General features: G+C 50.3%; 1 protein-coding gene across 1 annotated transcript; it reads right to left on the reverse strand.

Annotated features, from left to right (window-relative positions):
• Positions 1-16,547: 16,547 nt before the first annotated feature.
• Positions 16,548-45,816, reverse strand: LOC149342892 (growth arrest-specific protein 1-like). The gene is made up of 2 exons (XM_089545400.1): positions 44,880-45,816; positions 16,548-18,120 (listed from the first exon to the last, which is right to left on the reverse strand). Exons 1-2 carry the CDS (start codon positions 45,617-45,619, stop codon positions 18,087-18,089), a joined length of 774 nt encoding a protein of 257 aa, XP_089401526.1. The 5' UTR covers positions 45,620-45,816; the 3' UTR covers positions 16,548-18,086.
• Positions 45,817-60,948: the final 15,132 nt, after the last annotated feature.

Consider the following 60,948-nt stretch of genomic DNA (forward strand, 5'->3'; position numbering starts at 1 on the left):
GGCTTCATGTTCGCTTTTTCTTTTTTCGGCTGCGACTTTTAGCGGGAAGCAAAACATGCACTCAAGCGTGACTGCGTGCATCGGATGCGGTGATTATTATTATTTTACTTAACTTTGAGTGCGATTTAAAGCAGCGATCACTTTCCCACTAGACAGCTGCGGTATGAGGCGAAGAATGAAGACGCGCGCATAAGTAATGACATGTCACTCGACGCCTGACCTTTCGATATACCTTTCAATCGGGCGAAGGCGATGTCGAAATGACTCTATCTGGACTCTTCCAAACCGGTTCCGTGGTCGCTTCCATCGTGCTAGCGCCAGGTGCACGCGACAGTCCAGCGAGAGATATGGCAGTGTCTTGGGAGCCCTTTTAGGAAAAGTATATATGCAGGCAGGTGCTGATACCTACAGTCCTCTACCCGCACTTCAGATTTTCAGTTCGCACAGGAGTCGGCCCATAACGCCACCTCTTTTTGGCTTCTGCCGATGATGCATGCGAGCGGCCACTAGGCGCAATCGACTGCTGACTAAACATGCCCCGAGCCACCGGCGCTGAGAAAAAAAAAAAAAAAAAACGTATTCTCGGCTTGATTGGCACTTAAGAGGTACTAGTGAGTAATGTGTTCAGGAGAAACGTTGGGTTTTGCAATTGGACTATAACGCCGTATGCCCACTTCCAGTTGTTGATCCTTTCTACCCTATAGGACTTACAGGGTCTGTTCTGAAAGTAGTAGGACTGGTTTTTTCCTGGGTGAACGAGAGGACGAGAGGCGGTCTGCGCGTGCAGGATCGTTGAAGGGGGATATTGGGAATGCTGGGAAAAATCGGCAGTCGGCTCTCGGCCGTTGAAGAGAGGAGGTCGCTTGTACTGTGAACCCCTGTCGAAACGTTTCGTCACGCAGAATCATAGAGCGTTTACTGGACGAGTAATACGCGATCAAATTTTGTGTAAATCTTGGTAAAACGGGCAAAGAGACTCACAAAATTATTAAGGAGGCCTACGGTGACGCTGCCATAGGTAGATCAGGTGTTTTTTGAGTGCCACAAGCTGTTCCGAGAAGGTCAGGAAAGAGTGGAAGACGACGACCGCTCCGGACGCCCATCGACCAGTAAGACCAACTAAAATGTGTAGCGAGAGAAACATTTACTGAAGAGTGATTGTAGGATGAGTATTAGAATGACTGCTGATGTCTTGAGCATTCCTAAAACCGAAGTTTTTGAGATCGTGACAGAAAACTTAGCCATGAGGAAAGTGTGCGCGAAGTTGGCGCCGGGAGTGTTGTCAGAGGAGCAAAAGGCCAACCGGAAAGTGATCTGCCAGGATCTTCATCATGTGAATGAGGACCCTGATTTTTTGCACAGCACAAGGCGGCAACGCTGCCTCAGGCCCCCTACAGCCCCGACTTGGCCCCGGCAGACTTTTTCTATTCTCGAGAATAAAATCTACGCGCAGGGGGAAACATCACGGATCGGTAGAGGCGGTTCAACAGGCCGTGACGAGGGAGCTAAAGACCATTCTGGTCCAGCCGTTCCTGGAGGCGTACGAAAACTGGAAAACTCATTGGCAGCAGCGTGTAGGTGCGGAAAGGTGATACTTTGAAAAATTCTAATCGTTTGTACTATTCTCTTGAATAAATTTTATTAAAAAAAAATGAGTCCTACTACTTTCAGAGCAGACCATGTATGTGCAGAGTACACTTCCGGGATGACAAAAATGAAGATTTTCTGGCAGCTGTTGAATTCACAGTATGCTTTTAACCCCCTTCAATCTTTCTTGCGCAAAAGTGTACTCTCGAAATTTTTTCACATGAGGCCGTTTCCCCCCCTTCAGACGGTTTCCTCTGGAGCCTTTTATTTCGGCGTCATTTTTTTCCTGCACCCCGTGCTACTAGCTCTGTCAGCGCAAAAGCATCTGACCTCCATGGCCGCCTACATCTGGGCACATTTGTTAGCAGGGCATACGTGCCATGCGGGAAAGACGCATGCCAGCCGCTGCGGTTGCTGCAAAGTTCACAACATTCTCAAATTTCCCTCTGCGCGTTGAAAAACACTGGCGGGCAGCCGCCCGGTCGTTCTCAGGGGTGCTCCCTTCTCGGAGACAGCGCGAACGACTGTGTGAGAGAGGAATGCCAGACGGAAGACCGAGGGTCTCCCGCTGTGGTGGGCGCCTGGACCACGTAATGTCCGCACTGGATCGTCAATAAGTCAACAGAGAGTGCATTCGTGCACACGTGCACATGGCGCTTGGTGACGATGAATGTAACGAAAAAAAAATTCAGGGGGCACTTTGACTGTCTAAAGTGCGTAGAGGCGAAAGCGTTTTCCGCACCACTTTGACTGCTTCTGTGGCACTGGTGGCGTCACATGTAATGGAGTACTAATTACTAAGTGACGACAAATCACAAATTAATGGTTAATTACTGATTTGTGCCTGAATACTAATTAACTGCTAATTAATGACGCTTAAGCTTCGCCTTTAGGAGTGGAACGCGACAGCGTGTTGTAGCGCTGCCAGGGAGTCCACGGAACACAACCATCCGTTCGGCGCGATGCCTTGCCCTTTGAACGCTTTTTGAGGAAAGGAAAGGGCGCAGTAATTCTCTCTCATCTCGGTGGACACCTGAACCGCACCGCAGAGGAAGGGAGGAGGTGGGAGTGGAAGAAGAAAGACAAAGATGGCCCGTAATGAAGAAAATTAAATTTGTATTCGAGGAAAGGAAATTACGCAGTAACTGTCGCACATATCTCGGTGGACACCCGTCAAAATTCAGGGGGGCACTTTTTTGACCTAAAGTGCGGTCACTGATGTGTGGTTAAGATGTTAAGCTTCGCCTCTAAGAGTGGAACGCGACAGCGTCTTGCAACGCTTCCAGGAGTCCATAGAACGCCATCGCCCATTCGGTTCTATGCCTCACTCGTCGGTAAATTGGTTTTTGAGGAAAGCAAATGTATCTGTCTCTCATATCTCGGTGGACACATAAACCTCGCCGGAAGGGAAGGCAAGAGGATGGGAGTGAGCGAAGGCACCGTATTCACTAGACGCACCTTTGTTCTTCTCAAACCATCGAGCTGGCATGGCGGAGTGGATAGCATGCTCGTCTCACACTCCGAAGACCGGGGTTCGATTTCCGAGCTCGACCAATTTCTTACTCGGTTTTATTTATTTATATGGCCTGACTAGAAAAGTTGATTAGGGTAATTGAGTAATTAAGCCATTAACTAAGCTCAGTCCCACTTGGAGCATCACTATACGATCCCTTCAATTGGTTGCCTGGTTACTAGCCAAAGTACAACTGGCCATGGGCGTCCGGAGGGGGGGGGCAAGGGGGGGCGGCTGCACCCCCCTGGAAAATCACTCACTCTAACCGTGAGTGATGGCCGCACACCAGGGGCGGCGGTGCGCTCAGCAAAAAGAGTAAAAGCGGCCCCGCTTCCAGCTTTGGGTCACATCTGCGAAGTGCCGCGTCCGGGGACGCGTCGTTGCAGACATACAGCGGCACCGGCGAGCATGTGTTTCGAGGCGTCTTGAGATGGGTGCCTGTTTCTTTGATCTCTAGAGAGATAGCCACACGGAGGCAGACAGTGCACAATCCGGCCACCGATGAATTCTTCAGGAGGGAGGGACAAATCAGCCGTGTCCACCCCCGCTTTGTCGGGCTGCTCAAGGGCAAGCAGGCGATGAGTTGGCGCCGCCGCCGCTCGCTGTCTCCTCCGATCCACGGGAGAGCGCAGTTCGGTAGAAGCGCCGCTTTCAGAATCTTCGGCAAAGGGGATTAGCAGTTGCTTTTGTTCACGGCGACGCAGTCTCCAGAGGCGCCCCCACACCAGCGTTCCTTGCATCTTCTCCGGAAGCCAGCGCCTTTGGTCAAGGCAGCCCGATGGCGCCTGCCTGGCTCGCCTGGCTCGCCTGTCACCTCTGGCTGGGCCTCAAATCCCAACAGCGCCCATGTACTGTGCGATGTCAGTGCATGGTAAAGAGACCCAGGTGGTCGACATTATCCGGAACTCTGTACTACTCCGTCCCTCATAGCCTGAGTCGTTTTGGGGCTCTGAACCCCATAAAAACACACAAAACAAATTTTCCGACCGGAGTGGCGAGTGTCCCTTCCCCTCGGAAGTCGCGAGGCGTTCCTTTCACCCCCAAAGTGCTATTAGGAACGACGACAACAAGTCTCGCCGGGTGGCCGCCAGCACGCCTGTTTCTACTGTGTATGGCTGCTAGCGACTTGAGGGTGATTGCTTTCGGGCCTGCCGCCATGGACCACAAGCACCGAGAGGACCCAGGTGCCAGCTGACTTCAATTATGGAGTTTGCCCGGTTGGAGTGCAGGAACAAAACCAGACCCCCTTCACAAAGTGCCTGCACGTGTAGAACGCCGCCGCCGCCTCGGGGAGACGAACGTTATCTTCCCTATTTGCCGTGACCGTGCCAGGGAACAAAGGGCCTCGTCTCCGGTTGCTCTTTGGCGTGCCCAAGCACCGCGACAAGCTGGCGGGCCTCATCTCCGACCCAAGCACGAGGAACCACTTTCGGCGTTTTCGTGACCTCGCGTCTGGCCTCGAGCGGCGGGTGGCATTTGATGATCAACAGATGTCGGTGACCCGCAGAAACCTTCGGCTGGCCGGAGGCCATCACCTACCGCCGTCAACGCGACCTCGACGACAACCTTCTTTCCCTCAGACTCCACATGTGAAGGGGGCGTGACCATGAGTGCAGTGTCGTGTGTGTGCGCACAGGTGAAAGCTCTAGGCCCCTCCCACTCCGGCAAGGGCGTCCTCAACCTAGGGACTTTAGGGAACAAGAAGGATATAAAACTCGACAACGGATGCGGCAGAATCGTCTCACTTCTAACCACCAATGTAAAATGTAAATAAACCTATTCTCCTTTCGCCATCTACCTCTTCGCTCAGCGGCACTCCTGTCCTGAACCCTCAACTCCAACAGTGCGTATTCGGGGATACTGCGGCAAGTAGGCCCTTGCATGTGTGCGCGCCTCTGTGTTTGTGCTTCGGTATTTTTAGTGGCCGGTTGTCAACGAAGCTGAGAACAATCAAGACAGCGGACGAGAAAACGACGAGCGGCGAGTAGTGTGTGTGCAAATACTCGACTGTGCGGTTGCGCGAGCAAGATGGAGCGAGGTGTATGAAGCTGCGAGCGTGCATTTATCTTGTAAATAAGTTTTCGTTGTATATATAGTCATTTTTTTGTTTTCAACGTACGCATTCAACCGTTTTTTCAATCAATGTGTATATATTTTTAACACTACCAACCCCGAAGAACTCCATAGCCAGCTTTGTCTCGCGCGGTTCCGAATGATGGACATTCGGCGCTTCTTCAAGCGTCAGCGGTTGTCTGATGAAGCGTTATCCAAATGCGCCCCTGCAGATTCTGGTGTGATATGTGACAACGGTGTAGCATTTGAACAGAGTGATGCAAGCTTTTATCACCGGACAGTAGCTGATGTCGTCGACTCCATGGAAGGGACTCTGTCAACAGTGAGTTCAGGTAATGCAGCAGGCCGAGATGATTCCATTTCTCCTTTCTTGGGATTTAAGTCCGGATTTGACCAGAGCGATGCAACCTTTCATCACCGGACAGTAGCCGACGTCGTCGTCTCCATGGAAGGAACTTCACCAGCGAGCTCCGGTCACGCAGTAAGCCGAGACGATTCCCTTTCTCCTTGCTTGGGATCGAAGTCCGGAGACAACATCAAGAAAACAAATAACTTGCCTCAAGAATATGACTTAGGAGAGTTTCTAGGCAAAGCTAAACTCACTGGCATACCGGACTTTTTGAAGTTACGTCTTCTTACTAAGCCATGGTCACCAAATGTTACATACGATTTTAAGAAGGATGTAACACCTGGAAAGAGGCCTTTTCGACATCAATGGCTGGGAGATTACGCCCCCTGGCTTGCGTACTCAGCGACAGCGAAAGGCGCTATTTGTCGTTTTTGCGTCATTTTTCCTCCACGTGTTCACCGGGGTACTCAAGGAAGTTTTATCGTGCGCGCTTTCAGTAACTACAGAAAAATGCACGAGGCGTGCAGGGATCACGTAAAATCCCAATGGCACCAGGAGGCAATGACGGCCGCACAGAACTTTATGGATGTGATGAAAGGCAAGCAGCTACCCGTTGTAGAGCAGCTGAACAGAGCACTCCACGCGCAAGTTGAAAGGAACCGTGAGAAACTATTTCCAATAGTTTCCACCATTGTCTTTTGCGCGACGCATGACTTGCCAATTCGCGGCAAGCAGTCCGATAGTGGAGTCTTCAATGATCTGCTTGACTTTCGTGTAGAAGCTGGAGATACTCTACTTCAGGAGCACTTCGCTTCTTCTGCTGGCAATGCCAAGTACACTTCTGTCCGCGTCCAGAACGAGATCACCACAATCTGTGGCGACATCCTGAAAGAGCAGATAGTTACCGAAGCTAACAAAGCGTTTGCTTTTTCCGTTCTTGCTGACGAAACTGCAGATATTTCAGGAAAAGAGCAGATGTCTATAGGCGTTCGCTTTATTGACAAGACGGGAGCCGAAGTGTGCGTTCGAGAGCAGTTTTTGGGATTTGTAGAGCTGGAGCAATTAAACTCCGCTTGCATCGCCGCGGCAATCTTGAAGTTTTTGACGAATGTCGGGCTGATTCTTTCGAACCTCGTTGGACAGGGGTACGATGGATGCTCTACAATGGCTGGAAAAGAAGCTGGAGTGAACAAAATTATACAAAAACAGTTCCCGAAGGCACTATTTTTCCACTGTGCAAGTCACAAACTAAATCTCGTCATCAACGATCTGAACGACGTCTCCGAAATTCGAAACACAATTGGCATAATCAAACAAACCATAAACTTCTTCCGCGAGAGCGTACTCCGGAGAAAATTGGTGCCGAACATTCCGATGCTGTGTGAGACAAGATGGTCTGCAAAATATAAGTCTATTAGGATCTTCTCTCAGCATTACGTGGCCATAGTCGAAGCACTCGAGGAGCTCGCGTCCACGGAATCATGCTCGAACGCTGCAACTAGACAACGAGCTCACATCCTCTACTGCGCAACAACAAGCTCATCTTTCATCGTCTGCTTGCATATTGTAGCGAAGTACAGCGCTCGGCTCGAACCAGTTACGAACATTCTGCAAGGTGTATCCATGGACTTCCATTCTGTGCATGACCACATCACTGAGCTGCAACGTATTTTTCGCGGCCATCGGACGAACGCTGTAGAGGAGTTCTCTAACATCATGAATGCAGCAAGGGAGGCAGCCAATCACTTAAATGTGGTGATATCTGTGCCAAGACAAGTCTCTCGTCAGGCCCACCGAGACAACTACGGGATTCAGTCGCCGGAGGAATACTACCGTGTGGCAATATATGTGCCGTACTTGGACTCCCTCACTGCTTCTTTAGCTCGGCGCTTTTCTGAAAGCAATGAGAGGAGCTTCAAACTTCTCCAGCTGCATCCATCAAAAATGAAGCACTTGAGCCGTGTTGAGTTCGCTGTTCTCGCCGAAGAACTCCAGTGCTTTTACGGCATCGACAACTTCAAGGAAGAGGCCATCTCTTGGTACGAGATGTGGTGCAACAAAACTGGGGACCCATCAGAAATAACTTACTGCGAGCTTCTACATCAGGCCAAGACATTCTTCCCTGGTGTTGCAAAAGCCATTGAGGTGGCTCTGGCTTTGCCAGTTACTACCTGTACGGTCGAACGCTCCTTCAGTACAATGAGGAGAGTGAAAACGTGGCTACGCTCAACGATGACAAACAACAGACTGGACGGCCTTTGTATGATGAGTGTGCACCGAGAGCGTGTAATGAAGCACAGGAATGAATTTATCACCCGTGTCATCACGCAATTCGCCCAGAAAAATCCGAGGCGTCTACAGTTGCTGTTTACTGACTGACTGTCGTTGCGTGTTTGTGAACATATTGTGCTGTGTGCTGGTCATCAATCCGGGTGTGTCGAGAACCCGTATGCAGCAAGACTGAGCACTCTTCTCCACGAAGTGATAGTATCTTTTTGCATTTTTATTAATTTTAATTGTTTCTTCGTTGATAAACTCCAATGTATCTCTCCTAGCCACGCTTTAATTTGCTGTTTGTAATTTTTCTTTCATGTGTGTATTTTACTTATTTATTTTATTTATTTATAAATAAATAAATTTACTCCGCAAATAGTGCCTTTTTGCTACGAACATAACCCCCCCCCCCCCCCCCTCCGGCGCCAACAGCCAATGGGGCCCCCCCCCTGCAAAAAATTCTGCGGACGCCCTTGCAACTGGCCCCGTTTGAAATTCGCGCACTGTGACGTCACGACCGTTTCGACCAACTGAAAAGCGTGACGTTTCTGTCGACAACTGCTGCTTACAACGACGAGACATTAAAGGCTTTCGCCTTAAAAAAGAAACAAAAAAAAACAACCTCAGACTGCTTTTGAAAGCGGACCGTAACGCTCTAATGTAGGCCTCGGCGTACTCCAATGGAGAAAAAGTGTACGGGAAAAGTCAAGCATACATTATCAGTGCTCGTGTTGAGAAACAAACGGCCCTGGTGATTACTTTCTGGTCTTCGGCAAAAAAAAAAAAAAGTGGCAAACGGGAAAAAAAAATCTGCCCGACTTTTCTGTTTTCTGCTCGAAGTAGTGACGACGACAGCCGTGTTACCAGTTCATCGCCAGGCTTGAGGCAAGGATGAGTGCGATGAAGTCACTGCGCTCCCCTTATAAAAATGGTCTATAGACAGTCTATAAACTTCTAATAGAGTCTGTTGTCTTCCTATAGATATTTATTTTTGTCTATTAATAGTCTATAGACTGTCTATCGACAAACGTTTACTAAAAGTGTATGACCATAAATCTATAGATTGTCAATAGACTGTCCATAGCAGTTGTATTGTTTATAGACTGTTCTCTAAATTTGTCCATAGAGAGCCTATAGACTTTATAGACAGAAGTATATGGAGAGTCTATAGACTGTCCTAAAAAGATTTGTAAGGGTCTTGCTAGTGCTAGCTAGCAACTCATAGCTATTGATGTAATTACAATGAAACGAAGTGATTTTATCACATTTTGTTTTGGTTACTTCAGTGACACGTAGCGCGAATAAGTAAATGGAGCACGCTCTGGATTTCTAAATTTATTTTCGAATTTCCTAATGAAAATTCGGGGGTGTGGAATGTGCATGGTGCTGGAAACCGCAGGAGCGGCTTTTCACGGATTCACAATGCTTCTGTATTTTGCTCAGACAGAAGTCATTTTCACTTTGAACACAGCACCATATTACCTTCATGCATGTGGGAGGGCCGAACTTGTAACTTTGTCCTTTATCGTAACGGTTGCGTGAACGTTGTATTTAGGGAGAAAAACCTGCGCAGATCGTTCCTTTTTCCTTCCTAAGTCGTCAGTGACAGTTTCATTCTATTCCATAACGTCACCTTCCGTTACTCTGAACGGGGCAAAGTCAAATGAACAAAGTCCGCACTGCGGCCTTCAACCACCCTCGTTTTATTCGGAGTAAAACACATCGAAATAGACACTCGAAAAATACCTGAATAACCCAGCGCCAATGTGCCGTCCGGTCAGCGCTTTGACTGCCGCCTTTTCAGTCGAGAACAAAAGAGCTGGCCGATAGAATTCTCCCAGTTCATTGTCGATCGGGAAGAATGGGTCGATAAATATTCACCGTGCTTTATACTTTACTCCAGTTTGCTTTAATAATTACAAGAGACCCTATCGAGCGCTCGTATAGCCAGAGGGAGATAGAAAGAACGAGCCAGCTATAGCGAGAAAGATGAAACGCGCAAATCCGCCAAGCACATTCCATTCACCGCGAACAAATATCCCCGTTTTCGCGCGGGCTCGACTGCTGGAGGCACAGCGCGGCTTTTAAACGGACTCGTCCTCCTCTGCGTTCGTGCGACCTGTTCACGTGTGAGTAATAAATTGGCCCGCTCGTCGCTCGCATACATACTATACGTGTCCGACTCTCTTAATTCGCGCCGGGAAAAACCAAGCTGGCCGCGTCGAGTCTTGTCAGCGTAAACCCAGATTAATCGCTCGTCCCAGCCTCCGGCATGCGTGCCTGGGGTTTCCATCTTACTTATTCATCTGTGTATTCCGCTCCCGGCCCGTTTGTCGTCCGCGGGCCTCCCTGTTGGGACACCTCGTTTTTCTATCTCGCCTGTGCTGTCCCCTCGTGTGCGCGTGCCGCAACTGCTGTAGCGGTAGCGCTCATTACACGCTGTGTCTTTGAGTGCTTCTTCCTTCTTGCGAGCCTTTAATTCTTTCTCTGCTTTCTGTCGTTCCGAATAATTACGACTGACTCTCATTTCCGTCGCCATGACAGCGCGATGGCGCTCAATTCGTTTTCCTACCATTTAATCGCTTTATTACTACTTTTTTTTTATTTCCTTCACCTTTTATGCGCGACTGACTATCGCCGGCCGCTCGGGCAGGGGCACCTTTCCTGTTATGGAAGCACGGACGCCTGCGCCTCGAGCTGTCCAGGTTCGAGAAGATGTGAAAGGTTTCCAATATTCGGAGTACCAAGCCGTGGCACGTGTTTCAGCGGTCGCTGAGAAGCCTAAATATTTTAGAGCGCCCCCTCTTGCTGCATTTTGAATTCTAGCGCAAACAGCGAGGGTCGACACATGGGGATGCGCGTTGGAATGGGCGACTTTCCAATGTCTTTGCTGGTTTGTGACTCATTTTTCTTTTTAAGGTGGCAGTATCCCTTCTTAAATCTATATATATATATATATATATATATATATATATATATATATATATATATATATATATATATATATATATATATATTTGCACATTCTTGTCGTTTTTGTGTAGCGCATGCAACTTTTACGAGCTTAACGGTGATAAAACAAAGGAATTTATGGGGAGGCGGAAGGAGGACACAAGGGAGGGAGGTCGCAATGTGGTTGTGCCCCTCTGGCGCTCGGGACAACGCGCACTTGAGCAAACATTGAGCAAACAGGGGCCTGCGGTTCCCGCCCGGGCCGTGCGACCTACCGACGCTTCTGTCTCGCGAATCCATCCATTCCTGTACGGGTGTCCATCGAGGCCTCTATCTCCAAGAAGAGTCGCTCTTCCGGGCAGCCCCATTCGGGCCGTAACAATAATTCTTCTGCGCGTGTCTTATTTTTTATTTTTATTTTTCTCTTGAGAGCGAGAAGCGCGTATTTGGTGGGGAAAGGAAAGATATACAAGGCTTCGGTACACATTGAAGTATACAGCAACAAAAAATAAATAAAAGACAGAGGAAGCGAGAAAAACCAATTTTCGAATCCCCTAAACTCACTTTTTCGTTCCTTCTTGCTCTTTTCTCATGATCTGTGAGAAAACAGCGCGAACTTGCAGCATGAACTCTGTTCCTGCAGCTTCTGCTTTTTCTTCTTCTCCTCAGTAAACATGGCACATACCCACGCGGGGGGATTGGCCAAGGTACGGTGGTGAAGGCAAGGTGCTTTTCTTTCTTTTTTTTTTCTTTTCTGTGACCACAAGAGTTAGCGTGTAGAGGGCGCAGAAGAGTGTGTAGCGATCCTCACTGAAGCGGGAAAAATGAAATTGAAGGCTATACGTGAAAAAAAAAAGCGAGTAAGATAAATACCCATTTTGCACGCATTGATACATGTGCCTCCGTGTATGGTTCTGATATCGTGCGTGTGTGCATGCGCGCGGAATTTTCATCCGTCTGTCGCTTTGAGGTATTCGCGATGAATTAGTCTCTTGAATGTTGTGGGAGACGGATTTTGAGCGAGGGGCAAAAAGGAAGTACCGTATTTGCATAATTTTAAACCACATGTTACCACCTTTTCCCCCTACCTCAGTTTTTATTTTTCCACAGTGGGAGTGCTTTTATAACGTGCGGTCGGTTGGTTTTCTTGCTCGGTAACGCACTGAATTTCCTCCCTGTATAAAACGAATGATTTATCATGCCATATTCCAAATCACACATTAACTATTGCCACATAGTTTGGGCTACCACATCCAATACGAATCTACAGAAAATTCTAATTCTCCAAAAGAAAGCTATCAGGATTATCGCAGGTGCCAGTTTTACTGCCCATACGGCTGAATTGTTTATTAAGTATGAAGTAATTCGTGTAAATGTTTTTCTTGAGTACCGCCTATTATACTATCTCAAATTTTCTTCACCATCAATATGTAATTTTTTGCTTAATATCGCAATGTTAAAGCCCATAGAAAAGTATGTTCAAACCCGATCAACTGCAAAATGGACACTTCCACGCGCTAGAACTAATTATGGTAAACAAGCACTTAATTTTCTTATACCTAATGTTCTAAACAGCTACGAATCTAACCAGCTTAGCATGTATAACCTCCGACCACATGATTTAAAAAGGTACTTTGTAAATAATATTCCATAACTTCTTTTCATATATTGTAGTTTGTGTACGTATAGGTGTCCTTTTCCCATTTGTCGTCAACGTGTATAACTTTCAAATGCATTTGTTCAGTTTTAATTGTTTTTTCTAGTTTCAAACTACATCTCTCTGTAGCAATCCGTTCAATCGTAAATATTATAAATTCTTTCTATAGTGTGCTCGTATGCGACCTGCCACCGTTGTATGTATGAGTTTATTTTATTTATTATTTTGTAATGGCTCTTAGATGAGCCGCAGACATTTTCAAGCTATTTCCTTTAGCTTTTGGCCTGTGGCTCATTCTAAAGACTGTATTCACATTTGCGAAATAAAGTTTGGATTCAATTCAATATATCCCTCAGACAGCAGCCAAAACATCGCTGTGTTTCACCGTCGGCTGACAATGGAAATACTGTGCCTGCGCCAAAAAGCGTCCCGTGCGTGTAAATCCTGTTGTTGCCTGCGACGAGCGGCGATAACCTCAGGTGTAATATCTTCACGTTCTTTATTCGCACAGCTCATCTCAAAACCAGAATCAACTACTTCAAACTGAATGTTACGGTCATTCGTTGGGTGCTGAGATTCGAGAATGACGCCTGAAAATAAATAAAAGCGAGAAAGGGCCAAGATTGTACGGGACGCTATACAGCTTTTATAATAACGGAGTAATTACTCATTGACATCCACCCGAGCGTAGCCATACGGCTACAAAAAAAGGCTATACAGCTTTCTCAGAAAGATCGTAGTTAAAGAAAAATTCGTCCTGGTCCGGGGTTCGAACCCGGGACCACCGCTTCACCGGAGCAGTCGCTCTACCAACTGAGCTAACCGGGACGGCAAGCTTATGGTAGGGCGAGAGCGAATTGATCAATAATCGAAGTGACAACAGTGTTGATCAAATGTTTAGAGGAATCCCCCAAGGTGGAGTAGATTTGTAATAAGGGAGTAATTACTCATTGATATCCACCCGAGCGCAGCCAAACCGCGGACCAGGACGAATTTTTCTTTAACTACGAAGTTTCTGAGAAAGCTGTATAGCTTTCCTTTGTAGCCGTATGGCTGCGCTCGGGTGGATGTCAATGAGTAATTACTCCCTTATTACAAATCTACTCCACCTTGGGGGCTTCCCCTAAACATTTGATCAACTATATAGCTTTTAGAAGCGCGAGTTGGTTAAACTCGAGCTATTGCGGTATCTCTCTCGATGTTGGCCTTTCTGTTTCAATGCGCGCCTCTATGCATATGCGTGGGCTCCGTACAGGCACATATGTATACGCATACGCAGCATGGTATGCACCTCCCCATCCCTCTTCCTGTCGCGCGCGTTTTTCTCGCGATCGGGCAGCCAGGCATGGCGCTCGCGCCGCTGCCGCCGCCGAAAAGTGGCAGGAAAATTGCGCGTCCCTCTTCCGCCAAGCTGCGGCGTTGCTGCTGATGTCTCGAAGCCCTTCGCTTTGCGTTTTTTGAAAAAGCGGGACCAAGAAGAAGCATGTGCCACGCGCCGGTTCGTCCGGAGCGACTTTCTCGATCGACGCCCGTCTGTTCTCTGGAGAGGTATCGAGGAAGAGAAAAATAAGGTGCAAACATTTAAAAAGAAAGAAGCAGAAATCACGAGAAAAAAAGAGGTGGGGAGGGGGAGTTGAGAAGGGGAGCGAACACGGCGTTAGGTTCGTGCAGGATCTTTCGACGACTGTTATGACGACGACGACGCTCAGGCAGCAGCTGAAGCAACAACACCGTCAGCAGCCCTGAGAGGGAGTCCACGTGTACTCGGAAGAGTGGAAAATAAAAAAAAGCAAGCAAATAGAACGCTCCTCGTGAGTGTACACTCTATCGGCGTTCTTGCACGTTTGATAGTGTGTCTTGGTGCAGAGCAAACAGCGAAGCTCATTCTTTTACTTATATATTTTCATAACATTCTTAGCGTATACAGTATTTGCGCGTTGTGTTTACTCGATCGATTCACTCGGGCATCTTGCCTCGGGGAGTTTTTCGCCGGAATTTATACTAAAAGAGCGAAGCAGCGAAGAAGGAAGGAGTTTTGAGCCTCGGGAGAGGATGTCTGCGCGCGCGCTCGTATCACTGCGAGCGTGTGTCGCTGGCGCCGAACGTCGATGTATGCTCGCTGCTTGAGTGGCGAGAAAAATTGAGTTTGCTTCGGGATATCTCTGCTCCTGCGTATATAGTGCGCGAAAAAGGAAGCTGCTGGAGAAAGTGCTTTGGAGGCTCGCGAGCAGCCTCCGGGAGGTTCGTTGCGAAGCGCCCGGCTCTCGTCGGAAGGAAAAACAGGGGTTTAGTCTTCTCCATATATGTATAGCCCCGAGGATTGCGCTCGAAGTACGGACGCCGACGCAGCAACGTATACGCACACCTCGTTTGGGCTTCGGTGTTCCTCCTTTCCAAGGTTCCCGTTGCGCTTTTACTCTGTCTCTCTGAAAGAAAACAATCGTGATGCCCTGTTTGCTGTTCCTCTCATCCTGCTCCCAATCAAGGTTCACAAACGACGCTTGGGAGCATCAATTGCACGGTAAACTATACCTTGTTATGGGGACACACCGTCACAGGGTTGCGATAGTGGTGCAGTTCGTTGTTTCAGGGGTCTCGACCCTTAGTGTTCATGTACATCGTAATCATATAGCTGCGATTTTTCGCTATACGTTTGTGACGCTCAGAACACGCTCCGATACACAAAATTTGTTCGATTTGGGCTAAAGTTCTATACTGTGCGTTGAAATCCACTGCAAAAATCGACACAGCTGGCCGATCGATTTAGGATGGTATCGTTTCAAGAATTAACGTGAATGTCAATGCCAGGCTGCCCTGTTGTTTCTTGTTCCGTCCGTGTCTTTCGTGTTCTGTTCCGTTCTTTTTTTTTTTTAATTGAATTAGTTTGTGCTGGCAAAGGTGGTTCTCGTGCCATGTCTCTCTTGATATCTGCAGAGTCCAACATTTCGCGCCCTCCTATCCGAGGCGAAAACCGCACATTTTAATTACACGGAGTATGAGCAAGTATGGGATGATAATTCTGGATTAAAGCAAGCAGAGCAGGAAGAATTTAATGACACAAGCAGGGGGAAACATCCCGTCGCCGCCTTCTCCGTTTCGAATTCACTGATGCCGTAGCCAACGTAAAAAACCTATAAAAGCACAGCATAGCTTTATTATTCTTTTAGCTGTATTCCAGTTGAGAAAATAACTTCCGAACTTTGCTCCAACCTCAGCAGCCAGCCAGAAACAGGAAAGTTACGAAGGGAGCAACTCCTGTGTAACCTGAAGTATGAATATGAAACTTGAACGAAGTGGAGAGAGAGACAGAAGGGCATACGAGGGAACCCTGCAAAGTAAGAAATATGCGCGGGGCCCCGAGAGCCGTAGATTGCAATCTGCGCGGGAGTCGGCGCGTGTAATAGGCGAAGCGAGTAAACGCTCGCTCATCGTGATAGCTCCGTCAGACCGGATTGGGATGAGCGCAGGGAGGCAGGCCTCCTGTAGTATTTATAAGCCCCGCATAATAAACCGCCGGCGGGCAGAACAACGGTCCTCTCAAAACTCGGCGCAATATCGGCGAGCCTTTGGAGTTTCTTCCGCGCATGACGATTGCGAGTAGCTTTTCTTTTTCTTTTTTTTTTCCGCGAACGTCGCTAATATTTTTGCCTAAAATTAAATTCACGGAACGGCACCGGAAGCAATCAGCAGATGAGAGAGAGAAGCAATTTCTTAGGAAATTGGGATTGGCGGATATTTCTGGCCGCGTAAAATATAACTTTAAATACAACGTGGCAACTTTTAATGCCAAAACTTCGTAGAGTCTGAAGGAGTATGCCTTTCGCATGCCGTTGCAAATAATTTTTCAGATCTGGAGATTTGTTCCGTTTCATGATTCGGGCTCCAGTCGATACTTCAATCCCGGGCAGAAGAGTCTTGTTATTTCGAGCAGACGAACTCAAGGTTACGCTCGCCATTTCGCACTCCTTTAAAGCCCCTTTCCTGGACTACCTGTCCTTACCACGTCACACTTGACCGCTTCTGTGATACGAAGTGCAGTGATCCATTCAATTCGTTTGATCCAGTCCAAGTTATGTGCAGCGCTGACACATCGTCGAACTGAAATACGAAGGGCCGAGGACAGAGACTCCAGGCACAAGAGGTGACAAAGAATGCGTCCGGACTCACGACAGCCCTCCGCCTTTATTCTGAGGAACACACTTGACGTCTCAACCGTATCACTCGCATAAAACATCCGTGTAGCCGCATTAAGCAAGCATGGTAAATTTATGCACACATCCACATATCCGTCCTGATTAACCTGGTTCCCTTGTTATATACTTTACATGCAGGATCTATTCTGGTAGCATTACGCTACACAGCTACATATTCAATATATATACACAAGTGCGCAATATTGCTCTTTAAGCGCACGTTGATTGTTGCCTCCCTGAGCATTGTTTCTATCATATATTTTGATCTCTAACACATTAATCACAACGTCGATCTATCTGGGTGCTTGTTAAGTCTAGTCATATGCTGCTTCGATCACAAGTCGAATACACATGCTAATTACGACGTGGATTCCTAGCAACTATATAGCCTATCAGTGTGGCTTACGAGGACTCATTTGCAATTCTTCAGAACACAAGCAACGCAACAGAAATGCTCAACGAGAACAAGCACAAAAACAAAAGCTTTCTAGGAGCAATGCAAAGTTGGAAGTGGGGTCGAAGACACGTCTTCCCTGTCCTTACATATTCTGATTTTGGCTTTCAGAAGAGGTGTTAATCTAAAGTAAAATCTCGCCTTTGTCTTTTCAAGTTCGTAACTGGCATTTCTGCTGCGTTGCGCACTGAAAACAAACAAAAAAAAATCACGAAACAGTATATATATATGTACACATTGCAGCAATGAGAGGCTGGAAATTCATCGAATGCAGGGCCAATAACGCCTTCCTCAATCACTTTATCCACGCTTACTCTGCCCATATCAGCCCCCATCGTACCAACCCTCTTTGTTCGCCTCTTCTCGTTTAATGTAGAGTAGCAGATCAGACGAGCCATGATCACGATCAAGGCTCAGTGCCACGGGCCTTGACTCACGGTCATGACTCAGGCAAACATCTCTACCTCTGTCTCCTAAAGCACGAATATCCAACGAGTCAGGAATAAGCGTTACGCGACTATGCGTCCCACTAAGCGCCTTCCACACCGGAAGGACAGGCCCCCTGAGCTGCAACACCCACAGTCTCGAACTCGACGTCCGTTAGATCGGGTTGTCACTGGTCGAAAGCATGTTGCCGCTTGTAGAGCGCCGCATCACCGGGCAATATTTGTACACGTGATTTGGTCGCCCAGTCGTGAAAGGTTCGTACACTGAAGCGATAATTCACGAGACGCCATTAGAGCCGTCGATCGTCAGTTCAGCGCCGTCGCCGACCACACAGGCGCGCCCCAACCAGGAACACGGGTCCAAACATAACACTCCTCAGACGGCAAAGTGTCTGAAGGCGCTGCTTTTTCCGGTTGAGCACTGCTGCCGCCGTTTTTCTTGGCACGGTTTCAGCCACACTGGAGTGCCGCTGTTGCGTGTGGTCCGCGTTCGCGCCCACACGGAAGGAGCCGAGCGACGTCTGTATCGGAGCGGCACATCTTGCCGCTCTTTCCGTCCTGGTGTTGCTCCCCGGCGCGAACAGGCGGTCACGTCACGTCGGCCATGCTGTACTGGCCACACCTGCATCAACAGAGAGAGAGAGAAAAAAAGACGGGTCGCGAGTCCCATTAGGACCTAGTAGAGAGAAGAGAGATACGCTGCATATACACTCTAAACAAAAATACACCCATATGGGAGTAAAAAAGGGAGTAAGTTGTCCCCTAGCAGAGAGTGCGCTAGAGGACAACGTTACTCCCTTTTTACCACTTTCTGTTTAGAGTGTACAGTGCACTTTTAGACAGTGCAAGCGAAAAAAAAAATTCGAAAACAAACGCGACAATTTCATCTCTTCAGCTCAACTGTCTAAGCTGAGGTCAGATAGTGCGGAGGTGGTTAGAGCATTGGTATCGCTAAGCAACTAATTTGCCCACTATTAAAACTTCTGACCGTTTTGAAGACGTCCCTTGAGGCAGTGGAAAAAAAGCAGGAGAACTCGCTTCATTGTTCTCAATACGCTTTGCAAAGTTTGTGCATAAAAGCGGATTTAGTGACTGCCTACTCGGTCTCATATAATCAGTCATGTTATATCATATCCGCTTGAATAAGGAGGATGCTACATATGAAAGGATCACTCGTGCAGCATATCAGTACGACACCTTAAATAGTAACTAATCGTAAGAGTGAAATAGAACTAAAGCACTTAAATGCGCACTACGCTCGACCGCTAATTCGAGCCGCATAAACACATCTGGAATCTATGGATGATTTCCATACGTGGCCAGCGCAGAGCAAGCTGGGACCACTGACATGAATGACAGATTTCTTAACAGAAATAAGTCCATTAGAATTTGCATAATTCATTCTCAAAGTCAGGCACCAACACAGTTGCGCTACGGTCGCAATAAGCCGCGCCAGAGGAGCTGGTGGGCAGAAGTCTACAGTGGCTGGTTTGAAACACGGCAAGAAGTTATCTTGTAGGAATCTTTTACTAACCACAAAAAAATTATTGGTATGGAAGCCCATTGTGAACATTGATAATCACGTTGCTTCTGGGCTACGCTGTGTTGCTACCCGTTAGCATCGCCAGCGTTCCAAATCTATTAAGTTGAAACATCCGCCCATCCACCCCTCCGAAAGTTGGGACATCAACGGATTCTACAAGAGCCCCATTAAACGCATGGCTTAGAAGCAGACCTCGCATTGGTAACTGTTCCTCACGCAAGATGAAGGAAGGCAGCACAAGATGGCATGCAACAAATGTAACCAAGGGCCCGTGGATGTGGTCTCAGCTTGCAACGTCAGCTGTCCACCCATGCGCCCTCGGCCGACCACGCATTCGCCGCTTTCCGGGAACCCAGTAGCGAACACACATCCCGAGAGAGTCAGCGAGGCGGTAACCCTTTCTCGCGCCCGGCGGCGCCTGGGCCCAGCCGGCATAGGGCATCTCGCATATGCGTCCCCAGCTTCCAGGCGTGCCCGATATAGAACGGAAGCCCAGAGAGAACCGTCGAGCGCGTCGCGGTGACGAGAGAATGCGATGACTGAGGCCACGCTCCAACGGTAGGCAAGGGGGTGGGGGTCCTTGGGAGCTCACTCCATCTAGACGGGCCACTACTCGTAGCCGGCCGTCTCTTGGGTTCAGCTCCGGTTTCCGCCACGGCAAAGGTAGTAATGCGTCACGACGCGTATCCGAAGCTAAAACAAGTCATTGCGAGCCGAAGCCGGGCCACAGAGTCAGCGAGCTTACGCTGGTGATGAGCTATTTTTGTGGCCTCCCACCCAACAGGACGGACGCTCTACGGCACACGCCGTTCGGGTCATCTGTAGAGAACTGTCTTATCTTTTCTTCCTAGCACAATGGCACCCCAAAAGCGAACGCACCAGTGCGTATACTGTTTTTTCTGCGGGGCTGTGTTTATTATACCGCGCCCGTCTCTGTTTGCCCGCCTTTGACCGTCGTTTGTTGTCCTTCGAGGAAGAGTGGCCACTTGGAAGATTCCCGGCGAAGGGTGCGCAGCCCTTGCTTCACTGTCTCTCTCCACTCTTGGTATTTTAGCTCCTTCCTCGGCGTGCGTCGCCACTTCGTCTCCCAATAGACGCGCCACCGCCGCCGCTGTTGCCTCCCCATCGAGGACCTTGTTTCCACGTCCGCTCGGCGCCAGACGCGGTTGAGCGAGTGTTATCGAGCGATGCGGCGTCCAATTTCGGGCTCCAGGTCCTTCCGACCGTCCTTCACCGCTAGACGTGGCGCAACTTCTTATTGTCTCCCTTGTTTTCCGAAAGAAAGTCAATTTTCCCACTGCTCGCAGAAAAGAGTGTCCAAACGAACGAGGAAGTGGTAGAAAAATGAACCGCACGTAAAAGTGCGTCCGCTGTCGATGTCAAGCTTGACAGAACTTACGCCCACCAATGGGCGACCACTTTGTCGCGGCGTGTCGGGTTTCGCGCATTGCGGAACGGTGTTGAATATTGCTGGGGCCTCGCCGTGGCTCCGGACACTGTATTTAGACAGCACAAACTGACAGCTCGCGTATTTGTCACGAACGAAGAAGTGAAGCACTCAGTCTCGGCACTTAAGGGTATTGGAGACTGCCAAGTAGGCATGGGAACGGGAAGCGTGCTGAAGCATCACTTTTCTAGTACAACTGGGAAACTGGTTGCTATGCCTGCAGACTTTCGCACAATTCTCATCAGGCTACCTGCTTAGAAGCCCTATACAACAGCATGCTCCATAACCCTGGTGCACTTTTGGTGAGCAATGACCGAGTAATCAACAATTAAACTCAACGCGCGATAACCTACGACAACGCTCAGCTGTACACTGCCATTGAATCCTGACGGCTCCGTTTCTAGCTTTGTTTATTGGAAAAAGGAAACCAAATCAAACATACGAAGACTTACTGCGCGCTTAAATTGACGTCAATAAAGTGTTTCTCTTCCCCTCTCTGGACATTACGAACGGAGGACGCCGATCCGCCAGTTAAAGTGACTGCGGCCAACGGCTTAGTCATTAGATTCAATGCTTTCTTTTCCAGCCACCTGCTTCACCTGGCGCTACGTGAAACGCCCACTGGCCGCAACATCGTTACCTTCGCCGCACCCGCATGCTACATCATCCAATCGGCTAGCCCTTTGTGCTGCAATTAGTCGCTCGGCCAGGATCCATCAGTTACTACGGGCGCCTCGGGAATTTCATCGCCCGGCGTGACTCGCACGTCACGTGACCACGGCTTGGGGAGGAAAACACCGTCGTCTCGATTCCGGGAACATGCCAACCCCCCTCCTTGCCCCCTCTCCGCTCCCGCGCCACCCCTCAGCGGTCTCGCGGCAAGTCGCCTCCGTAGATGGAAAGTCAAAACCAACCGCCACGGCGCACGCCACGTCAGCCGGAGGCGCCAACGCAAATTGCCTCTCTCGCCGCCGTCTTCGCGCGCGCATCTCTTCTGGCCCTGACTTCTTCCCTGGCTCTCTTCTATGCCGGCTTTCATTATCCGCGTACGGTACCTTCGGGCGCGCGCGGTTTTTCGCGGGGCACAATTCTGGGGCCGCCACTCCCGTCGTGCGCTTCTTTTTCATTTTCTCTCTTCCATGCAGAATACACAAGCCTTTGTGTATATTATATATTTCCCCCTCTCTTTACTTTGCCGTTGGACCTAGGGAGAGGGAGGGGGAGAAAGAAAACGCCCCGTCAAAGAAAAGCAGGAGACGTAATCAGGGCTCGCGGATCCTCCTCTTCCATTCCGCGTCAGCGGCTTCAAAACTCGAGGGAGTGCGAGGCTAGACTCGTGCGTTGGGGGTGAGGAGGAGAAAACGAAAACGAGAGAAGGGGAAAGGGAAGGTGGCGGTGGTAGTGGCCGCGGGTGATGTTGGCAGAAAATGGCTCGGAGCCGGTTTTTGGACCGTTTCAGGGGAAAAAGAGTAGTGGATGGAGGAGAACAAGAAGGAAGCCTTGCAGCTCTTCTCGATGGCGATGCCGCCTTCTCCTACGCTGGCCGCCACCTCATGCGCTCATGGTCCTGGCCCTCTGGGACTGGAGAGAGCAAAAATAAAAAATAAATAAATACATCTCCGCGTTTTCTCGGGCGGCTCTTCACTTTTCAGGAGAGACAGCGCTCGGATCGGAGGCTCAAGCCGCGCGTGTCGCGCCTGCTTCTCCCAGTACACACAAGGCGTGCAGCTCCTTGGCTCGCTTCTCTAGAGCGCGGCAACACCAGCAGCAGTAGCAGCAGGCCGGCTGGTTACGCTGCGCGTTCGTACTATATACGCCTTCGTGAGGAAAAAACAAACAAACAACAAAAACACCCACTTTCGGGGAAACGAGAGCAGCGCCCTCCCGCGCCGTTTTACGCAACAGCTGCCGCCGAGTCGGAAGCGGCGGTACTCTGCGCACGAAAGGCTCGCTCGCTGCAAGGCGGCGGCAGCCGAGGCTCTGCCTGCGTGCCTCTTCTATACACCGGCCGAAAAGTCGAAAAAGCCAGGCCGCGATCTCAAGAAAATCACGAAAAGAGGGAAACCAGAAGGGGAGAACTTTAAAAGAGCGCTCGCGGAATGAAAACAAATAGCTGGGGAGAAAAGGATTCCTCCCTGACACCCAGAAAAGAAACACCGATGTGCGGCTCCAGCCGCTCCTCGCGCGCGCGTGTGTGTGTGCGTTGAGGAGAAGCCTCCGCTCCGGGGTTGGGAAGTCAATCCGATTGAGCGCATATCCTTATCGAGCGGAAAGAGAGGTGCGCAGCCTCAGCCACAGCATTCCCCACCGCACCCTTCACTTCCCCTTCACCTACCCTCGCTCTCTTCGTCCTCAGGCATGCTTACACGCGGCGTGCCGTGCCGTGAATCGGAAGCCTCCCGAACTCGCGAGGGTGAGCGCAGGTCGTGAACTCCGTGGGGCCTGGAGAAGGACGACGACCACCGTCCTTTTTTGTCAATAAAGTGAATTCGATGCGAGTCAGACGTCGCGAGCTGCTTCCGCTTTCGCTGCCGTCAAGGTTCCGGACAGCCAGCCAGCCAGTGATGACCGAAATTTCACTCTTCTTCGTTCTTTCGCTTCAACTTTCCACTCTTATGTCATTGTTTTAAAGCAACCCTTTCCAATTTTTTTCCCCATGCCCGCCTCTTTGCAGTGTGGGTATCCGCAGACTATTCTTCCAGATTTGTGCCTGCTTTCCTTCCTTTGCTTTCACGAGGATGGATGATCAAAAAACGAAAACCAAGGGTGGGCGCAGCTGGATTGAAAAGCGTACACAAATCGACCAATGCAGGGGCACCTTTCACGGGACCCTTCTCCGCACCAAGGAGAGGCGCGTGTTGAAAATCCTTCCTTTTTTAGAAGACGTGCGTGAGCTGCGAAAAAATGAAAGAAGCATCCGCTGCGAGGGTCCATACGACTTCTAGTTTATCGCCAGCTCGCTTCACTTTTCTTTTGCCCATAGCATTACTCTAAGGGAAATGGAAGAACCGTGTTCTTTGCCACATTCGTTCAAATGGGGCGCTTGAGAAGGTCTGTCGCTGGGCGTATGGGCGACTGCGGAGGCCGCATATTTGCGCTCTTCGCTGAGAGCGTAACACACGCGCGCGCAGTCGGATGACTTTTTTTTTTTTTGTACCCCTTCTACTTTTATGGCTGATATATAACCCGAGCCGTGATAAGGCGGTCTACGTGAAACGCCGCGCCGGACCAGTTTGTTTTGGAGTACCCACCTTCATCTGTTGGCTATGTGGGAATTCGATTTATGAAAGCCGCTCGACGGGGTTCGAGTTCAAATACCATTAAAGGAGACACATAGAAGTAAGACTACGAGAGATATTGCGGAGGGCGTCACTTCATTGATGCGATTCTATATATAAACGTAGCCACGTGATCACACCAAGTTTCGCTTTTGCGAAAGACGGACGGACGGACGGACAGTCGGGCATAACAGCAATAGCGGCATGAAGACCTGCTCTATAATAAACAATAAACGCTTCTGTGCACACAGTTTATTTCGTAATCTTCGAGGCAGAAAACTGGCATCGGCGGCCTCGCTCAGACAAGGGGGGGAGTAGCGGATTAGTGTTAAATCCACCCATGTGTGCATCCCATGCGCATATGCACTTTCTTCGGACCCTATCTGGAATACGGCGTCACTCTTCGCGTCACCTTAGTTCAAGCTGAGCTACAACCAAAATGTTCTGAGAGTGTTTCACTATTTGTATTCTATATTATGGCCTGTCTAAACACAGCGGACGGTGCCCATGAGCGGTAGGGCAGCCTTTAAGTCATCGTTTCCTCTCCGCCATTGTCAGGAGCCGACTACAACGTCCAAAGAACGATTCTTGTTTCCCTACCGGGAGCTGCTTTACATTGTAATCTGTTCGAACACAGACCTGCCTCCTGAAATGTAACTCTTAACGAAGTGACGAACGGATGATGTCGCGGTTCTCCGGGCGGTGATTTCATTCGGAGTTTTCAAAGGACGACATTTTGGCGGCGCCTGATGCGGAGGGTCAAAGCGTGTTGCTCTTGTGGCGCTGCTAACGCAATGGCACTGGCAGACGTCACATGTAGTAAAAGTTGGGAATACCTCCTTCCGCGGAGCACATCACTTCTGCGCTGCAATGCACCACTTTTGCCACGGAGTGCATCACTGGCGATGCACTCTTACACCGGTGCGCTCATAGAGAAAATGAAGAAGGCTGTTGGCGATGCCAACGGCCGAATGCATCGGTGTTATCTTAATCCGGTGTTCCTTAATCTTCGGTAACAACCACAAATTTAACGGCGCGAGGTCTGGGCTTACTATAGGATGGGTGAGTCAAGAGAGTCGCACTTTTTCATCGATACGACAACTTGTAGCGTCTAGTGCACTGATGGCGGAAACGCAGCGGAGGGCTCCGGATAATTTTGACCACCTGGGGTTTTCTAATGTTCACTGACATCGCACAGTACGCGTGTCTATAGCATTTCGCCTCCATCGAAATGCGACCGACGCGGTCGGTCTTTTGGATCAGAAGCCGAGCGCCGTAACCACTGAGCCACCGACTCAGTAGAAGAGTTATACCAAAAAGGCTAAACCAGTATTTCTAATGTCACACCCCTGGTCAAGAATGCGCCGATCGGGACGACGGTGTTTCCCAACACTGAAAGAGACAGTATATACTGTAAGCGACATGCACGAAGTCCATGTGAAACTGCCAGCAGGACCGTCTTGCCCCACCGAGAGAACTGCCACTCACAGCAATGCAAATCAGTAGTATAGCAGTAGCTGTTTTCATTTCGACTGTCTACTCATCTATTTCGAGACAGAGAAAAAAGTATCCCCGCCGATTACAGTATCTAGCCGAGATAAATCAATCATGTAGTATGTTGATACACGAGATCATCCCCCATTTATCCAAACGCGCGTTCAGGCTCTGCGTCGCTGACTTGATAACTCCAGAAGTCATTGCCCACGACTTCTACTTCGACGTCGCGTAAGCCACGATTCCCAAGAACCATGACTCGTTTCCCGTGAATTCTCCTTCTCGGCTCCCCGGGGACTTCCCCTGGCGGAGTCCGCCGCTTTGACCTCCGGCTCAGTCCTCCCAAGAAGCCAGCTGCGTCACGGAACGCACGGCGCGAGATGGATCGCAGAAGAGGAGGCGGCCAGGCCAGCAGCGGCAGGTTGTCCCTGCGTGATCGTTTCTTCGCGCACCACCGCGGTAGGTCCCTCGGACCACGTGCACCCGGTCGTACGCGCGTGCGTGCCGTGGGGAGGAAGTGGGAAAGAAGGGTCTCGACGTCATAATGCACCCGCAAAACTCCGCATTCCCTCCCACACACAGACACACCCTCACACACACACGCACTATACCTCGTCAGTGCGTAGAGCTACTGCCGTTCACCGCCTCCTCGCGTGCGGAGGAGATAGCGGGTGTCCCCGCGCCGGTGCCGCGATCTCGTTTCACGCTGGGTGGCCGCGCGCGCGCGCTCAGGTCGCGCAGACATCTGGTCTCCTTCCCACGTGTGGCACGTTGCACCGGCGATGGTACTTGCATGCACCGCACCACAGCGGTGAGAGATGAGGCCATGACCTATTCGGCAACCGATAGAAGCGGAAGTGCCCTCATGTCGTAACATTCCCAAGATGCACCCAATCTTCTTCCGAGTATAGTGATCGGCTGCATAATCTCAAAAACCCACCGAAGCCGTACGCAGAGTCGCCAAGTTCCCGAGACATCGCGCACTGGCACAAGGCTGGCTTTTCGTCGCGGAAAAAGTGCCTGCTCCTGTTCGCCCGCTATGGTTCTACATTACTGCACGCAACTAGCTTGAGAGTGGGCACAAGTGGCGGGCGCCACTATGCAGGAAGTCCTACGCATGCGCTGCTGCCTGGAACTGGCTGCTGGGAACCGCGGTTCGCGACCCGCCTCGCTCTTGATAAGGCCCCCTGTGTCCTGGGTCTGTGGGTGGCTGTGTATGCGTGTGGCTTAGGCGACTGTTTTCAGCCTGCGGACGCGGGGAGCGTTTTCGCTGATAACGGTCGCCGCAGAAGGGAAAATACTGTGCCTGGTCCGTTATTACCGTAATGACCGCTCATCTTTCTCCTGCAGCCGAGATTAGACGCGTGGACCAACATGGTCGCGTCGTGAGCGCCTGGGGAGCCGCGCGCAAGCTAGACGCTGAACAGGAGCGGTTGTTGTCAACGTTATCCTGTATGGAAGGGACGGCTGACGTGGCATTCGAGGGGATAGAGCCGATGAGAGGCAGCTATATGAACTAACTACAAGAATAACGAAATTATCCGGACAGGAAAACTCAGTGACGCAGAGAAAAACAGCTGCAAAGCCGCGCGATCGCATCTTTCGCCTTCAGAGTAATCAACGGGACAGGCGACTCCTATAGCACTTCCTGTATCCGAGTGCCACTTCATGTTAGCTTTTTCATTACTCTCATCAGGCGGGACCATAATATCCCGGCGTTTATTAGACCGCCAGTCCCGTGGTGGCAGCGTTTCGTTGGGCCCGCCAGGCACCACAACCACCAAACGACTGGGGCTATCCCTCTTCCGGGCCAGCGGGCAAGCGGCCCCAAATCCGCAATCTCGGCCCCGCCGTGATCCCGGCCCAAAGAAGAGCCTATATAGTAACGGAAAGATGGCTGGAAAGGCCCTGGATGGCGGCAGCGGGCCATCGGTGCGCGGCCAGCCGCGCACTTGTACGCCGGCGCTAATCTCCGCCGCCGCCGCGGCACGGGGTGCGGACGGCGGGCTGGGGCCACGGGCTCGCACACACACCGGTTGGGGAGCCGTGCGTCGGTGGACGGAGCGGGTGCGCAAAGAAACAAAGAGAACCAATGCCAAGCCGATTACGAAGCACGTAACCCCCCCCCCCCCCCCCCCCTTCCGCCTACCAGTCTCAGTCTCAGGCAACGGCTTTTGCTTCAAACGCGCACAGACACATGCCCAACCTCGCCGTCGTCCCTTCCTCTTGCACTGCCGCGATGGCCAGAGACAAGCGCACCAGGAAAAGCAACGCTCCTTGTAACCGCGTTCAACGACAGATTCCGTCGCGCGCGAAAAAGAAAAGAAGAAAACCCCCCCCCCCCCCCCCCCCCCCATTCCTGTGTCTGTGTGTGACTTTCTTACGGGCCGGCCGGCAGGGGCGGCTGCTGCGATTTTTCTGTCACGTTGTTGTTCTCCCTTCCGCCGTGGTGGCTTCCTCGGCGCGCGCCAGAGGGGCCAAGAAAGATGGGGAGGGCTTACGAAGACGTCACATAAACTCCGCGAGACAGGCCGAGCGGAAGCGTGCAGTTTACGGGTGCCGATCCATCACCACGCCAGGAGCGTCGCCCCGTGCAGCGAGCGGGGCGGTGTCTCTCTCTCGGAAGGTTGGCCGCCGCTAGCCACCGCTGTCACCACCACTACCGCCATTTCCAGCGCGCACCATCACGCCCGCTGCGTTTTAGCGGCGCGAAATCGGCCAAAACTGTGCGTCAATAGAGACCCCTTGTTCGCCCGTGAAATGCCCTGAAAGCTAAACACGGCGACGCCGCGCTGGGGAGCTATCTTTCCTGACGTTAGTGTCCCACCCGTCCATAAATAGAATGCCGTTTAAGGGACCCGATTTTATAGCCCGCTCGCGAGTACCCCCCCCCCCCCCCCTCGAAAAAAAAAGAAATAAAAGAAAGCCGCCCGGAAGACTGCTCCTGCCGCCGTGGCTAAGGTCGTATGCGTGGCCATAAGGAAACGGCCGCAACTATACGACTAGTACTAAGTGTATGTACCAGCAAAACGATGGACCGCGCGCATCAATCGTAAAATGTCACTTCAGCGCCGGAGGCGCGCGACATAAAAGTGTCCTCATGTTTACGAGGTCTGTTTTTGTGAATGCCTGACGTGCCTGTCTGGTTGTTGTTGAACGGAGGGTGGACACGCCCGTGCGTCAGCGCTCCATAAAGTGGCCACTCATCATAACGTGACCGCAGCACACAACAGACTGCCATCTATCGCCACACTAACGAGAACGGCGACGATAAGTGCTATAGCAAAATAAAAGAAAGTGCCCCTTACGAGTCCCTAATCTTTCACCGTCGATCACCTCTCCCTCCCTTACAACACGCGCTCACGCACAGCGGGACTCGGACGCTTTTCCAGGGCCTCGGTCGCCGCCTACAAGTCATGGACGCTGAGGCAGCGCCGGCGTCAATACCAGACACGCAATTTCGACCACGCCCCACGAGCGACGGCCATTTCTCCCCGCAAGGCTTTTCGCTCTGCTTGTAACCCCTCCCTCGCCAAGCTGCTTAGTACACAGCGAAGCAGTTTTTCTTCTTCCTTGCAGCTTCGGCCAGAGTTTGGCGCAAGGCCGCAGGCGGCTGTGCGCAAGCAACACTGCCGCAGCAGCAGCAGCAAGAGCAGCGGCGGCTTCGGCTTCTCCGAGGTTCGTGACGTTGTTGTTGGCGCTCCACGATCGAGGTGCCTCCGCCAGACTCGTTTGGCTTGTCCCGGCGGCGCGTGGGTTACCTCGTCCGACCAGTTGATGTCTCTATTGGCCCGGCATTTTTCTTCTCTTTCCTCCCTTCTTGCCTGGCTTCGGGGCGCGCCAGGACGACGCGGCTCGCCGCGAGCCATGCGCGCGGGAACAGCGAACGGCCGCAGCGTTTGTACGTGCGTGTGTCGTCCGCGGGCCATCGGGGCCCGGCCTTATCTGTATCTCTCCTCCCTCCTCCTCAGAGCTACGGTCGCGTCGCTTTGTTCTTGGGCTTCGGCGGGCCTTTTGTCTTCGCCGCATGGTCGTCGTTGTCTGCCCTCCTATATGGGGCTGGAATGGCGCTGTCCTTCTCCCCCTGTGCGGGCGGCATCGAGCCTCTCTGGGCACGTCGGGCTCTTTTCTTCCCAACGAGAGAAGAGAGCGGCAGCAGGCCAGAGCTTCCACGGCCCGGCAGCCGTCCGCGGCGTGCCGCCGGTCGCACGCACGGGAAAGATTAAACGTTCGCGAGGGCTCTCTCCTCGGTGGCCCATTGTTGTGCCACTCGCTCGGGAGCTTGAAAAGCGCCGCACTTATACAACCGAGTTGACTTTCTCCCCTAGCTCTGTGAGTGCGTTTGTGTGTGTGTGCTTACTCGCAAGGTCAAGCCAGTGTCGGCTTTGGCTTGGCGCCGAGTAAAAACTATCTCCCAGTGAAAAGGGACTGCAATTGACGCCTTTTTGTCCTTCCCTTCACTCAACCCTCACAGTCGCTGCCACTCACATCTTGAGCGTTCTGGAGTGCCTTACTACAACTGGGCCACACAACACACAGACGAACGTTCGTTCTTCCCTTTTTTTTTCTTCCCCGCACTGAATGAATAGAAGGCTGTCAGAGAATGGGAGTAGCCCAGCGAGAACCGACTAAGGTTCCGCAGCTAAGGCAAAAAAAGGCAACTAATGAGTATTTAATTACGCCGCTGCTGCACGATTCTCTGCGACAGCCCCCTGCTGCATATGACTTTCTTCAGCGACTGTGAACATTACACGCGCCATATTCGTCGCTTGTGACAGCCTGCCTTGCCTTTCTTCACGTTTGCGCCTGTCGATGGTACAAACAACCCTGCCGTAGCCTCGCTCTCCTGATTCTACACTCGACACAAAAAGAAGTAGAAAGGGAAGTTGTCCTCTCGTAACTCCCTTTATATATAAGGACAGCCAACATATATTGTACCCCCTTTTAACTCCCATATAGGGGTCTTAGTGTTTAGAGTGTAGAAAAAAGCAAAATTCAGCTTCCGGACGGCGGCGAGGCCAGGTTCGTGTAGTATATACCGTTGAACACGCTATGGACCAGCAAGGAACGTACAAGTAATCTGTGTACGCCTTAATGTCCCTTTGCGGATCCTGCTTACGACAGCGCGGGTAGTTTGCTGGACAGGATACGAAAACTAACGAAGCACATCTATGAGCGGCGTTTGCCCAGACGGCAAAGACAGGGCTTCGCTTCTTTTGAGTCCCCGCACAGACGCCATCTTATTTTACCTGTACTTTACTTATGGACGATAGGAGGTTCATTAGTTTCGAAATGACGTCGGCGCACCGGGAGAGATGTTCGAGATCATAGCGGTGAGCACTCGGTCGTGTAGAGTGTCGTGCCGGCGCCCACATTTCGCTGGCGGGCCTGTCTCAACAAGCGCTGCGCGCCCGCCGACGCTCAAAGCAGGCCCAGACTTTCTCGGACAAGTCGCGACATGCAGCGTGACTCACCCCGACACCGCGGCGCCGACACGGACCCTTCCTCCTCTCCTCCTCTCCGTCGGTGCGAACTCCTCCGCCGCTCGCTAGCTCTCGACCATTGGTCTAATTTGAACGGTGGCCAGTGATTGGAGGATTTGAACGGCTGGCTGCCGTAACCGTTTCCAGTGGCTTTAAAAGCGGAGCCGCGCTGTACCCGAGCAGCAGACGGGCAGCAGAAGAGCCATCACGCCGGAGCTACGCTCGCCGCCGGGGCCGCCCTTCTTCTGTGTGCCTGCCCGTGGTGCTCTTGACCCTTGTATCATGTAAAAGCCCTTGTACATACTGTACATAAAGTTCATTTGACTCACCGTCGCCTCGACCGTTCCTTGGCTCGGACACCCAGTCCCAACAGTGGATGGCAGCTGCGGGATCGACCGGCGTCAGCTACCTCGGCGCGGTGAGTGCCTGATGTTTTCCCCTCAATTCGCCAGACTGCTCTAGCACACGTGATTGTAGTCTAGAGTAGGGCTGTGTGTGTTGCACTGGAGAGAGCTTTGCAGTTTCGAGCCAAGTCGGAGCGCTTTGAAACGAAAGCTGGTGCAGAGGGAGTAAACGAGGCGTTGTTGGAAAGAATTACTTGCGCGTGTCATACTAGTAGCTCTATAGTAGTGAACGGCAAGGGAATTCTAAGAAAAGGGCAAACTACAAGAGGCTATTGTGCGCGATGGAGAACTTCACAGTGAAGGAACTCATCGAAATTTGTGAAGAGTTGGGCATTGATTTGGGCCCCGCAAAACGAAAGCAGGCAATTCTTGAGGTCATGCGGAAGGAGGATGTAACGGCTGAGGAAGCCAATGAGGCCTGGGAAGAGATCACAGAGCGCCGTGAGCGCGAAGAGGCCGAAAAACAGAAGCAGCTTGAGGCAAAACAGCGTGCTCGCGTCAGGAAACTGAGGGGCCTCGAGCTTGAAGCGCACGAGATCGATTTCGAGAGATATAAAACATTGTCCGCTCTGCATGAGACTAACGGTCAGCAGCTGAGAGACAGGCCGCAGCCCTTCGTGATCGCCGAAGATATGGCGAAATATTTGGCGGAGTTCGAGCGCGTCTGCGAGAGAAAGCGCGTTGAGCGGAACGTTTGGGCACAGCAGTTGGTATCCCTGCTTTCTAGCGAAGCGTATGACGTTGTCAAGCGCCTGTTGGACGGCGGCTTGGCGGACTACGATGAGCTGAAAAGCTTCTTACTGGCGAGATATAACGTGTCACCGCTGGACCTTCGCCAAAGGTACCTGCGAGAGAATAGCACCCCATCGTTTAACGATTTTCCCTACCAGTTTAAAGCCGACATTTTAGAGTGGCTCGAAAATGCTGAAGGGTCGGAAGATCGTGACACAGAGGTAGAGTGCGTAGCTGTAGAGCAGAGCTGCCAGTGCGGCACAGAGGAACGTAGTCCGTACGTGGCAGATGTAACTGCTGCTGTAACAGTGGGAATTGCCCCGAATTCGCCAACTGAGAAAGCCTCTATGCCATCGGATAAGGTAGTCACAGCATCGGACGATGCACTTACAGAGGTCTCGCCCATTGAGATTGTGGCGGAGTTACCGGAAAGCGAATCTCCTAGCGTGTCCAAAGCAGGAGAAGTTGCCGAACAGGGCAGAGAGGACGTCCGTCTGGACATTAGTGAAAACGCTTGCGCCGACGCAAGCGAAGTAGATGAGGATGACACACCGCGTTCTGCATCGCATTCAACAGAAATGCAGAAACCTGAGACTTCCGATCAACGGATGCGGACGCATGTAAAGTTTGCGGACGCGGAGTTGTGCGCTAGCGTTTGCAGCGAGCGATGCGAAACGAGTCCCGCGCTTTCGCACTGCTCTGAGCTTTGCGACATCCCAGAAAGCAGCTGCAGTAGCGAGAACACCGCGACTGAGTGCAGAGCCGACCCTCATCCGAAATTGGCTGAAACGCGCCAGGAGCACGACGCGAGCTGCGTGTCAACACTAATGTCAGGAGAAAACACTGGTTCGTCTGCGCCTGAAGAAGCTAAGGTGCTGGACGACAGTGGAGAACAGAACGTTCCAGACGACATAGGGGCGGTAGACGTCAGCCCGTCCGAGAAAGATGAGGACGAATGCGCACTCAGTGACGCTGACAAGGAAGAACGCAGTTTGGAGGAGGCTAGTAAAGGCGCCAAAGACAGGTCTGATCTAGGTAGCGCACGTGAATCGGCTGAGAATCATAGTGACATTGTCAGAGAACAGGAACCTAGGCGACGAAAGCAGCATGTGCTTCCTCAGGAGAAAATGATAGGAAAGCACGAGAAAGAAAGCTGCAACCGGAAGGAAAGGCACCGCCAGTTCAGGAATGTGAGCTATCGCCACAAGGTGATAGCGAAACAAGAGAAACAGTGCTGCCGTCGAAAGGAGAGGAAAGGCAAGCTCAAGAGAGAGAGCTGTCACGGAAAGACGATGGAAGGCAGGCAAAAGAAAGAGTGGTGCCGCCGAAAGATGAAAGGCAGGCATAAGAAAGACAGGCGCCGCCGAAAAGAGAGAAAGGGCAAACGCGCGAAAACAGGTTTCCACCATCGGAAGCGCCAGCGTCGCCGGCAAAATGACTTCAGTAAAGTCAGTCACGTTGTCAGCCCTGAAACTAGCGTCAGAACCAGAGCTAAAGAAATGTGCGAGGCATCACTATCGCGCAAAGCGAAGCGCATAAGTGTGTCGCGGCACATAGGTCTGGGCAGTAGAATAAACTGCAAAAAGAAATCTTGCAAACATTCGCGCGGAAAAGTGCACCAAGGCACCAAACCGAGATACAAGAGAGCGCTGCTCAAGAAGCTCAAAATAAAGGAGCGAGGCAGGGGTGAATCTTGCCGCGAGCACAGAGAGAGCAAGATGCGCAAAGGCACGTGCTCTCATGCGGGCTATCTTTTTCCGCTGCAGTCACGGGAGAAACCGCGCTCCCACAGAAAGCGGCACGCGCGCGCAAGGAAAACGCGTGTACGGCTCAAAAAGTGCAAGATTGTACGGGGCCGTAGTGACAGGGGCAGGAAAGTTAGAGAGAAGAAACCGTCTAAGCGCTCGGCCAAGTGCAATCGCGATAGAAAGCCGCGTGTCAGGATAACGCCATTTAGTAGGCGTGAAATCAAAAGGCCGTGTAGAGGCGAACTACACACCGAGCGGAAATGCAAACGGATGCGCGAGAAAGTCAAGACTCGTGCAAGGTCTGACTTGCCCCCACGAATGGAGAGAAAGAAAGAACGGTCCCATCGGAAGCGTTGCGCACTCGCTATGGGACGTCGCGACTGGCGCGCGAAGCGCAAAGAAAGGGACAAGTTGCCAGTCTATGAAAGCGAATCGCTCTTGTACTGTAGCTCCCGTAGAAACTGGAAAGACAAGTACAGAGAGAAAGAAAAGCGCGTCTACCGTGAAAGAGGCAGAGACATTAGCTACCGCTGTAGTAGAGAGAGAAAGAAAAGCGCGTCTACCGCGAAAGAGGCAGAGACGTTAGCTACCACGGTAGTAGAGAGAGAGAGAGAGAGAGAAAAGCGCAGCACAGCGAAAGAGGCAGAGTCACTAGTTTCCGCTGTAGCGGGTGTCGTTTACCGTCCGTTAGAAGCGAGGAAAACGCGAACGTAGACGCACTAAGCCGTGTGTTCTAAGCAAGGCTGGCTTCGCCTCCTCGTGACCTACATTTTGTCTCTTCGCGAACAGCTGTTTTAAGGTCGCTCGTAAATTGGGGCAAAATTGATGTCCTCATTTGTGGCCTCAGCTGAGTGTCTTCTGGCCGAGTGATCTCAAGAGAGCGAATTTATTTTGCATTCATTTCATTCCGAGAGTTTCATGTGTTTGACACTTTGTCTGAGTTAATTACTTTGGAGTTCTGGTATCCCACATGTGTCTCTTGTAGAAGAGGGAACAAAAGGGGACAGAACTATTGCTAGCGGAGTTTTTGTGACCTTTAAGTCTGGTGTATTGACGGGTGACGGAGGGCACTTGCTCGTGTTGGGTGTTGCCTGTTGTCGGTCGGTTCTTGGCGAGATGCAGAACGATCAACGACCGATGCTGAGAAGCAAGCTCTTCCGAAGGACCGAGCGAAGCTGATCCAGTCACCTGGGCGACTAAGCTGCGGAGCAGTGATCCTGTCCTGACGAGTGGGACCCGTTCTCGGAAAGGAGCCTGGAGCTACCTGCGGCTGAACACCGGACGAGAACTTGGAGGAGCCTGGCGTATGAGCGCGCCCCGCATCCGAGCCACGTGGAAGTAGCTCGTCTTCGTGGCGCATTGTCTGGCGGCGGTGGTGCTGTCGTGCCGGCGCCCACATTTCGCTGGCGGGCCTGTCTCAACAAGCGCTGCGCGCCCGCCGACGCTCAAAGCAGGCCCAGACTTTCTCGGACAAGTCGCGACATGCAGCGTGACTCACCCCGACACCGCGGCGCCGACACGGACCCTTCCTCCTCTCCTCCTCTCCGTCGGTGCGAACTCCTCCGCCGCTCGCTAGCTCTCGACCATTGGTCTAATTTGAACGGTGGCCAGTGATTGGAGGATTTGAACGGCTGGCTGCCGTAACCGTTTCCAGTGGCTTTAAAAGCGGAGCCGCGCTGTACCCGAGCAGCAGACGGGCAGCAGAAGAGCCATCACGCCGGAGCTACGCTCGCCGCCGGGGCCGCCCTTCTTCTGTGTGCCTGCCCGTGGTGCTCTTGACCCTTGTATCATGTAAAAGCCCTTGTACATACTGTACATAAAGTTCATTTGACTCACCGTCGCCTCGACCGTTCCTTGGCTCGGACACCCAGTCCCAACAAGAGGCAGCGGGGACCGCTCTCCTCGGAGACCTAGCTCTTCCGCAGCGACGCGGAAACTAGGAAGTGATTAAAAGAAATGTGCGCCCAGCCAAATTGCACCTCTAAGTGCGTCTGCCTGATTAGTCCCGCGTAGCGAGAACACTCATTTTCGTCATCTGCGTTAAGGTAGTACATTACTCGCAGTTAACGTGTCGCTGGGAGACTATTAATTTTAAACTTGAGCGTCTTAGACCTAGCGGCTCCGACAAAAAAAAATCAACAAAAAAGTGTAGGGAAAGGGAAGGAATGCCTTACTGCCACCTGGCCATTTTCGTTTATGGTTCCGAAAGTCACATACGCAGACTGTTAACAGGTCCTTGGCAAGGATAAGCATAAAATTAAAAAGGAGCCCGAATACCTCTAAACTTTCCTTAATGCCTTTCAGAACGGAGAATGAGAAAATATGAACTAAATGTTACGGTTAACAGCTGGCTAAGTAATTTCTTTTTTTTTTTTTTTCCACATTTCGTGCCCTACAGGCTAATTACTTCTCGTTTCATTTTTTCATTTTTGCGGCCCTTTCCTCGGCAGTGCGGCACTGGTCCGAGCGAGCTTATAACTTTCTGGTGGATTCGATGATAGGTCGTTTGTGGACGAAACTTTAAATTGACTTAGACAACGGTTAATTAACTGAGAAGTTCAGCCAGCATGAAATTCCGCTCTGCTTTTAGCTTGTGGTGTTTTAGAAGCTAACAGAGGTCACGGTGTGCGCTGGAGCTGCGGTCTGACGCACGAGAAATTTCTTCCCTAAAAAAGAGAAAAAGAAAAATGGGACGAGACATAAATTTCCTGTCGGGAATTCCTTGGTCGATAGGAAATTTATTTCTCGTCCGATTTGTCCATAAATATATATAGCGAAAAAGTATAAACGGTACCCAGAAAGTTTCTTGCAATGACTTTATTACAAAGATCGCTTACCTCGAAACTCGGATTTCTGTCTAATCTAGCGTAATAGAGAGTTTTAGCATTGCATGATAACATAGTAGTACGAAAAAGCACAGCGATTGGTACAGACCTATTGGTACCCATGGCGACGCATGCAATCTCGCCGGCAAGCTCAGCTACCGCGAAGTTTGTATGCGGCCAGTTGCTAAAACCAGTACTCAATAAACCTCCACGTCCGAAGCGTCATACTAGTTATCCCTCGATATTGCGCACTGATCACCAATGATATTCGTCAGAGTACTGTACTATATCCTGATGCTGGGGCTCACATGTGTTCGGCGAACAGTTAGCGCCTGTGCATCGCCTAAGCCTCAAGGATGCATTATCGTCACGCACATCACGTCGCCGATGCGTTCGCGAGCCGCCTGCGGCGAGTTCGAGGTTCATATTGCTGCAAGCTGCAGGCGGGTCTAGCCTTGCGCAATACTGCCCGCAACTGCTCTACCGTAGCGCCAGTTAGACAATCACACGGGGCGATCATATGTGACAATTCTGTAACCTAGAGCAGCAATTGTCGCGCGATGCTTTGCAGTATATAGAGCTACCGGTGAAAACTATACATCGGATGGAAGAAGGCGCTGAAATAACAAACGATTAGACCAGAATGTCTGCCCCTTGATCACTATCATCACCCCAGCTACGCCCACTGCAGGACAAATTCCTTTCTCATCCTTCCAATTAAGCACTTATCTTACGTCAGCTGCGGGGCAGCTTATATGCCCGCAAGCTTCCTAGTCTCATCCGCCCATCTGACTCTTTGCTGCCGCATCGGTTATCTTGCATTCTCACTGCATGTCCTGCCCATTTCTTCTTTTTAACGTTGCACCTATCATTTTCCTTTTCATATAGCTCGCTGTGTAATTGTCCTCATTTTAGTTTTAACGCTTTTCATTAGCCTCCAGGTTTTTGCTTCATAGGTGAGCACCGGTAAGATACACTTTCCTCTTGAGGGATACTGGTAAACTGTCATTCATGATCTGTGAGTACCTGCCAAATGCACACCAAGTTATCTCAATATACCGTGGTGCGGATCTGTGATCACCACCGAGGTGTACTCCATTACCATTTGCAACGCTTCGCTGTCTATCGTAAACTGCTGTTTCCTTCCGAGACTATTGAACATTGCTCCCGTTTCTGAGAGTTAATTTTTCGACCCACCGTTCTGATTTGACAGTGTAGATCATTGGTCATGCTTTGCAATTCGTCCCCGAGTTATTCACCACGGTAATGTCATCAGCGAATCACAGATTATTACGGTGTTCTATTTAATCATACCAGTTGGGAAGTTCCTCTTCAAAGTATGTCACTAGTCTCAGCGGCAAGTTGGCGGAGTTTTATAAATGGCAGCGCGATGTGGAAGCGGCCAGCAAAAGCTGTCACCCTTTGTCGTCATTATCTTCCGAAAAGCATCGATTTTTGTACACCACGCGAGTCGCCGAGACATTTCGCGGAGCTGAGGAAAGGCCCTACTGCGCATGCGCGAGGAGCAGTGACGTCACACGGCGCACAGCTGGCGCGCCGCCGCCGTCGCTGCGCGGGTGACTCAGAGGTGCCGCCGCCGCGCTCGCCAGTTGCGCATAGCTAGCGTGCCGGGGCCGCCGCCGCTGCCGCGCGCTCTCCATCGCCTCTCTCTCTCTTCGTTGCTTTCGCAATCCTCTAGGTTAAACCAGAGCTAAACCACTGCCAATTTTGTTTATTGTTTTAGCTCTTAATTTTGCTCTCAGACTGTTGTACCATGCATTTCTGTTACTGCGTCTGTGTCCCTGATTTCGTTCCCAAGCGCGAGTGCGTTTTTTTTTTTAAATTGTAGTTTGTATACCTTTTTTGAGCACAGTTAACGCTAATCACCACGGGCGTCGTGACAGCTCGCTAACCTCTGAATCATGGCCCAGTCAGACCGCCGGATTTCGATACGTGGACCCCATAGGAAATTACGAAACTGGTATGATCAAAAGAGGTCTCGCAATACTGACATCAAGCGCAAGATGAACAGTACCCAGCCGGGTCGTTAGAATTCCCTGGTACTAATCGGAGGCAAGCGACAGGTGAGCGCTCATATAGTAAAGCTAATATCGAGAACGTATCCGCGGTACAGTACGCTTCCTGTATCTGGTGTCTTCATCAGAGATACTTAATCGGCATTTTAGAAGCAATCTGAAACACAGCTAGATGTTTTATATAGCGATGTTATATTAGCCTCATTTGGGTTGCGCCGAACCAGCTCTTTCACTCCAAATGTTAAGCATTCGGCGTGGCACTGACCTTTTATCTCTTCCACATATTGACAAGCTATAATATCACCTTGCATGTTAGCCTCAACCATTCTTCACGAAGTTAACTTTATTAGCTCATATGTCGGACTATGCACTTCATCATTCAATACCTGACATCACTACCCACCGATGCATTGTAGCACGCATTTAATGGCCGCATTTTATCTTTTCCCTTTTTTTATTGCACCTTTTCCGCACCGCTCTCCTTCCGTCTACATCTCCCAAATTTCCTTCCTCACGCAGAGTAGCATGCCAGCGATTTTTAAACACCGGCTAAATTCTCTGCTTTTTCATTAAAGGGCTTCCCTCTCTCTCTATTCCACAAATACACCCATGCCACTAATTTCACCTTCGCCCCTCTTACTCATAGCTGAGTAACTCAACTACACCCGCGTGTACCACGCTACTTTACTTTTCTTGGCTGCTTAGTGCTATCTGCGTGTCTGAGCGACCTTCAAGACTGAATCGCTGAGCGGCCATGACACATTCCGAAAGCATCTAGTCAAACACCTAGGGAACGTCATTTATGTATCCATGATTCATGCCACTTTTTTACTAGCTTTGTGTTGTTGTTTTTTTTTTTTGTTCGTTACTCTTGCGAATACCTGTCTATTTGCACGAAAAATGACACTTTCTGCATTTTACCCAATGTATTTTATGACGCATAGTCGTTTGCCTTGTACTTAATGTGGAACTCGTGCGAACAGTGATACTTTGAATGAACTTGGCATATCTGTTCTACTTAACATTATGCAGTTACTTGCCAACCATTTTTACGTAGTTTTGTTTTCCGTCCCCTTCGTAGACTTTTGTATTCCACAACGCCTTCCTGGAGGTTTGTAAGGTATTTATAAGCAGCTAATATATATAAATAAACACAGATTGGAGGATTGGTGGCAGGAAATCACGAGAGCGTATACGGCGTGAAAAGAGGATTGTATACCAGAGAAATTCATTGAGCCGTAAAAGTTGCAGATTTTATAGTTGGAAGAAATGAGCATTCCGAGACAGTTATTGTTAAGTTTGAAAAAAGTAAAAAAAAAACGGGTCTGGCGATTCCCGCTACCAACCACACCGTTTCAAAGAGGACGCTCTTGCCACTCATTCGTCAGGCCAAGAGCTCCCCCGCGTCACATTCTCGCAGCAAGTTTCAAGCTTCGCTGCTGTTTGGCCGTGTTCTGTACTGCGTTTAGACGGAAAGACCTCGGCCGTTTTCTCCGCCCATAAATGAGTGCGTTTGCTGCGGCAAGGATAAGATTCGAGGTCCCCGCTAACTGCGGCGCGATACTATCTCGCAAAGCCAGATGCGCATACAGACGAAGTGCTGGGAAGAGGCATATCTGTGCGAAATGTTCGCCCTGGCGGGAGTTGGCCGCATCTTGAGGACCATGTCGCCGCAGCAGAAGTAACAAACGCACGCGTTGTTCTCGGCGGCTTTTGGGTTTCCGAGCACACGATGAGTCTCCCCTCCGCACTGTTCTGATTTCATCGATAAGAGGGCGGGGCACGCGCGTCTGTTGGCAGCATGCGACTGCACCATGCTGCAACTCTCGCTGCTAATGCATCAGCGCCAACAGTTCGACTGTCGGAAGAGCTCTATAGCTAGCGCGATAAAGTTCGTTTTCTGTCTTCTCGACGGCAATATCGCAAAACGAAGATTTCGGGCCCAGTTAATAAAGTAGTTAGATCTCGTTATAACGAAGTTGAAAGAGTCCGGTGACTACTTCGATATAGCCGTAACTTCGTTATATCCCGTGTTGATCGAGCTTTCATAGGGAATCGTAATTCCTTCGTTGTATCCAATATTTCGTTATGACGAGGTTCGACTGTATTTCTACGAATTCACCTCATGGAACAAGACAAGCCGAAGAGACGTACAACAGCAGTTACGCCGGTCAATCGCAAATTCGATCTGAAACGCGGCAAACTGCATACGGGCCGTAGCTTTGATTAGAAGTGCTATACAGGCATGCAAGGCACGTTGAGCATTTGCTTAGCAGGCGCCGAATTTCAGCGAGCCTCGCGCACGTGAGAAGATAGTTCTCGGGCGCGTGTCACGGACACCCTTTTTTTGTATTCGCCTTCGCGAAGATAACTTCCGCGTTGGCTCCCCGAGATTCCGAGCCGTCCGTTAATGGGTTTAATAAAAAGAGAACGAAGAGGAAGAGGAGGAAAGCGCGTCGCATCAAGGTAATATCCGGTTTCTCTTCTCGAGATAATTGCGGCCGAAAAATGACTCCCCATCCGGCCCTTCTTTGTGTCCGCGTGGCGATGCGAAGGAATCCGACGCGTACACACTGGAAGCTCCCATTTCCTGGATCGATCCAATGAAATTGGACCTTCCGCGCTCCAGGAGTAGAAGCCCCCTTTTTCCCTGTGCCCGGAACAACATAAGCGAAAAGGCGGAATGATTATCGGAAAAAACTACGAGAACTCGCGAAGTTCGCAAAATGGTTTCCGCACCGAAAGGGAAGACGACCGTTACACCCCCCTCCCTATGTACCCCCTCAGGAGAACTTTTCCCCGACTTTCGCGTGCCTGCACGGGTGGGGAAAGGCCGCTCGCAGGAAGAAGGGGACACGTAATGCTGCCGACGTAATGGGGATGTTATTACAGGCACAATTTATTCGCGCGTGGCGCTGCTATGCTTAGGGAAAGGCAGCAGTAAATGCGTTTACTTAAGGAAGGTGCACCCTTAATGGGACGGAAAGGTTGAAGTGAGAAGGCCTTAAGGTTCGACAGAAGAGCAAGTATATAAACGACGTCATCGAACCTGGCCGGCAGTGACTAGCGGATTCTTCTGCGAATCGCGCCGTTAATGTACCGCGCCCCACCGAAGTGCTGATAGCGATGACTTTGTTTTAAATAACTTCGGCCGTTTAGCTGACAGCTGCTCTGTTTAGCCATTTGGAAGCTATACATCCTGATCGCCTTCGGAGTAAGTGACTGAATAAAGGTGGCAGCTTGTCCTCCAAAGTATGCGTGCTCGTGGAGTGAAAATTAGCAGTAGTGCTCCAACAGTGCCGCCGCGGTGGCTCAGTGGTTATGGTGCTCGGCTGCTGACCCGAAAGTCGCGGGTTCGATCCCCGCCGCGGCAGTTGAATTTCTTCAGAGGAGAAATTCTAGAGGCCCGTGTACATTGCGATGTCAGTGCACGTTAAAGAACCCCGGGTGGTCGAAATTTCCAGAGCCCTCAACTACGGCGTCTCTCATAGCCTTAGTCGCTTTGGGACGTTAAACCCCATAAACCAAACCAACCAACAGAGTGTGAACCTTCTCGCCAATAATCAGTAAATTTTGTTGCCGGCCCTCAGATGGCTGCGGGGGAACGTCTGACAGAGTGACGTATATTACTGACACGCATAATGAATCTGAGGTAAGCACTGCACCAAATGACATTCGCCAACGCTAACAGAACTTTTGGAGAGCTGGAAGTTTGCCTCATTGTGTTGAAAACAATGCTGACGACATTTAAAGGTTTGCGTCGGGTTGTTTCCCTGCTGAACCATTATGAGGATCAGGGTGACAGTGTCCTGCACAGAATTACGAACGGCGACGAAATGTGCTATCCTCTATACGACTCTAAACGCGATTACAGAAAACGTTCCGACGCCCCTTTCAACAGGTAAAGTGGAGCGATTCGCGCTGTCTTCGAGACAGGAAAGAAGCTGGTCCTTCGGATTTCTCAGAACCTGAAGGGAGTCGTCACATTTGAGCTCTAAACTGAGACCCTACTCAAAAGGCCCGAATTAATTCAGTCAGGTCAAGGAAGGAGACCTTTCTCTTGCAACACAACATAGAGTTAATATACTGACTATAGAGAGAAAGCTGCACATTCAGCCCATGCTTTCTACTGGGAAACGAATGAGCTCGGCCGTCTTGCAACTGTTTTGTCACGTGACTGCGCGTGCTGCAAAAACAAAACAAAAAAAAACCTCTTTCGCTGTGCGGCTTGTAGAGAACTACTGAAATGTTGTGTTTGGTACATTCACACCGGATGTGGCGCCTACTGAAGGCGCGTATCCACTTTAGCGCTGTCGACTGGTACTTTGTTTGCATCCTGGTGGGATATGAACACTGCGAGCACCAAATGTAACGTCCGGTTACTGCAGCAAACCTCACGCATATATCTTTGTATTCGCAATGAAAGAAAGGGGTTACTTTTTACCAGCGTTATGACGAGCCCGCAATGTGATCGTTCATGCACAGCGCCGCTTTTGAGTTCTTTCCTGACAGGGCGCACTAGAAAATGTGCGCAGTGGTTATGTGTAGAACGCGATTATGGAGAAACTATACGAAGAGTCTTTCGAATCGTCGGCTTGAGGAACAACTCGGAACCTCTACTTATTGGCATTTTAACCCAGGTGTAAAAGTTCTCGGCAGGGCAATATAGGTTTGAACGCTGCCGTGGTGCTGGGTCTCGGAAGGGAATGAACGAATTGATGATTCGAATCAATTTGATACAGTGATAGTCCCTTTGCACTCAGAAACTTGCTAAGTAAGTCTCTGCTAAAAACCTGCAAATAAAAACGTTGCTTAGTATATGCGGTACCTCTCTCGCTCTTGGGAAAGCCAGGCAAGGCAGCCCGAAAAGGGGTTGTTTCATCAATATTAGCTTTCTCAGAACTGTACTTCGGTTAGCTTTAAAGTATGTAAGGGAAGGAGTCGTTTGCTGCGATATTTTAAGAATGAAGGTGCAGCACTGTGCACGTTTCGCGCTCATGCGCAACTGGGAATGCAACCAAAGAAAGAAAAACGCTCCACTCTGATCAAGAAAACGGGAATCCGAAACTTTACACGAGTTCCTGCCGAAATGTCGCGGGGGTTACATGCACTCGCTTCAGTTGGAAATCCAATTTTTTGATGTTTTGGGCATACATATACGCTTTAAAAATGTTTTTAACCTGTCTAAGGATTACAGGTGTCCATTTTGTGCACGCACCATGTTTTGAGCAACCAGAGTGTAAAGTCCTATCGTTGTGAAGAGAGTTCTAGCCACAGTGAGAATTGTACGATGTCAGCGCGCCAGCGTGGTGCATTTCTCCGGCCCACGCGACTTCTGAAACCGTCAGTGTTGAGTGGAGAAGCCTAGAGACATATTTCCTGGTTGGAAGAAACAGCGGACGGAATAGGGACGATTTTTCCAGCGCATAAAAGAAGGGTGGGGGTCATGTGCGCTATGACGACAGACGTTCGCCGGCATGGCATGCAGGCTCTTGTTTATCGCCGTGAAAATGCAAAGATAACGATGGGGTCTGTGTGCCGATACAGCCGCCACCCTTAACTATGAAGAAGTGCTGCAATATACGTTGACGGTTCAAGGGAAAAAAGGTGGCCGTATTGCATACGGAATGACCGTAGTAGTTACAGGTAGCGTTCACGGTATGATATACGATGCGCTTACGCTGTTGCTAAATGCGTTATGGGCTTATGCGGCAAGCAATACTGGGCAAACGTATAAAAAGACGAAATGAGAGGAACAGCTAAAATGGTAAACTCGGAGTTTGCGAAGCATCACTGACACTTCTTGGTCGTTTTACCTCAGATTGCCAGTAGACTTCATAGAGGAAAATGCCGTCTCACTCTTTGCAGAACGTCGGCTTGCTCAAGCGCTGCAGAACAGAGGTATGTCTTTACATCTGCAGCTTGCCTGTCAGTCACTTGCCAAGTAAATGCAAGCGCGAGGAAGTTAGGGCACGTTTTCGGGCAAAGAAGCCGCGTGACGTGAGGTGCAAAACTGACCGTCAATCACAGGCGTATTCACGGCAGTCGAAATTGCAAGTACGCGCAGTGTCGGCAAGTTAAGTAGGCGTTGCGCTAAAATACGGTAGTGCGCACGAGAGTGAAAACATGGTAACAGATACCTAGAGCTTGTACTTCGTGACAGCTTGCGGAACGCGTGCTTGAGTCCCGAACCGCCACTATAATTCGCGTAGCGAAGAATCACGCCAGTGCTGCGTAAACGTGCCCATCTGCGATTAGTATCGGCGCTTCGCTTCAGAAAGACCCACCTGCCCCCAGCACTCCTGCCGTCTGAAAGTCCAATGACCGTCGGGCCGGGCGGCCCATCAAAGGCATGCCGACCAGCCGTCAGGCAACAGCCGGCCGTACTCACCGCGCAGCGACGAGAAGGAGCGCCACGGCAAGCGTCAGCTGAGGCCACGCGGCCGGAAGCATCTCGGGCGCCGCCGAGCCCGGCTTGGGCGTCGTGGAGGGCTCCTGCCTGCCGTAACACAACTGGTCTGTCCTATCGCGGATCTTCTGGCAGGGGAACTCCTCGGAGCCATCGCAATAGCACGAACGCAGCGTGTCCGAGCGCGGCTGCCGGTTGAGGATGGCCAGGCTGTTGTTGCAACGCGGCGTGCACCGCTTGCCGTGGAACGCGCCGCGGCAGTAGCGGTAGTAGTAGGCGAGCGCCGTGCCGCACTGGGGCTCGGCCTCGCACATCCAGAAGGCCACGCTGCACGGGATGCGCGCGCCCGGCGCGGTCAGTTTCTCCACGGCCTCGCGGCACACCTCGACGCGCAGCTTGCTCTTGCGACACACGTCGTTCTCGCCGCACTCGCAGTCGCTCAGGCCGCGGCCTTCGTCCGTCGACGTGAGCGCGGCCAGCGCGCGCTGGCAGGGCACGGGACACTGCGTGGCTCCCGCCTGGATCACCTCCGAGCACTGGTACAGGTAGGCGTGCAGCGCCGAGCCGCAGCCCTTGCGCTGCGCGCACCGCATCTGCACTTCCTCGCAGGAACGCACGGCCGGCCCCGCTTCCTCGTTGTTGTTGCTGTCCGGCGGCGTGGCCGGCGCGACCGCCGCCGCGAGTAGCAACAGGACGGCGATCGCGGCGTGACAGGCACTCATGCCGGCGCCAGCAGCATGTCTGTCTTGCCCTGGGCAGCCGAGCGCGGTTACGGCAGCGCTCCCGGGAGAAGCCGGCAGGTCGAGTCCGTGCGGTCCGCTCGATCTTTCGCTACTGAGGTCCGCTTCTTTCTTCCCGCTCCTCCGGGGGCCGGCACCGGGGAGCGCGAGGGGGCGACGACTTGTTTTCTTCCAGTTGGAAGGAGAGGAGGAAGAGAAAAAAGCGAGAGAGAAGAGGCGCGCGCTAGGCGCTCCTCTCTTCGGAACTGTTCCTCTCTCCTTTCCGGCTGAGTCGACCCGTGCCTTCCCTTCCTTCTTTCACTCCCCTTCTGCCACCCCCTTCTACCGCGCGCGCGGACGAGCGGGCGCGCGAGCGCTCCGTTCCCTCTTTCCATTTCATCCACTTTCTTCGCGTGCGGCGGGGCACCAACTTCGCTCGTTCTGAGGCCTCCGCTGCTGCTCTGCGGCCGCCGCTCGTGCTATCGCTTTCCGCAGTCGACAGTCGTGTCCTTTTCTTTTCGCTTCCGCTCTGTTCTCTTCTCTGAATGTCAGTAATGCTAATGTTGACGCTCGTATTCCCCCGACTTTGTTCGCTTGTACGCCGACGCACACGCCCCACCCCCTTTTATGCTCCGTATTTCTTTCCTCGCTACTCTTATCGCCGCGATAGCCGCAACTGTACTTTTCCTCCTCTGCTTTCTCTCTATCAGTTCTTTTTCTTTCTGGTTCTTTCTCGGGAAGGGCCAGAAGACACTACGCAGGCCAATGTGCCCTGTCGGAGCAATTCCTGCTCAGTCCCGAGAGTGCATTAGTTCCGGTTCCGTGTTTTAGCCGATCGGCCGCGCGGCTGCGCTGCATCGGGAGCAGCTCCTGTGTTGGAGAAACAACAGCAGCGACCGTAGTGGTAGTGTCCGAGGTCACTGAGCGCGCACTTTCTTCGGGCACTTTCCTGCAGCTACCAGCGCCCTTTTTTTTGTACTCCCAACATGCGCGCAATGTATTCTGTGCACTTAGGCTGCGCCGGGCAGCCATCTGCGCTCGTTGACCCGGCTGTGCAATTCGCCAGCACGTCGTCCCTCTCATGTCCCAGCCGTGAACCCGGCGTCTTCAAGAGGCCTACGGGACCTCTTTATCTCCCGTCTTCCTTCATTCGTGTAATGCAACGCGTACGTGCCTTCCTGAATACGAGCTTCCGGGCGTCGCTCGAAGGGTGCTGATGCAGTGAGCGCAGCATTTATTGACATTGCAGTGACGCTGGCATACTGCACTCGAGCCGTCATCAACCCTTTCAGGCGAAGCTAATCAGTTCTATTCAAATCATCTAACTAGAATAGTATACGAAGGCCTGAAGAAAGTCAATTAGGGTTAAATGTTGGGCTAGTTGGTGTTCAGACTTCACAGGCATATTTTAGCGCAAAAGACGGGATGACAGAAAGACAGGACGAACACGGGCGCTACTGACAACTGCTTTATTGAAGCGAGAACGAGGCATATAAATCGCTTCTGGCCTGCGCCAGCGCTACCTCCCAAGGAACTTGGAATCTGATTAGGAAATCATATAAGACGCGATAGGAAATTTATCTCGGTATTATGCAGACCGATAGACGTGTCACCAACGCAGTCCTTTCCCCCTTTCCTGATAAAGAAAGCTTCCAAGGTTTCACGGGCTGTTTTTTGAGCACTTCTACCAAGGATTGAAACGCCAAGGAAACGCGGCTCACAATTGGTGCAAGCAATGCAGTGGTCAACCAGATTCGTACGTGCCTTATTGTAAACATCTATCGTTCTGTATAATGCCGAGATAAATTTCCTATTGCGTCTTATATGATTTCCGATGTAGATTCCAAGTTCATTGGTAGGTATCGTTGGCGCAGGCCAGAAGCGTATTTATATGCCTCGTTCTCGCTTCAATAAATCAGTTGTAAGTAGCGCCCGTGTTCGTCTTGTCTTCTTGTCGTCCCGTCTTTTGCGCTAAAATATGCGTGTAAAGTCAATTAGGTTTATAACGCGAACGACCAGCAGTTAATCTTCTATGGCCATGAATAAGGATATGCACACAGCATCACAACGATTGAAAACTGCAATATCAGAACACTAGAATCGGTCAGATCAGCACTCCAGGGTCTATGGGATCAAATATTTTTTTGAATAGGCGCACGACACTACAAACCCGTGATAGAGTGGGTTACAGTAGACGAAATCGAACTGCATTCTCTCTTTCTCTCTTTCTCTCTCTCTCTCTCTCTCTCTCTCTCTATATATATATATATATATATATATATATATATATATATATATATATATATATATATATATATATATATATATATATATATATATATATATATATACATATATATGACCGGTTACTTGAACGATGAGGTGACGGTGAGCGTGGTCAGAAAGAATAGTCTTGTATCGATCCCTAATGTACTTTGTGCCCCTACGTGTGCAAGAAGAACGTTTTCAGTGGATTCCAGCGCACTGTGACTTCTTAGCGAAATCAGCCATCAATGGTCCTGTTGCCCGCATCGTTCCAAACCTTACCCTGCTGACCGTCCCGTTATGAACGTTTCCAACTACACCTGAGCCATGAACCCATCCTTACTACAGTGGACTATGCATCACTTAAAATTCCCATGGAACGTTCGTCCATGTGCTTCAAGGCAATGTGAGGTTTCCATGACGCTGTTGCGCTGCAGGATTCCTCGTCTCAATCTTATGCCGTTCTAGGTTCACGCCATCGAATCTATGTGCGTCATGCGCGGACGTTGAATACTTACACCATTTCATCCTCTCTGCTCGGTGGTTTGCACGGCATAGAATTAGGTATTTTCAAATTCCCCTCGCTGAATTAGGACTGCCGTTTACTCTTCCCGTCCACCTTTCCATCGGCGCAACCGTCAAAAAACATCCCCTTAAGCTGATGTGCGAACTTCTTCACAGGTATGATCTCGAGACCGGGAGATATTTGTGCTAACTCTTCTTTCCCTTTACTTTTCTCTCAAAATTTATTTATGCATGATTATTACTTTTTAATTAAATTATGTTAACCCTCTTCTCTTTGTTTCCCCTTTTTTCATTCCAATCTCCTCAGAATCTGTCAAAATTCGTTATTCGTTTTCCCAGATTCGTCCATTTTTATTTATGAGTCGCTCGAGATAAGTCTGGATGAATTTTCCTCCTGTTTGGATCTGCACCAAACCCTGGACAATACCCCACTGTGGGTACGTGCCATCGCTACAGAGGCAACAAAAACAAAGAAGATGAAAAGCTTGCCACCCCGATGAATGCGACGAACATTAAGCCTGAGGACATCATCATCATTATCATCTGATGAACGGTTGTCCCCTGGAGCTTCAGGTCCAGCGGTCGGTCGCCCATAGCCGAAGGCCAATGCTTATGGACGCGCCAGACAACTTGGTCGTGGGTGCCGTCTTAGTTCACATGCATTCGTCGCGATCGGCGATCGCGACGAAGGACATAGCGACGATAGGACGTAGCGATCGGCAGAAGCAAAGAAAGCGTATTTTTATTTCCAGGGGCCTAATTTGCAGGTATGTAGTCTCTGACTGGATCTATTTATTGACGGAAACCTAAAAAACAAAGTAAAAGCAAAAGCTAAGCCGCCACGCGACTGCCTGAAAGGAACTCTACGCGTTAGTTCTCTCACTCCTCCTACCTTCAGGGGTGAGTTAAAAAAAAAGAGGGGGGGGGGGGGGGGGGGACACTTAATCCGATTTAAATTAGGGAAATCGGCCACACAGGACAACGGTTTGAAGTTTCGAAGAATGCTCGGAACGTCTAAATCGAGTTCCCGCGGTAAAAAGACGAGTTCAGATTCCCATTTAGTGCACCTTTAAGCCAAGGAACATTAATATCATACTTCATCTGTCATCAAGCCTTGACAAGCCCCGCAGGACTTGATGACAGATGGAATATGATATTAATGGCTGCGGGCCTATAGCGTGAGCGCTCCGCCCCGCGCCAATGCCCGCTTCTTCGTCGTTTTCTTTCTAACAGTATCATTTACTGCTTTCGATAGCTCGCATAAAAAAAGAAGAACTGAATTCGTGTGTAACAAACAAATCCTGCTCCAAGCAACACATAAATCTTCAGCCGGCGTCACCCGTAGAATGCCATAGTAGTGCCGGAACAGCTAAAATTTTAAAATAGAGTATTAAGCATAATTCATGTGTTGCACAACACAAGGTGCACCACTCATGCGAGCTCAGCACTCTATCCTCTATTTATTCATGGCTCGTGGCACCATTCGCAGACGCTGTTGCCACCCTTTCGACAAGGCGGCAACTTCGAAGGCGGCGGTGGAATGCCGTCAAAGCTCCCTTCGACGTATTAGACATGAATCAGTATGGAAAGCCTTCTTATTAGTGGCTTTTTAGGGAAGCAGCCTGAGAAGGCATTTTTGGTTACATACGACTGGAGTTATTTCACTTTCGATTCCCGAAAAGCTGCACCATTGGCGACACGGTCCAGCCTTTCAATCTCTTGACTCAGTTGCACGGCCAAGGCGGCACGGCGGCAGTGGTTTCAACATCCACCTGGCAGGAAGGTCCGAGGTTCGAACGGCAGCGCTGGGTACTTGCCGGTTTCCAATAGTATGTATGGGTATACGCTTTTACTTGGCTTTTGTTCTCTACTCTGAGGTGCAATGCTTAGATTGTGGGTGTTTGACCTTATATCGTGCCGACCAAAAAGCCCATTAGTCATAGCTAAGCTTTCCTTAGTCAATTAAAATAAATTAGTCATCGTCATCATCATCGACATATGTTCAGCCCCTGCCAAAATGCATCTTGTTCATGCTCCGACCACACACACCCATACATGATTCCAAGATCGTGGGTTCATTCCCGGCCGCGGCGGCCGTATTTCGGAGGCGAAATACAAAATCGGCCGTATTAGTGATGTCAGCGCGTCTTAGAGAACGCTAGGTGGTTCCAGAGCCCTCCACTATACGCATTAACTCCTCTTTTTGGGCTAGTTGGTGCAAACTTGAATTAGGGGGAAAAATAGCGCCGCACCACACACACCACGAGAAAGGAACGAGGACGAGGCGCTCGTGTCTCGTCCTCGTTCCTTTCTCGTGGTGTGTGTGGTGCGGCGCTATTGTTCACCCTAATAGACGATATGCGAAATTGCTTGGCGGTCTGGCAACACCGCGCCCACAACTTCCGGTTTCCATCTTGGCGCGGTCGAGCTCGTCGAGCTGGTGCATCGTTTGCTATGCGTACTTTCTTCTTGCGAGTGGAATTTCAACAGGCAAGCTTCAGCTGCTGCGTTGTTTTCACAGCTGATCTTCGACCAAATGTAGGTGCTTTCAATAAGCGCCAGCTTACTCCTACCGCATCCTCAGCTTCGCTTGAAGTCTGGAGCTGATGATCCGCATTTGAAAGTGGGTTGGAAAGTCGAACCGTGACCGTGTGCTGTTGTCGTTTTAATGCTCGCATTAAAGCACCAGTTCAAGCATCACGCATTATCATGGCTATTTTATTCCCAAGTGGACGCGAATTCATCTGGTAGGGTAGCGAGCGGTTATTTTGCGGTGAGTGCGCACGTGTGTTGACAAACTTCTGTGACAGTGTGAACTTTCGTTCGCACCGACGCCAGGAGCTTCGTGCATTGCAGTGTAATCACACAAGACCCTCGACCAGCTGCGTAATTCGATTCCTTTACTGTAATGTGCAATGCGCATCCGCGGTTTTCAACGTCACCGTTTCAGAGCCCGGCGTCGGTTGATTTTCGCCACAATTCGTTGAAACCGCGTCCTGCTTAAGACGCAGTCAGTCGACATTAACAAGTGGAAAGTAGGCATGCACATATAATTCAAAATATTGTAAGCAAAGACGCAGCTTTTTTTTTTTTTTTCAGATAAGCACTGAGCCACCGCGGCGGCTTGATTAGAGAAAGATGTCACAGCTGTAGGTGCATGCACGGACTCGACACGCTGGTCAGGCTGTGTGTGCAGGGGCGAAATTAGCATGTTCGGTTGCTTCCGAAACTTAATTAGCTTACTCCCAAACTTGGACAAATGGCTTTGTTGCGAGGCAAGCTGTAGCTTGCCACAATGATAATAAAATCTGATGGCCTGAAGCGTTTTCAGAACACTGTTGCATTTACTTTCTAGCTTAGACATGCGTCCCTCCTTCATAATAAAGTATAGCTATATTATTCGCTCCTTTTTTTTTTCGATTTTGGTCGCCGCAGATATCGAAGGTATAGGAATCCTCAAGAAATAAACCATTCGCACCTCAGTTTTTATACGTAGGGTGTATTGCTTCACAAAGACTCCTTAACGCGCATAACATATGCGTATATGGTCCAGAGAGTTTGCTCGCCCTTCTAAAACTAACTGAACACGGGAAAAACTTAACTGAACACCTAGCAAACTAAGCAGTAATCGGCATATGGTTCTTCGAGTGAACTTATTTCGCCACGGCACAAGCGATTGGCCCGCTCAAAAAAATTACCTTCTCTATTACGTTGTTCAAGTATGCGTCTATATATATTCACGCCCGACCGGAGAGTTGATAAATGCACGAAATCGGCTTCTAATTTTGATCAGAGACAACAAAGGCTGTGGTCCTTATCTTAATTTAAACGCAAATCACCTCGAGAGATTTGTCAAAAATCAGCGCAGAAAGCGAAAGCTGCGCACTGATCCGCGTGCTGACACATGATACCTCGCATGGCGTTTTGTGTTACTAAAACGTTGGGACGGAGTAAAAAAAATAGAAAAGTGAAAAGCTTGAACGCACCTAGTTCTGGCACGCATCGTAGTGTCTTTTCACAGTGGAGAGGGTAGCGCAACACTGCATCGGCATTTTACTTTTCAAACGAAGCGCAGCCGTTTTAACCCAACGCTGGGCAGCGGTTTCGTTTTCTGTACCGTGCCAACATGGAGGACTTAGTTCTCGGAGCGCCGAGAGATGGCGCTGCGCATTTCGCATATCGTCTATTGAAGTATCCACTATACGCGTCAGAACATTGAATCCCAAATTCACTCGCGCACGCACGCGCGCGCACACACACACACACACACACACGCACACACACACACACACACACACACACACACACACACACACACACACACACACACACACACACACACACACACACACACACACACACACACACACACACCATGATCAAATGATCACTTCTGAGCAGCATGTCCTCGTCAGGAGCTTTTCAGTGGACCAAGTCTAGAAGCGAGCCGGCAAAGAAAATGTGGTCGTTTTCGTCGCCTCTTAACCTCGGGGAAGGGTAAGGGGGTGGAAGGCGTGTGTGTGCGTGTGTGGGGGGGGGGGGGGAGGGGAAGGGATCGTAGTTTTTTTTATAACTTTCCTTCTTTTTTCGGTTTAAGAACACGGTGAGCGGATCACGAACTCCACTTTCCAAGTTCTGTGCAGAACCTGAAGAGAATTAGGTGGGCATAAAAACAAAGGACTCTGCCTCAAAATAAAAACAAAAGGGAAACACGAAAGCGCTTGATCTAGTTTCCTCGCATGCCGGCCGCGCAGTTTCTTCATCCACTTCATTTAGGTGGTCTAACCTTCCTTCCTTACCCTCTCCTTATTTCCCTGCCTCTGTCCGTTCTTTAATAACGTTCTTCCTTTTTCTGCATCAACGTCTAAAGGACGGCGCCATTTAAAAGCATTTCCTCCCGGAGTTCCCGGCGTTGCGCACTCGCGGAAGCCATAATTTATCGAATCCTTCTTCTTCGGGTGAGCAGCGAAAAGCTGAACGCGGAAACCTAATCCGACATTATTAATGAGGATAAGGAGGCTTGTTCCAAAAAAGAGCCGGGACCTAAGTCACTAACGGCATGCGGCGTTGCCGGGGCAAGAACAGCAGAGCATGTCTGCTAGGGGGAATAAAAAAGAAATGAGCACAAAGGAAATATATCCGTTTTTCATCAGCCCTTGAAAAACGGTGCAGGTCCGCAGCGGGAAGCAGAGGTTGAGAGAGAGAGAAAAAATTAAATTGAGAAAAGTAAGGAGCGCGCGTCCGGCCCTCGGAAAGTGCATCGATTAGTCTAAATACGATTTTCAAACTCTTCGGAGCGCGCAGCTGGCGGTGAGCTAAAGTTGCCGGCACACCGCGCTCTCTGGCGGCTGTCGGGTTTGGCCGCCCCTTTTGCGGTATATAGTGAACGGAAGTGTATGGCAAAACGATCCCCAATGAAGTAGTGCATGAGAAAAGAAAAGTAGGGAATAACGTAAGAAGTCTGGACTTCGACGAACTGGCCGAATCGATGAAGGGTTTCGCTTCGCTGTGGTGCGCAGGCATCGTTTTATTTTTTTCCCGTGACTTACCACCTCTCGAACTACCGTGAGGGGGTAATTAATTGATCGTGAGGGTCACAAACAGCACGCTGTGTTGTGTGTATCACTTAGTTCCGCGACGGCTGTGTTTGAGTTCAACCAACCAACTTCGTTGCTCCCTAAAACGTGTTGTTCTGAATTCTCGATGTTTATAATTTGTTACGGTTAGAGGTTAGAGGTTATTCTTTGAAAATTTGGCGGACCCTTTGGGGCGTTTTTTTTAAGGCGACATTTTCGTTTTTTTCTTTCGGCAAATATTGTTTTCTGCAAGAGAATTGCAGGTTATTTTTCGGTGATATATTGTGGCATTCCTGTGCGAAGAGAAGTCAGATTTACAGCGTACCTTGGCCTCTTTGTTACCCGAGAAGTCGATTTACCTGCAACTAACGCATTTTTGGTTGTGTTTAGAGCTGCGCTTGCGAAAGGAAGTGTTATCGTCAATAAAAAAAAAAGAAAGTGACCGACGTTAAATAGTGGAGTCGTCAGACAAAAATGCCATTAAAGGTCTACTTCTAAGGGTGAGTTTTTCGTGTTATCGTTTCGTTGCTGGTGTGGGTCGAACAACAGGGCGGGATTTGTGTTGCTTACAGCATTGATGAAACCGTCGCGGTAGCCAGGACACTGCATTTCGTGGCGCATAGGCTTATGCATTGCTTCGCGTCATTGATCTTATATGCAAATGAGAAACCTACTTAGCCAAGAAGTTGATCTGAGAGGGTAATCAGAGTGAGCAAACTGTGCCTCGCTAGCAGACGACGATAAAGGGGAGCCTGGGAGCCTTCTGGACTACAGAGTCGTGTAATTAAGCTATCGGGGCATGCGGTGCCTCAATACTTAAACTGCTGTACTTATTCTGAGGCTACAACCGTCTCACCTCGACCCTGGATTCCGTGCATTGTAAATTTTCTCCTTTCACTCAGTCTAACTGATACTCAATAGCCAGCTCAGCTGTGTTGTGCGTGTCAAACACCTTTTTGGGTTAAAACCGAATTCCAAAAATTCAATTCAGCGTACTTTTATCCGCTTATTTTCAGGTTCAAACCGAAAAGTCCAACCTGTGTTATAGCGGTCTCGCGCTTTTGTTTTCAAAAGCCAATTTCTTTCGCCAGCTCCCTTTTAAGGAAGGCCATCGGAGCGTACGCTTACGCACCATCTGATTCAGTCGATCTGCTGCGGACTCCTCACAAAACGCGCAAGTTTTTACGCCCCTGTTTCGAGCGGTTTTGCGAGAAGGAAAATTTTTTTTAGAACCGACTGCGTAATTCAGTTTGGCTCTCACGACCAATTACCCCTCTCACGGCAGCTCGAGAAGTGATAATTCACGGGAAAAGAGGAACGATGTCTGCGCACCACAGCGAAACGAAACCCTTCATCGATTCGGCCAGCTCACCGAAAAAAAGAAAAATGTTCTTCTTCCATGCATTACGAAAAAAATATTGGAACTGTCGCGTCGTGTCGTGTCGCATGGTTAGGCCGATTCAAGCGTAGCGGTGATCCTGGCAAAGCTTAATTATTCGAGGAAGCAAAGGAGGATCTTCGGTTTAAAACCAAGACCGCTAAATGTTTCTGTTAGAGTGAGATCTTGAGCAGTCTGCTGAAAAACAGCTGCCGTAAGTTTAGGAAATCCCTACTGCCCTGTACAGCACGACCGTCCTGATTATCGAAGTACTTCACTTCGACCATCTGTCGATTGAGTCTGCATTCAATCGCTACTTTCAATCAGTGTTTACTACAGCCAATATGGAAACTTCATTCACTTGTAATTCATATTATTCAATTGAAGATGTTCATGCTACTAATGAAGGGATCCTCAATTACTTTATATGAGGTTTGGACAGTAAAAAGATCCGTGACCCGCCGAGATACCTAATTTCGGATATGATATGCTCTTTGGACTAGCAGATATCTCACCGATGCTTTTGATAAATTTCTCTCAACCGACGCAGGTCCTTCACCACGGAAGCTAGCAAAGATTCCCGCCCTGCACAGATCCGGTAAAATGCAGAAATTGTCCAACTATATATAGATCTATTTCCCTGATAGCCCATTCATGTGAATTGTCAGAACACATCATTCTGAAACATATCATAGTTATACTTGAGTCCAACAATGTCCTGAGTAACTTCCATTATCGCTTTGTCATGGATTCGTCACCGTCATACAAATAGCTTAATTGTAATTAATTTCAGCTCAATTACTCGTTAGCATCCACCCAAGCGCAGCCATACGGCTACAAAGGAAAGCTATACAGCTTTCTCAGAAACTTCATAGCTGCTAGCCGTCCCGGTTAGCTGAGTTGGCAGAGTGATAGCCGGGTCAGATGGTGGTCCCGGGTTCGAACCCCGGACCGGGATGAATTTTTCTTCGGAAACCAAGTTTCAATGGGAGCTTTATAGTTATCCTTTGTTGCCGTATGGCTTAGCTTGGATGGGCTAATGAGTAATTACTACTTTATTATAACTATAATCCACATTGTGGGATTCACCTAAACATTAGGTCAAGCCCTCGCCCTCTTGATATAAGTGAACAGGTTGAGGGCTTATCTGTAGACTTACTTAAGGCGCTTGACACTGTCCCTCACTGCGAATTCTTACAAACGTTTAACTCTGTATAAAAAGAGCTCTAGCCTTGTTAACTGAATAGATAGTTTGCCTTCCCAGCGCTCACAATACGTATATTTGAACTCCACTATATAATCAATCGTTGACGTTTCGTCAGCTGTCCTACTGTTCTGTTCTCGGTCCACTTCTTTTCTTGTTATACATAAGTGACCTACCGTTCCACGCACTAACAAACATACGCCTGCACGTTGATGATTGTGTGCTTTATTGTGTTGTTAAATGACTTCTACATCATCCCCTTAACAATTAAGTTGTAGCGCCACCGCTTCGGCACGCGGAAGACGACGAAGCGGTGGGCACGCGCAGGAGAACGCCGGCTCGCGCAGCAGAGAACGCTCTGGACTTCGGCCTCGCCGGACGCTGCCGCTGCTGCTCTGTCGCTACCTCTTCTAAGGCAGCCTCAAATAAACGTGGCCGTGGTCGCCTCCTGGGCGACCTCAACACTGGCCTCCACATCGTGGTGACCCGGAGAGCCGTGCCTTCTATCCCAGCGGCGTCCCAGCATGGCAGGCTGGCAAGACCTGGATTTCAACCCCCCGCTCCCAGCGTTCCGGCCTGCAGGCGTCGGCGGGTGGTTCGCCCAACTGGAGGCTGCGATGTACTTGAACGGCATTACCATCCAGCCGTTTAAACACGCAGTCCTCTGTGACATTCTCCCGCCTGACCTCCTCTGCCGACTCGCCTGCCCTGCCTCGGGATGCCGGCCCTACGACGAGTTGCGCGCTGCCGTCCTCGTCTACTACGGCGCATCATACCACCCGCTGCCGCTCCATGATGAGGCGGACTCGCTTTCGCCACCGCCAGCGCCTGCGCCTGCGCCCGCACCAGCATCGCACTCGTCTTCGGCTGCATCCTCCAGAAACAGCACGCCGCAACCGTCACTGGCCAGTACTCTTCCACCACAGTCCAGCGTCTCCGGCCCGGTTGCTTTAACAACGACCGCACCCTCGAATTCCTGCCCTCTCGCCGAGGACCTGGCTCAAGACGAGTGGCAGCCACCCGAGCTTCTCGACCCTTCACGTCTGCAGCTGTGGCCGTTCCGCCTGCACAGCCCTGTAGTTTGGTTTCTGCAAGTGGACGCTCAGCTATACGTCAACGGCGTCCGATCACAGATCTGGCGGTACCTCCTCGTGAAAAGGGAGTTGCCCGCCGATCTCATTTCCCAGCTCGACCTTCCGCCGCCGGGTGAACACCCTTACGATGACTTGAAGGACGCCTTCTTCAAGTTTTTCGGCGCAAACCTTCTCCGCCCTGCATCCCACACGGTACAACAAGCTTCGGCTCTAGACGACGATCCACGTGCGAGCACCCGTCCGACGGCTCCTGCTCAGCCCTGCTTGCCAGCTGTGGTGCCTGCCTTGGGACCACCACCAGAAGAGGTATCTCTCGCCACGTGCCCCACCTCTTCGGAAAGTAACCCGACCTGCGCCGCAGCCCCGCTCCTCGTCACATGTTCACCTGTCCCCTCATGCCTCTTTCCGGTGAGCCCATCTGTCCTTCCTGTCGCGGGGCACGCATGCACGCCACACCAGGACCCTGTCGCTGCTAATGCGCAACCCGCACTGCTTCCCACGGCTCCCTGGTCATCTGGCGGCTTCGCAAGTGACTCTGCCTCTGCGCCAAACGAGACAGTCACCGGAGGTGACATGCATGCGACATGGACGCGCCTCAGCGGGCCCCCGCCAGCACCGCCTGTCGTAGCAGCACCAGCGCACCCCGTTCCTTCCGACGCTCACGTGCCGGATTTGCGCCCTACTCCTCCATCCACCGCTGCCACTACCCAAGCAGTCCCGGCTTTCCAATCAGATGGCAGCCGCCCGTTGCTCGCTCCGCCTTCGCCTGCCATGCCGTTGCTTCGCCGCCACGAGCGACTGCGCCATCGCCTCCGCTTCTACCACTGCTGCTGTATCAGGCGGCACCTACTACCCCGCCGGCTGGGGCGACGCGCTTCACACGCTCGGACATCTGTACGTTGGTTGATGTTCAGGCCATCCTCGAGCCCACTGCCACCACTACTAGTTTATCTGAAGACTGCTTTACGACCATCTCGTCGACGCTTACTGGGTGACTTTTCATGTCTGCTGCCCCTGTCCTCGCCTTCCCGGACTACCGACCTGAACTCACCGGCCTTTCGTTTCCAGTTTACATTTTTTCTTTTGTTCCACCCTCTCCTCTCGTGTTTTATGTCCCTTTCGCACAAACCGGACGTTCGTGCTGGGTGGGGGCCTCTGTAGCGCCACCGCTTCGGCACGCGGAAGACGACGAAGCGGTGGGCACGCGCAGGAGAACGCCGGCTCGCGCAGCAGAGAACGCTCTGGACTTCGGCCTCGCCGGACGCTGCCGCTGCTGCTCTGTCGCTACCTCTTCTAAGGCAGCCTCAAATAAACGTGGCCGTGGTCGCCTCCTGGGCGACCTCAACACTGGCCTCCACAAAGTCTTTCTCAAGCTCCTGTAAGTGGTTTACTGCATGAAAAATGAGCATTAATTTCTCCAAAGCTGCTTTCATGTCATCCTCTAAGCGCACATCTAATTCCTTGTTCGCGTATTCGTTTCAAAGACGATTGCCTAAAAAGAATTCTGGAATGCATATACCTCGGCCTTACATTCGCGAAGAATATGTCATGGCCTGAAGTTCTAAACATGACTATCTGTTTTTTAACAAAGTTCTCCAAAATCTCAGACAGTTGCGCTGCATTTTGCCTGTTCCTTCACTAGTGACCAACATTGAGTTAAGTGCACGCAAAACCATTATCGGTCCTCTCCTATAATACGGCTGCATCGTTTGGAATTCCCATAAGCTTGTGGATGTAAACAAATTGTAGTCGGCTCATAAAAGGTTGTGTCAGTTCTTTATTTCACTGGTGTCATAAAAATTTTTCGCCTTCGCATCTGTCTGTTTGACGTTAATTAAATATCCGCGATTTGAGTCGCTTGGCAACTATTTAAAATTTCCTATATCATCATTATTAACGATGTGTATCACCTTTTAGACCTCGTTCGGATTTGTTCAAACACAATTTTTCCCACGCACTCTAGATTTTGAAGGCAAACAGCGCAACGACGCAGGCAGAGTGGAAGAAAACACAGGACAAGCGCTGACTCACAACTAAAATTTATTCAAGGAAAGCAGTAAATTTTATAGAAAATGTGGCCAACTTATCAGCTAGTACATGTGCACAGACAAAACCCATGTTTCTACGTGGCATCGAGATATGCCTCCAATATGTACCATCAACTCGCCCGTTTGGCGATAGTGTTGGACTCTAGATATTCTGAACTCCCTTCCTAGCCCTATGCCTTTGAAATAACTTTTTGATTCTGCGATTGATAACCGAGACGTTTCTGCTGTAAATTTCCTCTGCTTTCATAGTATCTCATATATGCTGGTGACTGCTACTACTGGTTTTTGCATTTTTATTTCCTCCTGCCATAGCCTCATGCCAGACTAAAGTATGCACAACTAAATAAAAATCTCGGGTCCTTCTTATAACCACATTCTTAAAGAAAATGCGAGAGCATTTGTAAATTGTCCCAATTTGAAATATTCCAAAGGTCCCGCCCATAGTTTGGAAGTAGGCCCTTCCCAGGAAATGGAATCACGTGGATTAGTTCGTGAATTAAGACGGATTAAAAAGTTTAATGGAATGGGTGGATTAATATTTATTAGCAGAATCTGTGGATGGATCAAGGCGTATAATAGGATTAGTGAGAGGATTAGAGTGGAAGAGTAAGTCGGCTTAGTATAATCCCATATGATAATCCAATGGAAGGTACGTTCTAGTCCTCAGGTTTTAAAATTCGGTGGTGCTGATGACGTCACGACCCTCTCGACTAAGCAGGGATTTGATTAGGGAGAAACCCGGCGGTTTTCGCGAGACGATAACCTAAATGTTCTCGCATTAAAAAATGAATCTAACGTTTTACGCGTGGCGTGCAGGTTACAAAGGCTCTTCCGGCTCCCTTAAAGCAGTCTGGAAAAGCGTGCAGTCGAGAAATCGTGCTAAAACCTCAAGGGTCTCCCGCTCCTACGACAATCGTGAGCTTGTAACTTGAGCAGTTTACGCGAATTATTAATTTATGAAGCGCTTAAGAGCGTTGTGTTTACGTATGTTGGCAATTGACAATGTTTATAGGCTTACGTGAGGAGTTATGCCATTGAAGTACTATCATAGACTCGCGTCAAATTGTTGGCACTTGAATTACCCTTTGTTGTTTCAGTTTATGTCGGTATTGCAGTGCACAGGAAGAACGTGCATCTGTGCTATGTTGTAAAACACGTTGTTCGGCTAGATGGTGCATTTTGGTTGCTGTAGTTTACCTCAGTAAACATGGCACATACCCAAGCGGGGGGATTGGCCAAGGC

The sequence above is a fragment of the Amblyomma mixtum genome, chromosome 5 (assembly GCF_055824585.1).
Source record: "Amblyomma mixtum isolate Tamu chromosome 5, ASM5582458v1, whole genome shotgun sequence".
Lineage (NCBI taxonomy): Eukaryota > Metazoa > Arthropoda > Arachnida > Ixodida > Ixodidae > Amblyomma > Amblyomma mixtum.

Coding starts and splice junctions, on each gene's coding strand:
- LOC149342892 (XM_089545400.1), bottom strand. CDS start 45,619: ATGAGTGCCTGTCACGCCGCGATCGCCGTCCTGTTGCTACTCGCGGCG. Junction 18,121..44,879: donor CTCCTTCTCGTCGCTGCGCG/GTGAGTACGGCC, acceptor CTGTTGATGCAG/GTGTGGCCAGTACAGCATGG.